General features: G+C 40.0%; 2 long non-coding RNA genes and 1 pseudogene across 3 annotated transcripts; 1 reads left to right on the plus strand and 2 right to left on the minus strand.

The window, feature by feature from the left end:
* Positions 1 to 7355: 7355 nt before the first annotated feature.
* On the plus strand, positions 7356 to 8399 carry LOC148404055 (uncharacterized; annotated as a pseudogene).
* A 3331-nt stretch (positions 8400 to 11730) lies between these two features.
* LOC148404056 (uncharacterized) lies at positions 11731 to 38657 on the minus strand. Its single transcript, XR_015860645.1, has 3 exons — positions 38413 to 38657; positions 14065 to 14231; positions 11731 to 11892 (listed from the first exon to the last, which is right to left on the minus strand). It is a non-coding gene; the product is annotated as an uncharacterized LOC148404056 (long non-coding RNA).
* A 1859-nt stretch (positions 38658 to 40516) lies between these two features.
* On the minus strand, positions 40517 to 55788 carry LOC148404057 (uncharacterized). 2 transcript variants are annotated; one of them, XR_015858612.1, is made up of 3 exons: positions 55640 to 55788; positions 54239 to 54326; positions 40517 to 41387 (listed from the first exon to the last, which is right to left on the minus strand). It is a non-coding gene; the product is annotated as an uncharacterized LOC148404057 (long non-coding RNA). The 2 variants fall into 2 exon arrangements; XR_015858613.1 differs by lacking the exon at positions 40517 to 41387 and adding an exon at positions 41663 to 41968.
* Between the last annotated feature and the right edge of the window lie 16301 nt (positions 55789 to 72089).

The raw sequence follows: 72089 nt of genomic DNA on the forward strand, positions 1-72089 counted from the left end.
TTTTTCCCATTATTGTGCATTTTATGGCTAATGCGACCTATATCCCGGAGCGACCTTTATTCCGAAAAATACGGTACTTTGTGACTTTGTGAGTTTTAGTGAAGTCCTGAAGAATGTTTCTAAAAGTCAGTTGAACTTTAAAATGTGCTTTAAAATGTAAGAAATTGTATAAAAATAGAATCATAAAAGTATTGTGCGGATATCGTAAAAATATTGACCACATCGCGGATTTCCATCTATCACGTCTTGGAACCAATTATCAGCAATAAACCAGGGATCACTGCAGATACCATAAAAAGGTTACTCAACTCAGAAAATCTTAGAAGCTGGGGTACTAGTTCTTTAAAGTACCACTTGTATGTGAATTTCACAACTAAGCAAGTGGCTTTTTAGCTTTGGTGCTATTTTGACCCCTGAAAAGTAAGCATTTAGATGCATGAAAGCGTACTTGAACTGGAACCTACAGTATATTCTCTTTATTAATATGTTTTCAAAGTAACAACGAAAGCTGAAAGTCATTTCAAGACTTATCGCTGAGATCAGCATTGCAAATAACTGAAGCATCTGATCTGCAGAATAGGTGAGAGACTGCAGCAGATTTTTCTTCTGTCTGGAAAAAACAAAACAAATGGCACCCTAGCTGTTGTTTATTTCCCAGGAAACATGCCCTCTACCCAGTTTTCAGAGATGGGAAATGTACTGACATTCTGTACTTTACTATAATTACAATTATCTGTATAACTTTGCTATGAATACTCACTCATACCATGATCATATCATATCATAATTTGACAGAGAGCCAATCACAAGATGGGATGGGGGGGGGGGGGTGGGTACCGAGTGTCGCGCTTCATATTGGCTGAACCAGAAAACATCATTTGCTTTTTCTTCAGGGGTGTAATCCAGAAAGCAAGTTTAGTAACTGAATATGTTAAGTATGTTAAGAAATCAGGAAATCTCCGGAATTTTAGTTCCAAGAAGAGAGGTAAGTGAAACTCAGAGTCACTCACCATGGCAACCGGTACTGTGAAGCTAATCTGCTCCCGAGCAGCTTTTCTACAGGAAACCCTTGCCTCTTCCCTTTTACCGAGCGTAAGATATGTCTTAATCATTTGAAAGAAATCCGATCAACATCGAGGCACAATTAATTTGCGCGCCCTTGTTTGCGTGGAGGCTCCTCAGACCCCATCTTGAAGTGTTGTCATTCCCTGGGGGGGATTATGTTGGAGCGGTATGGTTACACATGCACATCCATCATTTTTATCAACAACATTCTGCAGCCACATATATCAAATATAATAATCAAAGTGAGAACACAATCTACAACTGTAAGGGGGTTGGGGTGCAGGTAGTAGGTCACATCCAATCCTCAGGTAATTTTGCATCTAATCACTTACTCCACCATGGGTCGTAAAGATACATAGGAAGAGAGACAGGGTGAGATGAATAAAATGCAACTACACATGTGGACACTTACATCTCACATAGACACATTTATTTGCCTGTAAAGAAACATCTGATGAACGCGCTCATCAGTGATAAGATGCCCAGAGTCTGGCTCAGGGCCAGCTCCTCCACATTGGCCAGAGGTGCAGGGGGTGCACCCTCCCACACCTGGTTTACGGGCCTCTGCCCTCGTTCTGTTGGCTTAATACAACTCAGATGTCACAAAAAAAATCTAATATGAATAAAACTTGGGAGGCACACAATTATTGCCAAGTGAAACATGCCTTACCTCTCTGAATTATATTCTTATATTTCATTTTTAGCTACAGCCAAGTTCGTTTCCCTCCTGTCGGATTGCACTGATATGAAAAAATATATAATTCAAAACCACTTATCCAGCAAATGTGCTAAGATTTTCGTTTGAATCTCAAATAATTGGATGAGTGCATTCTGACTTGCCCATTCACTCGGTCAGCAGTTTACCCCCCATGCTGCTTTTCTCTCTTTTGCTGCCGCGGAGATGTTATTCTATCATGAGAACGGATTTGTAGTCATCGTATGACGTCATTAAAACCTCCAATCCAATATGTGTGAAGTATGCGGATCGATTTTTTTTTCTCCGTGGTTACCACGATGACTAAAGGTATCAGTGTGCACCAGCTTAACTCAAGGTAGAATTGATTTACCAAAATTATATCAGCGATTTTGGAACTGGATACTCAATTTCCCATCTCATGGTAAGTCAACCCAAACTTATGATTGAATGAATGAATGTATTAATATTTTTTTTTATTTCAAACATGTAAACAATAAATCTAAGTGAAAGTCATGTAAATTATGACTTTGCATGAGACTTGGTGCAAACAAAATACAATATACAGCACATAAGGAGCAGAGATGCAATTTTACACATCTGAGAAGGAGTGGGAAGAAGTTGCACTGATTAAATTCAGAGTTTGCTGAACCATCTACTGTTACGTCTCTGCTCCACCTGCACCCTGTCCAATACTTTTCTCCATGACACACATGGCCAACAGCCAAAAATGTACTTGTGTTAAAATGTAAAGGATGAAAGTAAAATTGTAGTCTAAAACAATAAACACTCAAATTACAAAGTTCATTTGTACTATGATCCATTGAAGAAGCAAAATATTTTAGTGCATTTCAAATCAATCAATATTTCTATTATTATTTTTTGTTGTTGTTTGCATTTGTCATTGTTTGGATCAATCAACCAACAATAACAAAAACAAGAGTTCACATATTACTAGGCTTACCCTGTAACATGTCTTCACTTGTCCCATCCTGTCTGGTCATTCTTCCTTAAATATTGTCACTAATACGGCACTGTGGCTAAAGTGAGTCGTCGAATTCAATCAGAGGAATAATTAGTGCTCTTCTGTGGTGTGAAGCTGAGACTAAACCCATTACTCGGTGACAGCCTGTCTGAGTTTGTTTAACAAGACATGACAAGCACAGGTTTGTGGGAGAAAACTGACATGTAAGGACACACACACCTGCATGCAGGTAAATTATGCATTTGATTTAAAACTAGTATATTATGGAATAATAAAAACAACAACAACAAACTGTCATTGTAAATGACGCAATGGCAAATACTCTTAGGTAATCATTTCCATGTTCCCAAGTTAACCTCTTTCAATGGAATCTCAAAGAAAACTGAGAACCAGAGCAGCAATTGTAGAAAGTTCTGAATCTTAACTTAGAGTCATTGGGAATCACGAGAAGGGTATAAAACGGTAATTATTAAACAAATAATAAAATAAAAAGAACATTTTTAAGTGGCTTAACTTTGGTTTGAAAAGCAGGCAGAACAAATATATACGTACATGTATTTACTGGTGTAATTTGAGGGACACGGGCAGAAAAACGGTACAAGCCTAGAGCAGGGGTGTCAAACTCATTTTTTGTCATGGGCCACATAGTAATGGTTTTCTTCAGGGGCTTGTTATGACTATGGAAACGGCACCTCAACACATTCTTCATATACACAATGGCACCAGCAATTCATTGTTAAATTGAATTGAATTTGATATCAGAAGTTATTGAAAATTGTGGCACACAAGTATTATCCATCCACTGCCTGTACTGCTTCTCCACACAGAGGTCTGGAGCCTATCCCAGCAGTCATTGGGCAGTAGGCAGGGGACACCCTGAACCTGTTCCCAGCCAATCGTAGAGCACACACAAATATTATGGATACAAGGAATTGAAAATGTTAAAAGGAAAAGGAATTGAAATGTTAAAAAGGAATTGAAAGTTGAAGAAAAATGGCACGATTTTAGCAAGACACATGAAACCCACTTGAATTCCTTCAGTACAGAGTGTGGCTGGATCCACAGTGGCTCTGTACAGTATTCAATAATATTAGAGTTATTGGACGAATGTTTTCATTCAAAAACACGCTTGTAATTTCTCAAAGCAGCAAGCATTCTTGCCACATGCACACACAAACATTTCCATATGGTAGGGTACTGTGAGACAGTGAGAACCGCCCCCTACCAGGTTGAATGCAATTACAGGCAGCACAGGGGAAGTAGAACTTTGAAAGATCTTGGAGCGCTGAGCGCTCCACTTTTCCTTGTTGTGCAACAAGTATTGCTGGCTCAGGTTGTGTTCTTGGTCTCCTGTCTCTTTCTGGTGCATATCTTATTGTTACTTGATAGAACAACCCTATCAAATACTATCAACATTGTGCATGTCTGTTCATGAAGTTACTGAACTAATTGGCAGGGTAAATTGGTGATCCAATTTCCATTTGTTCAATTGTCCAAGTGACATGATTGGATAAGCAAAGTGCCATTTACAGTATACAGGTGCTTGTCAATGAATCGGAACAATTTGTGAAATTGGAGTTGTTACAATTTTTATATGTAGTTTTTGTGCCGAAAGCAAATCAGGTATGCCGCATAAAAAGTGGGTTAGCTGTCCTACTTCTTAGAGTAATTACAGACACTGTTGTTTTATTGAATTAGAAAAATGGAGAAACCATTCCACTGAATTAGAATACAATTTATTAAATTTACAACAATCACTTTCTCAGCATTTTGTGGCTGCCCCTTGGCTTATATGACTGCCTGTCTGCAAATTTCTGACTCGAATTTTCCACTTGACAATAAACCAAAGGTTTTCAAAGACATTGAGGTCTGACTATTTATGACTATTTACATGAGAAAACACTTTTCATATCAATACATTGATTTGAGTAATGCGTCACGGAGAAGCATTGGTTAGCAGTTCAGAAGTGCGGTGTTCGATTCCAGGTCTGGCCTTCCCGTGTGGACTTTGCATGTTCTACCCATGCACGCGTGGGTTTTCTTGGAGTTCTCCAATTTCCTCCCACTTTCCACAAACATCCATGGTAGGCCGATTGACCACTCCAAATTGTCCATTGGTATGAGTGCGAATGACGGTGTCTATGTGTGCCCTGCAATTGGCTGTAATTGGCTGCCTGATGTCAGTTTGCCCGCAGCCCTCGTGGGGAGAAGCGGTTCAGATGATAAATGATTCGAGTGAGAGTTATGCCTTGGCAGGTGGGCATTAGTATCGGTGTTGTTCATAGGACTGCTTTGCCAAAAGATTTTAGCATATTGAGATTGTTGTAATTGTTCAGAAAAATGAGCAAAACTGATGAAGAAAAAAGAAAAAGTCACTGTTTGCTCCCTAGCTTGTAATATCTAGAAATGTTTGTCCAAAAAAGGTATCAGCATCTACAGTGCAAAAGTGTCTGTATCAAAAACATGCGTCCATCCATCAGACTGCAGGCTTGGCATTCTCCTCGTGGTTATAAGATAAGTTCTTAACAAGCTTGGGGGTCAAATTGAAAATGTTTCAACTACAGAAAGAGAGATGGAGAAGGGCTTTCTGATGGAGAGTAAGTCCCCTTTTCATCCCCCTAAGCTACTGTTTATACAAAATAAATTTACCACATTGAAACTTGCCTCTAGCCCACAACAGAGTAAGACACAAAGACAGCCTGGATTGAACAAATGACCTTAGAGCAGGGGTGTCAAACTCATTTTTTTCGTGGGCCGCATTGTAGTGATAGCTTGTTTCGCAGGGCCATTGTGACTGTCAACCCAACTAAATGTATGAGCACCTCATATACAGTAAAAGCTACAAAACAAACTGAAAAATAACTTGTTTTCAAATCAGACGTGTAAAAACTGGTCAAATATTAAAAAGAAAAGATATTATTAAAAGTGAAGACAATTTGCAATTCTAGTAATGACATGAATTTGATGCGCAATTTGTCATCATGGGCCACATAAAATGATGTGGCGGGCCGTACCTGGCCCCCGGGCCTTGAGTTTGACACCGGTGCCTTAGAGTGAAAGACATTTTAAAATTCTCTCTCTCTCTCTCTCTCTCTCTCTCTCTCTCTCTCTCTCTCTCTCTCTCTCTCTCTCTCTCTCTCTCTCTCTCTCTCTCTCTCTCACACACACACACACACACACACACACTCACACACACACACTGCACTTACCTTTATGTAATATTTTTTGGTTAATAACAGTCATTAATTCCCATGCTATTTTGACGGAAGCAAAGGATAGACCCAATGACATGAACAATTTACTTAAAACTGAAAAGATGCCAGACAGGCACACGAGAATTTGGTGAAAGAAAAAATGAATGGTTGTGCAAAGGTAGGTGGAAAGATTATGTGACACATACTAGGAGGCAAGCTGTGCAAGACTCTCATAAACATGACGCTAACTAGAATGTCAATGTCTCATACTGAGATCATACATTACATTACGGAAGGATTTGCAAAGAATGACGCTTGCAGGATGTGGGATGAAAGGTATCCCTTTTAAAAATTCATAGAGAAGCTGATTAAACTAAGACGTTCGGTGATACATTGCCATGCTGATTTGTGTCTCATGTTTTATGCACTGTGCTGTATCTGATGACACTTTTTTTCCAATTGAGGCCAAAGTGTACCAGACATTCTGTCAAACATCCAAATGTTGACTATTTCGTATTTCTTTCTTAAGTGGCAGCAGAGTGTATGTGCAGGAAGACTGAAATGTATTTTCAAGCTGTGTTATGCTCAGTGCATGTCTCGCACAAGGCACAGTCTAAATCAGTGCAAGGGTTACCATGGGTCTCTGTATTTTCACAGACGCACGCAGCTTGCCGCATTTATAAGCGGGTGTTTTTTGCTGTTGTGGGTGTGAACACAGCCAACTTGATTCACCGCTAACTGAAGCGACTCGGCGTCTTAGAGGAGCAGTCCTTGACATGGAAATTGAAAGCACTCAAAGAATGTTTTCTCACACTGAAAGCAGAGCCCCTCGGGCGACTAAAAAGTAGTTGGCCGGGGGAAATCACAGGTCCTTGAAATGGGCATTTGGAGACAAGGATTGTCTGTGTGTGGAACACCTGCAATCTGTTTATTCTTTTAAGACAATAGGGATAAATCTACTTTTTTAAAACTGGAATTACCGAAGAATTACATTGATAATCAAGTTTGTGCATTATGAAAAAACAAATCTTTTTGTTTGTTTTTTTGTTTGTTTGTTTGTTTACACAAAAAAGATTAGCACCACGCATCTACCAACTCCACAGCAGTTTTTGAATCTCAACATCTAATATACTGTACTTGTTTTTTTGTTTTTATTGAACCATGCCAAATCATGGTCTGATTGTCTTGGAAAAAGTGTGTTGCAACAAAGTAAGGAAACCATTCTGTGTTTATTTATTGAGTCAACCGAAGGGAAAAGAAGAAGATAATGAGCGACATTCATCCAAAATATGAACGAGTTCATGATCTTTAGTTCATTGAACGCATTCAGGTACAACACTGCAGCTTGCATTTGAAGGAGGTTACTGACTATGAGGTCGTGGTCGGGAAGTGTCCGCATAGAATGGTGGTATGTAATATGACTCTGGTGGTGAGGAAGATTAAGAAGACAAAAGCAGAGCAAAGACCCATGTGGTGTAAGGTGAGACAGTACAAGTGTAACCTTTTGAGAAGAGGTGAGAGACAGGACCTCAATGTGTTGGGAGGGGCTTGCGGGAGGCTGTGTCACTCGAATCAAGGTGATTAGAGAGACTTGCAGGAGAGTACTTGGTATGTCTTTTGGTAGGAAAGCCTCGAAAGATACTTTGGTAGTGAAACTGTAACGTGCAGAAAGCGATACAAGAAAAGAGGTTAGCTAAGAAGAAGTGGGACACTGAGAGAACTGAGGAAAGGAGACAAGAATACATAAAAACCCGACATAGGGCTGTGGTGGAGACAGCAGGAAGCAGAGAAAAAGCAAAGTTATGACATGAATGCTCAGTTAGAGAGTTACCGGTATGCAAGAGAGAAGAATCTTCAAAGCTTGGCCTAATAGAGTGTGCAGTAAATTAGGCTGATTAAGAACAAAGATGGAAATCTGTTGACTGGTGCCTGTATTGTGCTGGATAGATGGAAATAATACTTGGAGAAGTTGCTGAATGAGGACACTCAGGGAAAAGCAAAAATATGCACTTGTGGTGGATCAATATGTAGCAGCAATTAGTAAGACGCAAGCAACTGCAAGAGCCCTGTTAAATCTTTCAAGGGTTTCAATTTCAAATATTTAAATATTTATACTTTTGGGGCAAATCTCTTGAATTATTTCAAGTTGAATTAAAGGTGATATTAATTAAATTAAAGGCATTTTTACACAATTACTGGATATGATGACATGTCCATCATGCCAATTCAGCAAGCCAGGTTTTCACCTCAACCTATACATCTGTTTTAAAATAGTATGTTCATATTCTGTCTGTGCTTGTCTGGAATCTCCTCAGATTCACAGGGTTCATCAGACAGTCCAGATCGTTGGTGTCAGCTTGTCAGCCCTGGAAGTGAATGGTTTTCTGGTCAGGGTGTATGCTGCTTCTTGCACAGTGCCAAGTTGGATATGCTTAAATTCTCCAGGACCTTGCAAAATTAAGCGTTATGGTGGATGGTTGATTCTGGAATTTGGAGGGTATTCTACATCCCACGTGGTTGGATGTCTTTAATCAAAAAACACCAATCCTGTAATACCACAGATTTTTCTGGGGAATAAAATAATTGTGCACCAGTATAAGCAACTCATGCAGTTTAAGAAGGGTCAAAATGGAATCTTTCCCTCTGGTGTAATCTATGTTTAGTTTCTGTCTTTTGTTATCAGATCAGGCCAATGCTATTTAAAGATCTCAAGCCCCCATGTTGCTTCCCACATGCTGTTAGAGCACATGGCTCTTCACAAACACTGATGCGGGTGGGATTATTCATTAATCATTGCTCTTTTCACTCTGTGATTCTATATAGTAAATCAGTCATGGAAATCATGCTTGATTCAGTTTAATATTTCTGTATTCTCGAGAATTACAAAATGTAGAACCAAAATGAATTTTGGTGTGATTGGTGAGGTTGTGGCTTGGTGCTCATTTTTTCCTGACAAACCAAGCTACTAAAAAAAGTGGCCATTATAGGAGTTATTACTATTACAATTAATTCATTCATTTAAGCCCTTGTGAAGTGTTCTTTCAATGTATCGACATTGTATCACTTAGTACAGCACTTCCCTAATTATAAAAATCGAACAAAATAAACATACTTGTACTTGTGCCAAATAGAACATACAATACTTGCTACTTTCAAAACTCGCCCTTGACATTCAAAAGGATTAAAAACGAAGCAAACCGCGATCAGACAAACGGCACAACAGAGGACAGTAGTAACAATGAAATGAATATACTCACTTTGTGACAAAGACGCACACGATCACAGCAACATACTCAGTGGATACCAGCAACCTTGAACTTACCACTGCACATAAGTGTAAACGGGTATAATATCTAGACCCTGAATGTAAGACGACCCCCACTTTTATAGTCTTATTTCAATGCAAAAAACACCGTCTTATATTCGGGCCAGTACGGCAGTACAGATAATTTTAAAAGTCTCAGAGTTAACATGTCTCAGAGTTGACATGTACACAGGCAGAGAAAGCCACGTTCTTGGGAAGAATGTTTTCATGTCCATTCTTAGAAAGAGCATACATGGCAAGTTTACGAGATTGTATATTGCATTCTTCATATTGAGAAATGGCCGTAACGTCTCCATCGTGTCCTTGGCTGTCCCTGGGGCCTCCTCCAGGTGGGAAGTGGCCGCAACACCTCACCAAGGAGCCCTTCAGGAGGTATCCTAACCCGATGCCCGATCCACCTCATCTGACTTCTCTCAGCACTGACAATTTTCTTTTTTTTTTTTCTCTCTCTAACCCAAGCATAATGACGAAAACTGGCAAGTGTGTTTTTACTGCTCTTAGCGTGTGGTGTCCTCAACATACCACACCATAAGCATTATATTGTCACCGAAAATCCTGAGTCTTCTCCCCCAAAACCCATTGTAGTCTGTTGCAAACTCTCTTCCGTGACATTTTTTTTATTGTAGAGGAAGACGTTATGCAAACAAACTCTTAACACAAGCAGTTGCTTCTCGATTTGTCTAGTCCTTTCTTAATTGGCATTTGCTCCATTTTACAACACAGTTGCAGAGTCTGTGGCTAAGCCAACCTTGGTGTTGAGCACACACATGGGGATTTGCAAATGTAAATATGAACATGTTTAACATCTGCATGTTTCATTCCCGATGGTTTTATGTGCAGAATGGGGAGGGAAAATCACTAAGGAAAATCTTTCCAGGGAGAGCAATATTGGTGCTGCCGAAATCTTGTTTAGACTGTAAAGAGGTTGACTTTGAAGTGACAAGATTTCCTCCCTTGAGAATTTAGAACCAATCCCATCAGAATGTTTCATCCATAAATTCCACCCTTTCTCTGCAATGATATTTTCAGGTGAAAGTCGTAATCGCACGTGATCGTCTACTTAACATAAAAACCTCCAACAGATGTTGAAGGGAATGAGGTTAAGACCAGGTCCTTTGGCGTACTAAAGTAGGCAGCTCCCTCCAGATGCCCCACCAGAAGTAGGATTATAAAGTCCCTCCTTCAATCCTTTCTCCTCTGGGGGACATTTCTCCCTTTCAAAGACATGTGAAATTTCACTCTGCAAAACAGAAAAGGGCAAAACTTGTGGAGTTTTGTGGATCAACAAAGTATCTATCTATCTATCTATCTATCTATCTATCTATCTATCTATCTATCTATCTATCTATCTATCTATCTATCTATCTATCTATCTATCTATCTATCTATCTATCTATCTATCTAATAAATACTTTATAGGTCTCTCCTCCGGGGCAAAATAAAATAATATTCCCCCAAAGCAGTGGTCCTCGAGTTGCTTCTTTGTTATAATGGTGGTCCCTTGGGAAAAAAACAATTGAAAACCCCTGAAATAGGAGCTAAAGAATTAGTTTGCATCAGTATACAGTAATCCCTCGTTTATCACGAATAATTGGTTCCAAGCCCACCCGCATTATGTGAATATTCGCAAAGTAGTGTCACCCTCTCACTTTTAACATACATTTTTTGTGTATCAATAAATGTATATATTAAATTTAATTCCCCAAAAATTCTTGAATAAGTAGGGATATACCACAAATAAGCTTTTTGCCAAACAAAATGGTTTCCCCCTGCAGATAAATAAATAAACCAACAGGTGAATCTTGAGGTACCAAACTGTTTGTCTGCAGGGGTCCATTGTACGTATATACATAATACAGTGGACCATGTATGCTTATACTCACAGCGCGGCACCCATGAAGGCATATTTGCATTCATTTGCCGGTTCAGTCCCTATCCCCCACGATTACCGTGTATGCGGAGTAAAATAAACATATTTATAGGTACAGTATATTGCCACTGCCCCACAGGCATTACACATTTTAAAAGAAGCAGGCACAAAAGAATTCTGTTACTGATTGTAAGACACGCAACTGTACTGAAATTATGTCATGGAATATGATATGATGATGCAATGTCCTTTGTCTAAAAAGTCACTGAATGATTCACAAGAAAAATTCTTCCTACTTGGAACACACCCTGAGCGTGTACACAGCGTGCAGAGCTATCTCAGAGTGTCAATCCCTGCGTCTGAATAAATCATATAAGAAATACATTTGGTTCCAGAGAAAGAAAGCGAGAACAAGTGAGGGAACAGACACACTGAATAAAAAGTGCAGTGATGATAGCAGGAGAGATAAAAGGTGGAAATGAAAAGGCAAGATTCCTACTCATCTTGTAAGGGAGTGAGGCGATTAGAAGTGATATGAAGGAGAAAATGCCGCATAAAGAGTAGGTGGCATAAATGAGATCAGGTTCACACCTTAGCTGGATTTACACTTGCAGGTTGGCCGTCCAGGGATGCTCCGACTTGTATTAATGCGGTTCACCACCAGGCTGGTGGTGCTGCCCTGCTGCCCACACCGCATGTCAAGTCAGTTTGAGGAAGTCTGTGGCGAAGCCTCTGCAACTCCCCGCTCATTTGGGCCTACTTTCGTATAAGAGAACGAGTCACTGTACATGCATTGAATTAATTTAACTTCAGTTTCTTACATACTTTAGCCGTGACGTGATTGTAAATGTAGAACTGAACACTTCTCTTCTGAAGACCCTGAAAAGCTTCAGGTTCAACCCATAAACATTTCTCATAGTAAATCAATCAATTAATCCATCATTCAATGTTTTTTAGCTCTTTTCAATATAACATGCAGCTCAATGTGCTATACATGAATTAAAATCAACCATTCTAACCTCGTGTCCACATACATAATTATTTTAAAAAGAACATTGTAAAATAATGCTATAATGAAAATGACATCAGTGATATATTTGTATTAATTGATTCCCTCCATAATGAGAATCAGTGAGAGAATCATTAAGAAATCGGATCAATAGTGGTAATGGTTATGTATTTGTTTGTGTCCTCGCTCAGGCACACTTTTTCCGTGAAACCAGCAGCTTATTTTAATTCCTTAATATTTATTTGGTAAGAAAGCGATTTAATAGAAAATGTGCTTCAACAAACAAAAGATAATTCTTCTGCCAGTGCTTTCACACTGACCCCATGTGTACTCGGCACTCCCTTTATGCTCTTTATGTATTTGCCTGTTTGTGTGCAAGCAACTTGCTGGGCTATTTTAACTACAAATCCTGTAAATTAATGTTTAATGTTGATAAATAATTTGCAAGCTATGTCACACCATACTGCTAATTTCGATGCTTTATGACACCCCCATACTATGTATTTGGTTTGATTATTCTGTGGTTGCTATAACAGCAGCACATGGTGGCAGATATAATTTTTTATGAGATCAATACAACAAAATATGGGTTCTTGTGATATTTCAGGTATCAATGGAAGTTCAATTTGTTTGGTGCAAAATACGATGTCAAAATCTTTTAGATACCGACACTACTGTTCAAACATTTGGGGTCACCCAGACAATTTAGTGTTCTGCATGAATATCAACATAATTGCACAAGAATTTTCAAGGGTTTTCTAATCATCCATTAGCCTTCTTGAAATAAGAACTCGGTTTTACAAGACATTTAAAAAAAAAAAATCCTGTAAATAAAATATTGACAAAACAAATGCCACTCCATTTTCTACTCCGCTTAGCTGTTCACGATCACAACAAGCTGCAGCCGATAGGCTACCTCACTGGTTGCCAATCAATCACAGAGTACACCGTGCTAGACAACCTCTCACACTCACTTTCACATCATCATTGAGTGGGAGCTAAACCCACACCGCCTGCACAGACATCAGGCGAGTGAACCATTAAACCATTATGAGCGATATATTTAAACCACTGATTATGTAGTAGCCCACCGACTGATTTTAGTGCAGACAGCATTGGTTCAGTTCCCACTCATAGAGTCTGTGAATGTGAGAGATGTTCTGTCTCTCCAGCTGTCCTGCCCGGTTCTGTTCTCGTCATTTGGGAGTGGCGCCAGCTCCCTGTGACGCACAACAGGATATATGCGATACAAAATGAATAGATGGGACAAGATTAGACTAAACTATCTTCACAGTAATACAGACTGTATGTAGTAAGTTGTAACGATTGTGGAAGTGACACATCCACTTGTTTATTAATTAGGGGCCATTTAATCTGATGCCCACTTTGAGGTGCAAATTTTTCATGTGAAGGAATTGACTTCAAATAACCGAATGTTTTGTTTCAAGTCAATTCAAATCCACTGTCAGCCCTCAGTACTTGCATCTTGCATAGATAGCTTCCATCCTGTCTTACTTAATTGTCCAACAAAGCATGTTTGGAGTGCATTTGCAAATCCACACTTTATAAATGCAATCAATACAAAATTGGATAGATCAGTTCTCCATGATCGCTATGAGCTTTCTGTCCCTATCACAGACTATTGACATGTAACTTGGCCTTGACTTGTGCTGTTATTCAATATTTCTCATCAGCCTTACTCAGTTGTCTTAATTTTCTTTAATATACAGGTGTATTATTTGGGTGTATTACATAGGTACTGTGGGTGGAATGTCTATCTTTTAGAAATAGCTCAGAAAATATCCATAGAAAATACTGCCCGCCTCTGGTACCATGCCAGTGAATCTTTAGAATGTATTTCAAACTGCCTTTTACCATGTCCTCCCCCACCCCCCCCACACACAAACACAGTGGGCAATTACATTTCTGCGAATGATGGCCTCCGTCTCAACCCCTCAATGATTACGTTTGCCGCATCAAGGCCACAGTCAGCTGTCAACACATCACCCCCATCTCCGCAATCCTCCACAGGTAGGTTTGCAAGTCGGCCAAGCTGAATTTTGGTCCAGGTATGTCACTGTGTGGAAGGCTAAAAAGACAGAGATAGTGTGTGAAATTGAACAAGATTTAATTATTCTGCCCCATAATGTGAAGATTTTGTGTGTGTGTGTGCGTGTGTGTGCGCGCATCAAACAAACATTATGTAGTTCAACCAAGTATTGGTGCTGATATTGCTATGCATCTTATAATGTTTGCAGAAAATCACTTCAGCCATGTGAACGTGCTCCCAGGCATTGCAATTTCTGGCATTGGTGGATAAATGCTGCTGGTACTTCTGTTGCACCAACTCTGCTAAGGTGCCCAGGGACCGCCACAGTGGAAGTATCAAACATTGCGTACTTTTGGCACAATCCTGCAAATTTTTCAACGAACACACAAACCAAATATCATAAAATATTATTTTGAAGCAGTGTGTCCTGTTTGCTTTTGCACTTGGGGGATGTGAAAACCTATTAAAAAAAATAGCACTTTATGTTATTTAACCTATTTTTGCTCATAGGAATATGCCATTGCTAAGATGCACCATCATTTAATTCCATCATACACACAATGCATACTCATCAATACTGATTGCATTCTGTTGCATTGACTATTTGTGTCACACTGAGCAGGTAAGAGAAACGGTGCTCATCCGTATTTATTTAATTTGGCAGATTTCGGTAGCACAAACTTGAATATACTGTCGTAATAGTTTGCAGTAAAGTACATGCTGCATTGCGCAAATCATTTATTCAGCATGTTTAGAAACTGCGCTTCTGCAAGCGGAAGGTCAAAGCTTTGGTTTATTTGCTTATTTAGATTTTCAGGTAGCGGATATACAAGGGCTCCATAAAATCTGGGTACATAGGGGATTTGACTCTTATTTATTTGTATTATTTTGCAAAGCACTTCATATTATGCTTTGGAAATTATCCAAACATTTGATCAATTTATCCATTAATACACTTTATACATATACATTATACGTACAACTTTGCTGTATGTCAACCATGGGTTTATGTCGATGTGACTGGAAGTAAAGACCAGTTTCTGCTGTTAACTGATTTTCTTGCTTTAGCAAGATTTATTAAATTGACGCAGGGTTTGTATGTTGACCCATAAAGGTTCCATGCTTCTTACTGATGTCACGTTCCATTTATTTTCAGCATGAATGAATAACATGATAACAATAAAAACTAGCAATAAAAAGTCATTAAAATTATTAGAAGGGGCAGATGAACAAAAAGCAATAGTTTCTTGTACATGTGTCTTGCATACCTCTCTATTAGGTGAGCGGCTATGTTGTTTCACCCCTCTTCCCCCCAGTCGAGCCAGCAGCGAACAATTTAGGTTAAAGATCCCCGGCTCAGTAGATCGATCTGTTCCTCAGCCACTATCGGCCTGCCTTTAATGCTTAATGAGAAAAACTGTTTGATGAATGTGAGCCACCCTGTTCCCTGTGTGATTTATTAACATAGCTTTACATTCTTCTATAGGGTTCTGGCAAACATACACCTTTACTAATCCTTGAGAAATTAGCCTGGGGATTATGTAAATTTGACTCACAACCATTGAATAGTTTTTGTGCTTTAGCAGGATTTTCAAATACACAAATATACTTCCAATTAACGTTACATTCATACGTTACATTCATGATGTTGTAGTTTCTACTTCTTTAATATGAAAAGATAGATTTTTTTGTGAATTTATATACACCGTTAAGTAAACTGTAACAACTGTTTAAATTAAATTATTGCATTATATAGCCATCCCTCCATTTTCAACACCGCTTATTCTGTTCAAGGTCACGTTTGCCTGTTTGTATTTATCAACATGATGCAGTTCCCATTAGTCATGCCACGTACCAGTTAGAAAGTCATTTGGGAAATCTGTTCATCTTCTTGTCTTGTCCAGATTGTGAGATAATAGTTTGGTTCAATTTTGTCCCCTTGTATTGCAAGGGAAGGGTGTTGCATCCCACTGTAAATTTTTGACGTAAATCAATCGATGTTGTACATTGTATATTATTTGATCATAGTATGTCATTACATAACGGCGTTTTTTTTATGTTTATTTGTTTAATGTTAATAGTCTTAATTCAACAATGGCTACTATATAAATGTTAATGAGAATACTGTTTTGACTTCGGCAGCAAAGAACATTTTGGAAGGATTATAGACTTCACTGTTTGGTTTAACTCTAACTTCCTAATTGGTGGAGCATTATTTTGGTTGGAAAAAACTCATGGATAAAGGCATTATTTGTGTGTAGAAATGCAAACTATTAGCAATTTAGAAATGTACTACGTATATATTACGCTTCAAGCTCCTCTCAACGCTAAGCATTTGTCATTATTTAAGAACGGGTTGAACGTGCATAACTCAATAGCCTTTATTTTCCTGATTTGCCACCCTTAATGCTTACTACTACACCAACTTTGTCATATACCATAAGTGTGCCTGTAAAGCGACAGTACCGTATTGGCCTGAATATAAAACGACCCTGATTATAAAATAACCCCCTCTTTTTCAAGACTCACGTTTGTAATAAGACTTTTTGAACACCAAATGTAATTTTTACACAGAAAATGATTATATCTGTAACAAAGTATGTTGTTTTGCCTCATTGAAATCATGCAAAAACTGTCTATCACATCTTAATATCTGAACATTTAAATATGTAAACTAAAGTGCAATCACATTTGTAAATGAATGGCTTCTGGTTTTTGTAATGTAAATAAACCAATCTACTGTGATAAAACAACAAAATTGCAAGAACTCCATTAAGTGAAATCTAACTAACTATAGTCTTGAAACAAATATGAATAAGGAAAAACGTTGCAATAAAATAATGCAAACTGGTTTAAACTTGAGAGTAACTGAGATCTCTCTCTTCTTCGTGACAGGGGTTCGGCTTTGGCCTGGGGAGTTAAGTTCAGCAATCGCTTTAAATATATCTGGCACTATCTAGTGTTGTGAATAGGTATAATGTCTAGACCCCGAATGTAAGACGACTCCCACTTTTTCAGTCTTATTTCAATGCAAAAAACACCGTCTTATATTCGGGCCAATACGGTATATTATTTTGACTCACAAATGTCTGAATATAACATAAAAAAAAGGCTATCTTGTCCGTATACCTAGCAACAAGTTTTCCATCATTCATCAGAGACAAGACAAGACAAGAAATTATCTTCAATTGAGTGCACTGTTTAGCAGACGTCCGGGCTGTCATGGTTCATTACATCACAATTGGTAAGTCAACCTTAAGGGTGGAGAGGCATAAAGAAAGTGAGGGCAGTCAGTGTCAGTTGGGCTGGGGTGATATACTAGGAGAGATGATGATAAGTGGAACAGAGAAAGAAAGAAAGAAAGAAAGAAAGAAAGAAAGAAAGAAAGAAAGAAAGAAAGAAAGAAAGAAAGAAAGAGGATACCCTTTCTGAGGCCTGAGAGAGAATTAAAGGATGGGGAGAAAAAGGGGAAAAGTAGCCGTCAGCCAGCATTTTTACAGGGTTGGCCTGGCATTTCTGCGGTCAAGGCTCAGAGCAGATGGTTTAAAGACTTGCTATGGGTCTCATATTAGTAACAGTTGCCACATCTTGCCTGGATACATTGTAGACTTTCCTCTATCAGCAAATATCCAACACGCACACATGCACACACACTTAGCGCCGCTTAGACTTCGGGACTTCCAGGAGCGTCCAGTCTACAGATTTGGAGGAACATTTTACGAGCACTGTAACATAGCATATTGTAATGAACGAGGTTACTTGTGCTTTATTGCCATTGAGTGATGGTGTTGGCTGTTACTTTGAGTACTCCTGTTTGCAAGTGTCGGGAACTGAGTGAGTGGGAGCAATCGTGCGTGCTGTTTGTATTTTGACGTAACTACGAGCATACGGCTGTGTTTTGGTTGTGTTCAGTGACTTATGCCTCCATGTTCCTTGCGTGGACAAAACAGTGTTAGTGTAATCCAATATGTAATTGTGTTACAACATTACATCAAACAAACTGTGCAATCTGTGTGCTTCCATACGCAACTGTCCCTATGTCAGGAATAGAATCAAGCATTAGGGTTAGGGTTAATATATGTATGTCATGTGCATTCGCTTCCTGGAATGCCAAATGATGTGCAGCACAATTTGCCAAATACACAAACATGTTAAACAAGACATGCCCTGGCATGTAAATTATGCCTAGCACACTTTAATTATTAGGCGCATCGGGGGCGAACCATGCACTGGAACACCCAGAGAGACCCAACAATCCCAAACATGGTAGACTAGATTTGCGCTGGAACCAAAAGGGAGTCGCTCCTGTTTTTTACGTCGAGTGCCACGGGCAGCTGCCTACCAAAATAGGGCCCTAAACGTCATTTAACAAGGCGAAACAATTGAGGATAGAGGGTAAAGGACTTAATAATTATTTTAGTCTTTTCTACCAGCTTGGTTTGTAGCAGTATCAGTCGAAAAGAAGATGTAAATAGCTCCCAAGTGAGACAAAACGCCAGCCGTAATTTACATTTCAATAAAAAAGTCGATTCAAAGATTGACGTCGTGGAAATTCAGATGTAGTTAACATGATTATTGAGGGACTGGTTAATCAATTGACTTTGCTGTTGCTTGGATTAATTGCACAGACATACTCTTTGGAGAGTAAAAAAGATGGTGCACTGCTGCAAAGGCAGAGCTATAAGTTTTTTAGTGCATGCGTGTTTGAGGCACTTGAAGCAATAAAGTTCTTGAATTTCGCACAAGTTCAGAGCCTCAAAAACAGTAGCATTTTTCTTTGTAAACAGCACATTGCCATGGCAACGGCATATAACAAAATAAATCTCGTTCAGTAACCTTTCATTCTTTACGTATCTAGATGAAACGCTCAAAGTTTGTAAATGATAGGTTCATCTATAGGTTCATAAATATATGCCTTCTATAAAAGGCCAAAATGGTGCCTAATTTCAACAAAACTCAAAGTGACAGACTTCCTGATAGCTTTAGCATATGGCTACAAAATACTTTTTTGAAGGGCTTGGGCTGTTGCATAGATCTCCCAATTTTCACTAAATTAAATTCAATTAAAACCAAATCAAGACAAATCAATGACACACGCAAGAATTATGGACACAGAGGCCTGTGTGCGGGCGTGTGTGATTATGTTGGATTTATTGAACCATTAAAAACTACCCAGATAGGGTACTCAGAAAAGTGAGCGTGGAACCCGCAGTCATTTCACTGGCTTGGAGTTACTGTTGTTTTGACATATTTTTTTATTGCATGTGGGAGTGCGTGAACAGCATGAATTTACATGTATTTTTCGTGTGTGACTCCAGCTTCCTCCTAGATGTTGCAGATTCTTTTCACTTGGTTGGCTGGTTATGGCCTTCATCAGTACCTTCAACTAACTTATCTCTCTTTATGGTCGATTGGACCAATGAACTAATGAAAATAATGTTCTTAATGAACATGAATCATTGCATTTTAGCTACCTAGGAACATCTCAGGATTGTACCAGAAAAACTACTTCGGCGGCCCCTGTGACCCTGCTCAGCAAATGAAACAATGCAGCTTTATTTATATTGTGCAGTTTACGACAGCTGCAGCAGTAAAAAAGTGCTTTGCATATTGCAATGGGACAACCACAAAGAGCGTGAAAACATTAAATTGAAACACAAATTAATATACAGTTGAAGAACAGTAACAGTCGAAGGTCAGTCGAAAGCCAAAGAATAAAAATGGGTCTTCAAATGAGACTTCAAAATAGACAGAGAGGGGGCTTGCCTTGAATATAAAGGCGTAATGGCAATTTGCAGGCTGTCTTTATTTATATTGTAAGGTTTTACTGGGAAAATAACAGTGTTTATTTTCAAGACTTGCTCTCTAAACTGAAAAAGAGATTTCAAATGTTAACACATTGAGGATGTTTTAAACCTACACATCTTGCAGAAAATCTTACCATTAATTGTGGTAGTTTTATCTCTCAGTTATGTCGATTGTATTCTTTATACTGTTTTGGTTACAATTCAACTGAAATATACTTGCACAATGGAGTTTGTGTATGAATGCCCTGAAACAAATAAGGGTAAAATTTGTTGAATGTTGATATTATCACATTGATGTTTTAATATGAAAAAGAAACAGACTTCGTCAATTTTCAGTTTTGAGTGAACATTCTCAGTTACGTACATACTGTATTAAATTATCAATGCTGAATTTCAACACCATTGCTTACCTGCTTCTTTCCAGACGTGTTTGAATGCTTTTTTATAAATCCCCCAAAGGATCCAGGTGCAAAGACCTCTCATTAGGAAAGATGGCCTACATTTTGACATTGGCAAAAGTACATGCTTCCTTACTCACTCAAACCAATGTGTTAAATGTTAATACATTTTTTTTATTGGATTTGATACTGCATTGTACGCACTGAATTATATGGTAAACATCTAAATTCACTTAACATTGCTTGAGTCACTCTGAACCCAGTATTCAGACACAGAAAGGTCATCAAATGACATAAAAATGACACTGGCGAATTATTAAAGACTTGGAACGAGTCCACAGGAACATGCTGTCTATGTTTTAAGTTTGTAACATCAAAAATGTACTTTTGCCCGCGGGTTTAACGTAGGTTCAACTTGGACCTGACATTTTATTTTTACGCATCTAACCTATGATCTGACAGAATTCATCACTTAGAAGGTGTCTGGTCTATCGAATTCATCTCTGGGGGAAGGCTATGAGCTTTGGGAAAAAGTTTGGTAAATGACTGCTTTTTCTATGCTTTTTCAATGACGTTCTCGCAGGTTAGTTACAACCTGCCATAATATGTAATCCCTTGTAACTTTGCCTGGGGAAAAAGGGATTCTTCTAATATTTGCGACAGTTACTCCAAATGATCTCATTAATACAAAGAGTAAGCCACTTGGTGACTGGAGGATCAACTTTTTTAATTGAGGAGGGGATACAATTTTTGGCAGGCTGTTATGGCCCCCCTGCCAGAAATGGTGTCCTCTCGTAACTCTGCCTGGGGAAAAGGGATCCTGCTCATATTTACTGCAGTTACGCCAGGAATACACAGTGTAAGCCATTTCACATATATGAACACAGAATACGAGTCAGTTGTTGGGCTTAACAAACCGCCACACCCTAACATAATACCCTGTAATGAGTGTTGATCACACATGAATGTTGGTCTTTTGTTTAGCCGCATTGCTGCCAGCATGTTGTGGCTCGGGCACAAAAAGCAGCTTACTGCACGTATTCACCGACACCGTTCTAAAATGTAGCAACACAAAGTCGCAAAACCTGCATTGAATGAGCTGCTTTTGATACTCAAAACCATTTTGCACTACTAATTACAACGCAAATATGCAGCACAAGAATGCAAGATGTAGGAAATGCATGTTTTCCTCTATTGTGGGTCTCGGTCTGGTGGTTTGGTCCGCACCAGAATTCCTTAGTGTGTGTTCACACCTGCATAAAAGGATCGGACTTGCGTTGGAAACAAATCATGGTCCGTTTAAAGCGGACCAAACAGTACAGGTGTAAATACACTTTCACTGACCCTTCCTCTTGTCTTCAGGCTACTGTAAAACAAACACACGTGCAACTTCAATGCAACCACACACCCACCCCCACTAAATACAAGGGGAAAAGGTTGTCGAATGTCTACCAGGGACTAACACACAAGTACCTTAGAGTTTGTAACCAATATTGACTTTCAAGTGAGGTCATCATAACTTGATTTTTCTCAGAGTTGCCATCATGCTTTAATTTTTAATGACGTATGCCGATGAGCGAGGCTCCATGGCTCATCCCTCTACATACAGTATGAGGGCCCCTCTACTGTGTGTTTAGCTGGGTTTCTCCTGGAAGACAAAAGAAACCTGGCACTCTTGAGGAAATAAAAAGTGAAATTTTGTTCATAAGCCGCTCACAGGTGCCAGAATGAATGCATTCGCAAAAAAGGCCATCAGGCAGAAATACACTACATTCAGTTCACGTTCATGAACTTTCATTCATTGACCTCGTTCAGGTACACTTTTATGAAGTGGGCACTTGGAGACCGCCTTCCGCCCGAATTGTCCGTGTCCTTTGAAATACGAGGAGGAAAATCAATTTTAAGTGTATCCACCCACCTCTCAAACCACAAGGTGGAGTCATAAATAATAATCATAAAAAAGTCTGCCAATAAAAAAAACTTTGAGTAAAAACTATCCTGGTACATAGGGGCTTATGTAGAAGAGGGGTGTGAAAGTGGTCCAATTCAAGTTTGGAGTGTGACCCCGAGTGTAAAATTCATCAAAGCGAATCAACAAAAGCCAAATGGCCTCAGTTGTTGATGTTGATCAAAGTGCATATGCAGACACATGCTCTGCCACAAAGCCAATATGAAAGTATTTTCACCTCTTCTCTTTTTGCATTAAACATGTGATTGAGCCAGTTTATTCACCATTGTTTCAAGTCTGCAAGTGCGGTTTTTCAGTCGAGTCTTGTTTTTCCCATTCAAGCCGCGTGCCATGAAGCAATGTTTGAAATTGCAAGAAGCAAGTGACACAGTCATGCAGTTCTTCGATGAGAATGAGAGTCTCAAGTTCTGACAGGAAGGAAGAGAGGAGATGGGTTCAACATGAACACAGATAAGCCTTGAAGTTGGTCTCAGAACAGAACAAGAAGGAAGAAGGAGCTTCATGTGGAGATGGTCTGGTCAATTGCATTGAGGCGCCCACCTTAGGAGATCCATTGCATATGATACAGTTAGTGGAGTGCCTGTTCCTGCCGCTTGGAGCTCTGCCCTCGATGTGCCCTCAAGACTGCAACTCCATCTCATATTTATGTGTTTTAAAATCAACACTCCATAACATTGTTTGAGTTTTAGTATCAACGTTAAACAACACTGTTAATGAGTTTTTGTATCAAGATTTGCATAACATCAACAGCTCCGTTTTTTGAAAGTCTTTAGATTGGCAGACATCTTGGTTTCTTCATTCAATTTGTTCCAGTATTTAACACCAGATACTGAAAGTGTGTGGCTTCTTAATCTTGTGTTTATTTGCAGGTGCTCAAATATTAACAGTCCTCTGAGCCCAAGGTTATTTTGTCACAGTTTCAATAGATTTTGTATGGTAAAAGGCTTGTCAAATCTAGAGACTAAATACATATTAGGTAAGTCGAGGGGTGAGCAGCCTACCTCCAGTTGCCCTTCTTTTGGGGAGAAGTCGGCAGGAGTCCATGTTTGTCTTATCAATATATATATATATTTTTTAAAGGAAATCCACCACTTGCTGTTCCACACATCGTTTTCCGTCCTCATCTCCACCATTCGTCCCATTCTGGTGCCTTAGCGATACGGCGTAGTTTCTAAGCGAGATCTTGAGCCCAAAGATGACCACGTCATTCGTTTTATATTTTTGGTTGATATCTTCTACTCTGCGGGTGATCATTTTTATCAGCCGGTCTATGTTGGCACTCTCAGCTTTGAGAAATGAGATTTCTTCCATCTTGGTTTCCAAGTGAATCAATCGAGTCTTCATTCTTTCCGGGGTTGACAATTTATTTTGATCGTATGATTATTTTGAAAAGTTCACTAGAATCATTAACTCTGTTTAAAACTTTCCACCTTCCCTTTACTCGTTGAAACTGATGTGGAAATATTCTTGCTTTGTTAGTAATCTAAAAATGCTGCACTAGTATCAGTTTATTCAACTTTGTAAAACAAAGAGCTAAGACCCTCTGCACTGATTCACCAGTTTGCAGAGGCTACCCCCGAAACCTGTTCACCCCCATCACCACCCTCCGTTCTGTCAATAGATATTCCCTTGCAAGAGGCGAAAGTTATACTACTGCTTCCAAGCACCTCTGTAACATACAGGGTGATGATGGCTTTCGCCGCTTGCCAACATAAAATGGGCAAACTCTCATGTGTGGTTCTTGCATTGAAGGTAGACTGGGGAAAACTCTATCAATTCCCAAAATATGCTTCTCAATGTCTCGGATCTCCTCTTGAAGAGTTCTCTGATGATTGTTGATGTCTTCCAGGATATCAGCTGTTGCCTGATCCTTTTTTGGACCCATCACTCCTAAATTTTCTTTCTTTTGCTATTCCCTTGTACAAGTAAAGCACTTTTGTAGTAAGTAATTTGCATTTTGAATGTCTGTGTGACTGTATGTCATTATCAGCTCAGTTCGCAGCAGTAACCTTGAGAGTGGAGCAAAAAATGCCTTCAGAAAGAGAAATAGGCCAGCACAGCAAACAAAATGAGTGTTTTGCCCACGCTACCTTTTATGCAAGAACCACACGTGAGACAGTTTGGCCATTTTACACTTGCAAGCGGAGAAAGTCATCAGCACCCTGTGTGGTACAGAGGTGCTTGGAAGCAGTCTAACTTTCGCCTCTTGCAAGGGAATATCTATTGACAGAACGGAGGGTGGGGGTGAGAGTGAACAGGTTTCAGGGGTCACCTCTGCAAATTGGTTAATCGGTGCAGAGGGTCTTAGTACTTTGTTTTACAAGGTTGTGGAAACAGATACTACTGGAGCATTTTAGCTAACCAAAACAAAGAATGTTTCCAAATCATTTGGAAGGTTTCAACAACTGAATGTGGAAAGTTCCAACGAGTCAAGGAAACGTGGAAGGTTTTAACAAAGTTAATGCTTCTAGTCAACATAATCATACGATCACAATAATTTGTCAACCCTAACACCAAATGAATCTATGAACCACTGTATTGTGACAATAAACAAAAATATAAATCAAAGACAAACTTAATGTAACAAGATGACAATCAGAAGAAAAGAAGATGACAGAAAACGGCTTCTCCCACCCTACCAGGTCATGGGCAGATACCACACACAATGGTCCAAAGCAGTTCAAAACACACAGTACTAAAATGGTATCTCTGAGGACTTTAGAAACATTTCTCACATCTAAGGGGAACCCAAGGGATACAAAGACAACATTTGATGAAGTTGGACGAGGGAGAGCTGAGAGAAGTAGCCTGTAAACTCCGACTGGTTTTGTTAAAAATCTGCATATACATTTCGGTCTGTGCTGAGTACTGATTGATAACATTTCCTAATGACATCTTGATAAATTAACTCTGAAACACAGTACAGTGATTCTGTCTTGATGGTAGTCTTGTGGTCTTACAAAAAGTGACCAATTTGTGACCATTAGAATGTGGAAGCCAGTCAAATGAGTAAATAAAGGTAAGAAGTGAGTTTTGTTTCTTGTCACAGTTTTTAAATTAGATTTATTTCCTAAGTGTCTTTCACTCAGACTGTGATTATGACTTTTCTATGGCAAGGCCAGATATAGAGCATATGCGTCTTCAGACTTGAGGAAAATAATTGTGTCATCATCAAAGGATTTAACATAAAAAGCTGAGGACCTCAGTGTTCATGGCTAGGCACGCTGTTTCCTAAACAATTGGATTTGAATTGAAGACATTTTTATCTCCTTAACAATAACCAGCTTCTATGATGAGCAACCTTTTATTGAAAAAACTACCATGCTAATGTTTTATTTAATCTTATCACTTAAAACACAATTTTGAATGGTAAACATCAGGCAATCATGAGTGAGGCAATCTATGTTTTGTTCTTTCTACCTAAATCAGTATTAATATATTGATTACTTATATACTCAACCCTGACTGTACAGATCAGTATTTAACTTCTGTCTCTGTATTGAGGTCAAACCGAGGAAACTTGGGACAGTTCATAAAAGTAATATAGATTCAAAAAGTCCCCGGCAGCTAAAAACTAATATGATTACTTACTTCATTCATTAAAGTACATATATGTTCACATACACAATCTGTTTGGTTTACAAGTATTTAGATTTATGCATATGAATATGTGTTGTGCACTTTCGTTTGGAAATCATCTTTAAACACTAGTGTAACAGTGTTCAGTGGGTTGTATGAGAGATTCTTAAACATTGTTAGACAAGGACAATCTGCAGGAGGGGGGACATTTTTCTATACAAAAACATTGGGCAGCAAAGAACAGTAGCTCTAATCACGTTGAGAGAGAACAAAACCTTTCAAGGCATCAAAAGTGAGTTCATAATCAGGAGAGAAGATAGCATGAACCATCTCGGGACTAACAAATAAGGTTACTGTAATCACCAATGTTGAAAGAGGTGGATCGAATAAAGTTTGCAGGAATGGACGCTGTTCAAGAGACAAGCAGTATGGGAGCAGTTGTGCAAAGAGTCAGAAAAAGGACAAGGAGACCAACCCCACCTTCTTAGAATTGCACTGAAAGTAGACAAAGCTAGATTTTTAAGGACCACCTGAATTAGCCTGCGCTTTTCTGATGTCTGGGCGAGTGGTTGTGGAAACTACTCGAGATTGAAAAGCGGTCCAGCGCTGATTGTAACTCTTATCTGAATGCAAACTAATATTATGATCAGAAGAAATTTTATTATTTTTGTGTAAGCTTGATTTTTGTGTCAGTGTGCAGTTTCCTTAATAGAAGAAAACCAATCTCATATTAAGTAAGTTGGAACTAAATAATTGGTAATGGTTGTGTGACACGGAGGGCGACTGGCGCGCTTGCGCTCCTTGATATATTTCCAACAGTGTGTTAAATGTAACACAAATGTGCACAAAAATACATAAAACACACTGGGGTTTGTGTTCATTTTTAAGTGCGACAAACAAGCAACATCTTGTAAATGTCACGGATCGGAGGGCGACCAAATGCAGCTTGGACCAGGGTTTATTCAGCAAAACAAACTAATAGACTCAGCAAACTGACATGACTTAACGAAATAACAAGAGTAACTAACCGACAGGGACGCGAAACAAAGGACATGAAGACATTAAGACAACAGGAACCAAAAGACATCAAGACAACAACAAGACACAATGATTCAACCGGGCGTGAGGGGCAGACAGGACTTATATACACGACAGGTAACAAGAGCCAAGTGAGAATAATCAAACTAATCAGAGGCACACAGGAGGGGAGGGGCGAGCACACAGACAGAAACCATGACAACAAACACATAGTGGAACGGCTGGGGACGAGACATGACAGTAAAGGCATAGCTGGAATTTCAATTTCAGTGTTTCAAAAAAAGTCCAGCATTGAATTTGTATTATATTTTATCCAAATGCACTTTTGATTTTCTATCTGTGATCTACCATTTGAGAGGGTCCAGTACCTTTTGATCCTGTTACGAGAAGGTCTAGGCAGCCTGTCCAGCAAATGTTGAAGGAATTCATACAGTACATACTGACAATGCAATCTTGGTCAATAGGTCTGAACCTTGATCGCATCATTACAATTAAGGCGCGAGAAAATGTGGGATAACTCTGATATGACGACTACTGGTTGCCACCAAGAGATTACCAGAAATGTCTTTGATTTCTTCAAGCCAACATTATTCAACAACATAATGCAATTCTCAATTCTCAACAATTAAGTAATTAGACTTGCTAGAAAGAAATGAAAACATCTTTATCCAATATATTTATAGATAGTATTGTAGACCATCTGAATTCAAAAAACACTGTTCATTTTTTACTGTACACTGTACTTTGCCCCCCCCCCCCAAAAAAAAGAAAAAAAAACATCAACCAGTCACAATGTTGAAAATTGGTGTCTTGTGTGAAGCACTTTGGATTGCCTGATTGCTGAAAAGTGCTATACAAATAAACTTGCCTTGCCTTGTATTAAGAAATGGTTTCGCTTCAAGACCATCAAACTCATGGTACATTAATTTTTACGTGTTTATATTTCAGTTGTACCGCCTTGTTACAATAAAAGCTAGGATGGTAATAACGGTGATGGGGTAGTCGTGGATGAGTAGATTAGAATGGGGCTTTGACCGAGGGTCAGATGTGAATGAGCAACATGCCCCACCCACCCACGCCAATTCACCCACATGGAGATAGCTTGCAACAATGCGCCAAAGGGATTAGAAAGGCATTGGAAAGCAACCTATTTGTCTCGTGTGTCACTAATGGAGTGTGTGTGCTGTGTACACTACTGTTAAATGCAGAAAAAAAGAAAAAAAAATCTCATTACAATTAATCATCCATTTGGCTATCCAAATATTTTATAAGAGGGTGGGTGGAAATTGTTGGCCCTTTCCTGCGAAGTCTATGTGAGTTTACGCATGTACATAAATGCCAATCCATCAGCATGTCTGCCAACGATTTTGCTGCTGAGGAGAGATACAAGCAGGTTAAGTAATTCCCACTTAGCTGGCTGCATACTATGCCTGCTGGGTCATGAAAGTCACTTTGTGTTGAACTAATTGTCAGGATGAGCTCCTGCATGGTGATTAGGTATCCTGTTGCCGCTAAAGGGTTTAGTGGCATAATCCAATCAAGTGGCAATGCAGAAAGATTGCAGATTTGTAGGGAACATGTTTGTGGGTAGTTGACTGGTTAGCAGAATTCATATCTTCTTCATATCTCCTTAGCCCCATGGTGGCTTTGTAAAGTGGATTCTGCAGGGGATCCAGAAACAGCTCCCGCAAACCAATATCCCAGCTCTTCTCCCCCCCTGCAAGGAGGGTCAAACCCAAAAATGCCAAAAATTCATCTTTATCTACGCTTCTCCACTCTTTCCCTCTTGCTGTTGCTGTTTGTCATCCCTCTAAGTTGGTGCATTTTAGAACCTCCTCAATTATGTTGTCACTCATGAATATTTCCTAGGCATCTTTTGGTGAAGCAGTTGTTGATCCAGGTGTAGGTCCTGGGCAGCTCCTGAGAATGTTATGGCTTCTGGTTCTGCCATGAGTGGGAGGATTCTCTTCCCAGTAAGATTGCTTTTTACTCAGTCTGCTGGACTGGGTCTGAGTTTCCTCTTCAGAAGACTCCTTTGATAATACAGAGAACTCATCTGCTGAGTCGTCTGTATTATCAAAGGAGTCGTCTTCGTGAAACGTAGATGAAGTCCCAGAAACAAATTCACCCTGTGGCAAATATTCTGGGTCATCATAAGAAACTTCACACTCTAAATTTGGAAAAATTGCCTCCTCATCTTCCTCATCTGCTTCTTCCTGCAGCGTTGAAATACTCAGCCATACATGAAATACCATAGACAATGGATACGGGTCATTTTACACCCATGTTGCGCATTAGAGCGGTGGTGATACTAAAACGTTTTTTGTTCAAAAAGTTAAAAAGAACATGAGCATTGACAAGGGGATTATGCTGTGGCGGGGGCACAGTCTACAATCCTACAAAGCCAATAAGAGTCCTACATTTTGTTTGATTCAGCAACAGGATATTGTTTCAACATGCAACCCCATGTCAGTGAAGCGTGTACCGTGCCAGACATAGTATTCAATTTGCTTGAGCGTCTCCCAGGAAATGGTCACACATGGACAATTTCTACAATTCCATAGAGCGGTGTGAACGTTTGCTGGGAGAACGCATCAATATATGTGGAACTCTAAGAGCTAAGAGGGGAGGAACCCCAAGAAATTACTGAGGCAACATAGACGAGCCTGGGAGATGGGGGGAGCATTGGTCCGCCACAAAAATAAGGTGATGGTTTTGATGTGGCATGTAAAGCGGCTTCTAAAAATGATCACCACCAATTATGGTGTGGCAGAAAGCAGAAAAAAAACATCTTACCAACTTACCATCGCAAAGAGTTGCAATCCTTATTTACAGAAGACCACCCTGGCTTGGTTTTTCGCACTCAAGAAACCCATGCAGAACATTGTGCTTCTCTACAGAAAAATCCTATGTTGGCGTCATCCTTTAATGCTATTCCAGCGTTTTTCATGTTGCAAAATAAGACCAACAAAAAGGAATTGCGCTCTCAGAGATAACCCTTTGATATCTTATTCTATTCTGAACTGAGGCCTTGTGAGATTAGCTTATATCTTCGTGACAGTATGCATGATGACAGTTTGTTTATTTAGTGGCTCCATTCTAGTTGCATTAATAGCTACGGTATGGATTGAGATGTTTAGTCTCTGATGGTTACAAATCTAAGTCAACACTAGAAAAAAAAAGAACAAAAAAAAAACAAGGCTCTCAACGCTGGTCTTGGCACATGGTAGTGGTTCAGGCTGCTGCCTTTAATGTAGCCATTTGCAGTGGCACAAAACGAGGGTATGCAACATGTGCAGCCGGAATGGGCACCACAATTGATGGGAGGGATATTTATTTGTATTTAATAGATCAATAACAGAGACACGTCACTGATTAGGCACCCCTTTGACTCCACTCCTCTCCTTTGGTTGCTATTGCTCCAATCGCATTTTGAGGCTGCGCTCAGCACCATGGACAACTCTGCACGGTGTGCAGATCAGGACCGTGGATAGATCCGCGCTGTATATAGGGCAGCACCGTGGACAACTCCACACCGTGTGCGGCTCAATGCCATGCATATCTCTGCGCCGTAGAGGGTGCAGCGTCGTGGATAGCTCTCACACGCCTTCGGCACACGCAGAGACTAGTTTGTAGAAACTCTTTTTAAACAGATAGAAAACAGGCAGGACGAAACTGACAACAAAGCAGGAAGATAAAAGCATTTATATACTGCCTTTATGATAGGAAATTATATCAAAATGAAAGCATCTACATACTGCCTTTATGGCGACACAGTTTCTTTTCAAATGCTCTTTGATTATTAGCATCCTACCATATTTGCACACTCCATCAACATGGGAACTGGGAATCTTTAAAAGGTTAAAGACTAATAAATACAATGACATATAGTGGTGAGATATAAATCAGTGACAATCCAATAATGTTGAAATGGAGCTAGAAATCAAATGAAGTCCACAACTAGCAGGCAGCCAAGTATGAGAACAAATGAAAGGCAGGAAGATTATACACTGAATAAAGAAAACAAGTCATTGCTTTCTTTATTTTTGGTGCAGTCTTGTTTTAACCTTTTGTCCAAGGGACGTTGAGAACATTCAAAAATTCATAGGAACGTCGGGAACAAAGTGACACAGTGGTTGTGGAAGATAACAGAAGTTCTGCTCAAAAACAACATCCAGATGTCGCCTCCATATTTCATCAGGTTTTTTATCTTTAATGTTTTGTTGTTTCTTTCTTTTTTTTTTTTTTTGTGCAGTTCAATTATTCAGTCAACCTCATTAATGGATACACTGCAGAATGTAATCTCTCTGCCAGACATTTGATCTGTTCTGGCCCGAGGCATCATGGGGCTTTTTTCTCTATATTTTTTTTCTTTCATGATGTCCAGAGCTTGAGATCAACGGCAGCCAACCTCATTATGTTATCACAGAGGTTTGGAGGCAAGCTTGTGTTGCCCGTTTTTTCTTTATTACCTTACTTTTCAATAGTAGAAGCCACTGTGTACAAAAGAATGAGCAGCAGTGTGCTGGGTTTTATATACCAATTTTGGGGGAAAATATGGTACCCCAAAAGTATGACAATTGACTGTTGCATATGTTTCGCAAGATGTTAGCATACAGTTTATACAGTTTAATTCAAAGTGGTATAAGCTCTACAATATGAATCCAGTACTAATGATTGTGATATCAAAGACAAATGGGAATTGGAGGGTATGACTAACAATGGTTTGGAGAAAAGTTAACACAGTGATCAATAAAATAAGATAAAAAAAGTCCTCTTCTGTTCGCTCTGATTGGCAGAACAAGGCCAGCGGAAAGGAAACCACAAAAAATACTAAATGAGGGTGCATTGATGAACTTGTTTAATGAATCAAATAAAACAAGCTAGGAGAAGGTGCGTGGACTAAGGGAATTTAAGAGAGGCGAAGACTAAGAATATGCAAATTACTACTATTTTGTACGTTGCAATCCACAAAAAGTAAGCATTTACTTGGTATCGATTGATTGATTGATTGATTGATTTAGCACACACAAAATAACACGAATGTCATATGAAGAAAAGCATTTAAAGAAAATAGACACGCTCAAGGAAGACTAGAAACCCTAACGGGCATATAAAGTGTCTCCCTCAGATTTCAAGTTAAAATTAAAGAAAGTTTTATAAAAAAATATATAATCAATCAATTAGCCTACCATTTTAAGTAGGATTGAAATCAGTGTAATTACAAAGGGATGGTAATAATTACTTAATAAAAAAATAATGTTAATAAATCCTTAGTAAACAAATGATAGCAACATCAAGGCAAAATAATAACAGTAGCCAAGGTAACAAGCAACCTACCTCAGGTAATACTACTATAGTTCATAGTGCATATGTGATTTGTGGATATGTGTTGTTTAATGCCTGGTAAGATAATTGAAGGCCATAAATTGTTCTTAGGCATGAACAGGAGTTTGATTAGTTGTATGTCTATGTGCCCTGTGTACCCGCCTCTCGCCCTTAGTCAGTCCTTCTCAAATAGTGGGGCGATGCTAGTGTGTGTGTGTGTGTGTGGGGGGGGGGGGGGGGGGTGACCCCAGAGAACATGCTTTTTTTGGCTGTACTAGATTACACGGTAATTAGACATCTGCATTTATTGTAAGCGTGTGCGCAGGGAGTATACGCTCTATTGTGTAGAGCGCACTGAGCATACGCACGCAGCACAGAGTAGGCAATAAGAAGTGCAGTGGAACACCATGGAAAAACATTTAACAGGGTTGAAAAGAATGGCAGAGAGTGACAGAGATAATGAGAGAAATGAGAGTCACTCGAAAGGTAAGACAGGACACATGACGTCGTCTTAATTGCGACTATGGTGGGAGACGAGGAAAGACCGGTGTGTTTACTGTCCCTTAAAATGTTGGCAGCGGACAGTATTAAGCCAAATAAATTAAGGACATTACACCCCAGTCACGCTGATAAGGCGTTGAGTTTTTTCAGCAAAAACGGGCTGAATATTGCCAACAATCATACCGCTTTGTGAACGCTACTTCAGTCAATCAGCGAGCACGTTTAGCATCATATAAAGTAGCGTATCAAATTGCTCTGTGCAAAAACAACGACTGACATTAATTGTTCCATCAAGACCAGACCTTTGAAAAGAGTCTTCTCTTCTATCTGTGAGGAGATGGGAGCTGAACACCAACCTATGCTTTTTTGCAGTGAAGCAAGGTGGCTGTCATGAAGAAAAGTTCTGTCCAGAGTTTTTGAGCGCAGAGAGCAGATAGGAATGTTGTGGAGCAGAAACACAAGTATGAAGTTGCAGGAAAATTTGGTGATGAGACCCTCTTGGCGAGACTGGCCTACCTGAGTGACATATTTGGAAGGATTTTTGAATCTGTTCTATTACAGACTATAAAAAAATGTTAATAAGTTATTCTTTGTTGTAAGTTGATCTTTCTTATTTATTTATTTTTTTTGTTTTCGTTAATGTTAATAAGGATACAAGCGTGGGAGGTGCGAAATGCTTTCTTCTCCCTAAGGTTAGGGAGTTTTCGATTTAAACAAGCAATACAAAAGCAGAAAGAAGCAAGAATTTAACATAGAGAAACTTTATTTTCAAATGGGAAACAATTTCAGAGCAAAGGCAAGTGAATAACACAGACGATATCAGACCTTTTAAAAAAAATCTTTAAAAAGAATATTTAATAATATTTCACTGGGTTTGCAAGATAATTTGGGTTGGCAGTGAATATTTTCATGTTTTAAATATGTTTGAAAAAAGATTTTAGAAAAAAATGAGCAGAATGGTGTTTTTCAAGCTATTTTAATTGGTCAGAAATAATTTCAACCTTTAGACTTCCTATTAATATTCAAATATATTCAATATGTAAATTAGCTTTGCTGAAACTGGGTCTATTTTTCTAAATCGGATATGAAAAACGGCTTTCCTCTTGGGGTTTCTGCCACTCATCTTAGTCTCTTCACTACACTGACCCAAAATATTGTTAGATTATGTCTCTTTGGCACATATAATCCACCGTACTGCTTTTCTCTTGCAATGGCCTGTAGTGTGTGAAAGCTTATGTTGAGAAAGCCTATCTCAATGAAATGTGCAGAACACAGCACAATTCCGGTTCAGAAATGCTTAGGAGTTTCTCCACAAATAAATGGACGCAGCCTTACCCTCCCTGAGGCACCTGACAAATCACTGACATGTCGTAGGCATCAGTTTTTCCTGAGTTGAATGGGCGTGTAGCAACCATGAAGTGGACACATACTGAACCGAATGCATACATCCATGTTTCTGTATGCCTTTGCCTTTCACAAAACGAAAAACACATACGTAGGTGTCAAACTGACCTGTGCATAAAACGGTGGCAGCATGTGACACTTGAAAAGATTATATTTTGGTGAGCTATCATTTTTCTTTAGGTTAGGCTATCATATCTATCCATCCCTCCATGCATCCATCCATTTTCAACACCACTTATCTTAAAGGCTATATTAGACCACGTAAATTGAAAATTGTCTGTATCGTTGTAAAACAATGAAGACCTGACACAAAAGCAAGATTGTTTACAATTAACGTGAGAAGGAATGATGCTCTTTTGAATGGACTGTAAACTGAGACAGGTTTAGATTAATGTGGATCTTGTTTGTATTGTAGTAGTGTGGAATAAATAAAGTAGATTAGATTTTATGCTTGACCACGTAAGGGTACCAATGACATAATGAAGACTATAAAACCACAACGTTTGTTTGTTGATATTCAGTTTTGTCTGGTGTGCCCTTTCATGACTGCCCCCGTGGCAGCCTGGAGGGACATCACAGAACTGCCTTTTTGACCTGGGACACAACAGAGGAAAACTTTGGTTGATCCACCCTTGGCAGTCTATTTTGGAAAGCAGGATTAGAAAATAGATGTATAGGAAGCGCACTTTATTCAACCATGTGTCAATTTCATAAACTGTAGCTCAGGAGCAGAAGGGAGGAACACGTTTTAATTCCATGACTGTCTGCCAACAACTGTGGCTAGAGACAATTCATCAACGATACACAGATACCATGAGATTACAAAGGACCAACACCACTCCGCACCCTAAGTAGTCTGCATAAAATCAGTAACAATGACGATGATAATAACAGTGCTGTCTGTATTGAGGTACGAGTTTACTTCATTCCAAATTCATTCTGCAAATCTGTATCCCAAATGTGTTTAACAGGACCTTTTTGTAAGTATAAAACAACAACAGACAAGTTGAGAGTTTAGAAAAGACAGTGATAAGGACTATTAAAACTTTAATAGGTATTGAGGAACATTTAAATTCCATTGATAGGCTAATCAAATTTAACATCCACTACTTTGTAGTGGATGTGTGGGATTGGGTAGATTTGTTGTTTCACTAATCAGTCCCGCAATGATTTTTTTTTTTTACCCATTAGTCAGAGTATGCAAAGAGCAACAAAATGTTTGTGTCAATGTGCATTACTCTGTCCACTTACAAAGCCAACACAGATCGCATGCTCTAAAAGTTCATTACGGTGAATGTTAAGCCTTCTCATGAATGACGTAAAAGTATTAGAGATCTTACACATAGTGGAACAGTCCTCCAAGTGGGAATCTGTTTTGGAAATAAAAATTGGAAAGGTTTATGCCCTGTTAAAAACAGGCCCACACATAACAAAAAATGGATGTGCTAAATTATTACGGCATTGCGCAACAAGTTAGAGAAAAGGTACGAGTTTAAGAAAAATAAAGACAAGAATGTGAAAAATATTTAAAGAATGTCAAAGGAATCTTTGCTAGTGGGGTAGTGCTTGTAATATGATGACATGAGACAATAAAGTGTGAAAAAGATTATGTGTATGGGGAAGACCAAAGAATTGTTTTGATGTGCTTTCTCTCGCTCCTCATAGAAGGAAATGGGTGATTTTGAACTCACATGAAATTTGTGTTAGAATACCAATGAATTGGCCAGTAAGCAGGTCCATGCTACCTGGCATGAATTGACCAGTAAGAAAATCCATATACCTGGCAGACATGCAGCCAGTGAGAGGCCGCAAGACTTGAATTAGGTCCATGAGTATGGATCAAGGTACATAAAACTAAGGGGACTGAACCAAAGTGATCCAGCCCATATGAGATACCGCATCATTTCAGCGGTCCCCAACCTTTTTAGCACCAAAGACCGGTTGTTGTCAGGCAATATTTTCACGGACTGGTGTTTGATGACGTCACGGAACAATTCTAAACAATATTCATGGTGTACAGTCTGGGATTGTATATTTATTGGACCAAATGAGTTTATTGTTTATGTTTGAAAAAAGTACACCGTTATTATGTCTAACATACAACCCACACCGCCATTACACATTGACACTACCAGTTGTGGCTGCAAATGTTACATTTTATTTTTAAAACAAGCATCAATAAATCAAATAATCACTGACTGCACAGTGTTTTTCGAAGTTTTATTCGCAAAAATTGTTGGTGTTTGTACTACAATCTCATTTCTGCAAAACAGACTTTGACCAACAATATCTTAAACGTCACCGTACTGTCCTTCCAGCCAATTATATAGCGTGACGTCTTTAAAAGCATTAGGACGTGTTAGGCCCCCGAAGCCGATCTGAACACCCAAGTGTGGCGGATAAATACAACAAAATTAATTGATCGGCATGAAAACAATGTTGTCATGCCAAAGCACAGGAGACGCAGGAGGTGTGTCGCAAAAGACTTTACTGAACATACTCATAAAACGAGGAACTGAAACAATAACGGAAGTGCGTTTACCACAAACACCACGGTCCCAACACACCCTTCAACCCTTCGTTCCATGTGTGGGATTCTGAATGCGAACACCACAGTGGATACGTGAATCCATTGTTCATTCTTATGCAACTTTATGAGCAACGTCCTCATAACATAGCACCAACAACATAACATGAGTTATGTTATGTTAACGTCACCGAGGTGTAGGAGAGAATTCTGTCCATTTTTCAAAATAAAAGATAATTCAGACTCAAGTAAATAAAACGGAACTAAAGCAAGTCATTCGTTCTTTATTGTGCAGCTCGGTATCAAATGATCCACGGACTGGTAGCGGTCCGCGGCCCTGGAGTTGGGGGCCCCAGCATTAACCCACTTGGCGAAAGGTGAAAGTGTCTCGCGCCCACTGTGGGTTCATATCTCCCACTGCGTCAAACTAATTTCATTAAATCCCATCCACCTAATCCTAGTTTTAAAATGCTCCATGATCATCCTACTCCCCAAGAAAGCAGCTCTTTCAAGACTGAATAACTGCAACTGTTGCTCTGACATCTGTTGCCATCATTTCCTTTGAACGCATCTTGTTTAACCACCTGAAGAACGTCCCAGCACATCTGCTGAACCACCTGCAGTTTGCCTTTCAGGCAACAAGATGATGCAGTCAACAAAAGCACTTTTTTTATTTGGGAACATCGCAATGGTTTGTGGCTGCATTCAAACCCATCACACTAAACTCCTCTCTTGGGTTAACAGCTGGCAGGACACAGCAGGTGACTGGGTGAAGTAACATTTTATGTGTTGTATCAGTACCGCATGGGGCCTTTGCACAACTATTTTCTCACTACATGAAGAACCTCACCTCACCTCACCTCAAAATCAAGCTGCCAAACTCACATCATCACAGTCGGCAGCCTCATGAATGATGGTAATGGGTTTGCATATCGCCAGCACATCAGATGATTTTAAGAGATATCCTTTCCAACGACTGCCCCTAAATACGGTCCAACTGATCTGTATCAATCGTTCAAATTTAGGGTATACGTAGTTTTTGTTACAGCACCAGAGTAACACCATCTACCAGTGAAAATTCCTTATGTTTTCAGGTGCTTTGATTCTCTGTGGGTGGATGGATGCATATAAGAAAAGTGCCCTGTCACGTCTATTTCCTTTCACCAGTCACCAAGGGGTTGTAGGGGAGCTAAATGTACAAGCTAAATGTACGTGGTGTTATTTTGTTCACTGTAATATTGTTGTTTCGTATAGGAGTTGTTTGAGCATATTGAATAATAGCTTTGCCCGGTTGTGCAGGATTATTTTTTTTTCGGGACTGGTCTAGCTGAGCCGTGCTGGCCTGGACATTTCGTGGGATGTCGTCAAGGGACAAATACAGATTTCCGTGACTACCTAACTCCCTGATACAGATTTCCATGACTACCTAACTTCCTGGAGGGTGGTAGGACTACTCAAATGATTGATTCCCCTTTTTTTCCCCATTGGATTAATAGTTTTTTTGTAAAGGAACCAAAGAGGAAGAGAACCTAAGATCTCAGTGTTCTTTTGGGTCAGATCTGATACCAACCATAACTAAACTGAATTTGAAAGTACGAGGAAGTTAATATTAAAGATTACAGAAACTGTGGAGAGTGGTCAAACGGAACTGACAGTGAAAGACACTCACCTTGATAAACTGTTGTTGTATCTGTGTGCGGATCGGAATGGAGCAGGGCGACCAAGTCCAGCTTGGACCAGGGTTTAATGGAGGAAACAACTAACAGACTCGGCAGACTGACATAACTTACTAACAAAACCAACAACAGGACTGACCGACAAAGACGTGAAACAAATAAGACAACAACAACACAATGATCCGAGGGGGCGTGAGGGGCAGACTTATATACACGACAGGTGACAAGAGGCAGGTGAGAATAATCAAACTTATCATGGGCACACAGGACGGGAGGGGCGAGCACACAGACAGAAACCAAGGCAACAGAGACACATAGTAACACGGTTGGGGACGAGACGTGACAACCTGTTTTTCCCATTTCTTTCCTTGTCCAGCTGAAAGAGTCTTGTTATGTTTCTAATTATTTGCAAAGTAATGTTATTTCTTTTTTTCCCTTAAATACATATTATATCCTTTTTTCCACTTATTGCTTGTCAGTGTGTCTTACTTCTGTTGAAGGTTCCTTATTACTCTAAAAGTTGCCATTGCCAGTTCAGTTCAACCTCAATAAATAGTAGCTGCACTGGGGGGTGGGGGGTACACTCGTGTAGAGGAGGGTGGTAAGAACCACAGCACAGTAGACCCTTAGCTTGATGGACAGACTGAGACCCCTTCGCTCTCACACGTTCTCACGGAGTATCCCGAAAGCAGCACTGGCATTGGCGATTCTGTTCTTGACCTCAACGTCGATGTTCATCGTTCGTGAAAGTGTGAAATCTATTTCAACTGCACTGAATTATTGTTCAATATGTGAGGCAGGTGTGAAATTATGACCCTGTCTGTGCACACGGCCCACATAAATCTGTTTTTCAGGGAAATACTATTCAAATTATTCCCTGGAATAATACCCAAGCGACTTATCAACTCTCTAAAAAAATAACTTGCCAAACTTTAGAGGCTCCATACATCGGTTGCTATCATTTACATTATGTTTTCAGTTTCATTAAAAAGCTTTATTTCCTCTCTGCACTAATAATTTGCATGACAACAGCACTCTCACACAGCCTCTGTCACTATTGTTACCTTTATTTGCATTTATTTTTGTTCATCGCCCCACACATTAATATTGTCTGTAGTGATTGCTTTTTCAGTACAAGGCTCACCGTTCTGCCGCTTGAATAACTGAATGTATGATTATTAGCCTTGACAGCAGGTATTGATATTTTCACATCTGCTGGGATAGGCTCCAGCATGCCCGCGACCCCCGTGGGGAAGAGCGGTATAGAAAATGCATGGATGGATGGATGGATGGATGGATGGATGGATGGATGGATGGATGGATGGATGGATGGATGGATGGATGGATGTTGTAGTTTACCCTCGTAAAATATAAACAGCATCCCACACAACTCATTGTTAATTTAATTATGTTAATGAGATACTTTACTTATTTAGCCATTTTCAACAGTGAGTAAAATGTTAATATTTTACCTATAACTAATTTAATATCATATTCGGTCACTTGCTGTCAATTGAAAATAACATCACAATTGCTCAGAGTTTAGGTAACGATCAATCACAGCTCATCTATTCTGGGTTTGGTCACATGATCTGAGCTATGAATAGTTGGTACCTAAGCCCTGAGTAATATGATGTCGTCATGTCATTTTCAGTCAACAGCAAATTGCACAATGCATTTTTAAAGCTATTAATTGTACGTAAAAAATAATAACATTATCAAATGAATTCACGTTTAGAACTGAATAACAATTGAATAACTTAGTAGTTAGTTTGCTTCAATACCCAATTATTGAATACAAATGGTGTCTTAAAATGATACTGCAAAGTGAATCGCCACAGGTGAAACAAGACCTATGTGATACTGACTGACTTGCTGAGAGATCCAACACTTTCTTTCTTTCTTTCTTTCTTTCTTTCTTTCTTTCTTTCTTTCTTTCTTTCTTTCTTTCTTTCTTTCTTTCTGTTAGAGTGGTGCTCACTAACTTATTTTTGCAAGAACCACACGGGAGACAGTATGCCCATTTTAAGCACTTGCAAACGGAGAGTCATTCGTCGCTGTGCGTACAGCGATGATCGAATGAGGTCTGACTCAGGCCTCTTGCACGAGCATTTTTATTGAGAGAAACAGGGTGGGGGTGAGAGTGGGGGTGAGAGTGGACAGGATGGGGTTAAAGCCCCTGGCCTGCTGGTCAAAGCATAGCAGGGGGTCTTTTACGACGTTGTGTAAACAAAACAACTTCGATTGCTTCCTCTGCAGCTGGTCAATCAGTTCAAAAGATCTTAGCACTTTGTTCTACTACTTTTGTTAAGACGGGACAAGCTAGGTTAATTGTTACAGGTTACATTCCAACATAAGCATAGGATCAAACTAATCTATCAACCCTAACACTTTCTTTCTTTCTTTCTTTCTTTGAGAAGGTGTCCTCTTTTTCAGCAACCCAAATCTGGTCACCCTATATACTACCAAATAATTGTCTCGACAATATGAGCTTTACATACCCTCCTGGTCAATGGTGATGTCATCTAAGTTCTTTCCTTTGAATTGTGTCAGACATACTTTTTCTAGAGTCATCAGAACTTTGCTTATTTTAGCAAACTGGAGGGTACCCTCAGGAAATCTGCATAACTGCCAATAAACTCTTATGTTGTGGCCCATAAAATCAGCTAACTGGTTTAACTCCGTGATGCTGAGGTTTAGAATTTGTGAAAGACTTCCTGTTTGTTTACGAACCTTTGTAGATGTTAGACTTTCGGGATTCTTTGCGCCACAGATCAGGGCAATATATCGAAGGACAAACCTTGGAGGCATGTCAGAGTGAATGGTCTTGCAAACAGTCTCCCATTCTTCTGAGAAAGCCCACATTCCTGCCGTTAGCTGGTAAGTAAATCCAATGCATGCTGCATTGGAGGGGTGGGTCAGAAGCACAGGAACCTTTCTTCCTCTTTTTCCCCTGGTCTCAATCCATCTGAAATGTTGAGATTATTTTTAACAGATGACAAGACTTCAAAGACATCAACCTGAGGGTCTGCTCTACTGTACAAATATTCTGTTATGGGCTTCTTCGACACCTCCCCTTATCCTTGACTCTTTGCCGGTTAAAAAGATTGACTTGAGTCAACGTAACCATGGCCATGACTGAGGGGACGTTTCAGTGAGTCTGAGCTGAAATGCTGCTGTTTCTCATCCAAATAGGAATGTGGACACCCGCATTACATGCAACCAGAAGAAACAACATCAGACTTAAGGTTTGAAAAATGGCAGTATTTTATTTCTCTCTTTTATTTCTCCTCTCTCCAAATCAAACTGACATTATTGCAGTAATAATGAAGAATATAAAATCACAGTGGGAGGAATATGCCACAGGACTGACACCAGAAGATGCTTCATGCTCTGCTAATGACTGTTTGTGTTGCTTTTCTGTTGAGGTCTCGGTTTCATTCATTGATATGTTGGCCGGTTGGGCCAAACCACCAGAATTATTATTAGAATTATTTTTTTCACAGTTGACTCCTTTCTGCTCCTCAATTGCATAAATCTGGGTGTGTGCTGTGAAAGAGGAAGTGCATTGTAACAAATGCAAGGCAATGACAGCAACACATTAGACTACAAAACTGCAGTTGACTGCTATGAAATGATGTGACATGAGGAAAAGCCAATGTAAATTTGCAGGCTTCATTCTCTGTGGTATCTTGAGGTAGATGTTCCCGCAGCCATGCCTTAGGCTGCATATGTCTTTTTAAATAATGCCACATTAAATTGTCTCCTAACCTTAAAATTGGAAATTAACAGTGATGAATTAGTCATTATATTTTGATAGTTTGCTGCTCAGGGAAATACAAAGAGGGAACGTATTTGCCACCAAAGTGAAATATTAAACTTAGAATGTAAAACGAAATGGCGATCCGCATATTTTCTGTGGAATTTAATCCAATTGATTTAACTACTGCCTGTTCATATATGGACATCGACAGAGTTCTGAACACAGAACCAAAATAGTGACTGATTCATTTGAATGTTATGGCTTAATGTCAACGACTGTAAAGCAATTTTTAAAATGCATCGCATGTTATATATTTCTTGACTATTATTATTTTAGTGAAGAGCCCTTTAAAGCGTTATTTGTCCTTGTCATTGCTTGACTTGTTTTTGAACCCTCAGAGGTTTATTTGATTTTTATTCATTTCATAAATGTGTAATTTTATTTCAGAAATGGTGTCATGGTGTGATCTAGACCAGTGGTTCTTAACCTGGGTTCGATTGAACCCTAGAGGTTCGGTAAGTCGGCTTCAGGGGTTCGGCAGAGCTGGTATGTCATTGCCCCGTCCCCCCCCCGTCCGCGGATGGCCGAACACACCTGAATGTAAATACGCATATCTGAACTGGTCTTGCAAAGGCAACAGCAGAAGTCACACTGATTTGCTGGTATGTCCTCCACCCCCCCATAGAGGGTTTCGGTGAATGCGCACATGAAACTGATGGGGTTCGGTACCATCCCCCAAAGAGGGGTTCGGTGAATGCACATATGAACCTAATGGGGTTCGGTACCTCCAAAAAGGTTAAGAACCACTGATCTAGAGAGTTAACATGAAATTGTGACTCATTTAATCTTAAGGGGGAAAAAAAAGCTCATTTTCTATGACTGACTTTGTATTGACGTGACTTGCCAGGTAAAGACAGCGCACACGAGATCCTGATGGGCCCTCATTGGTATTTTGCCATCCGCACTTTTTGCGTGTGTGTGTGTGTGTGTGTGTGTGTGTGTGTGTGTGTGTTTGTGCGTGCGTGTGTGTGTGTGTGTGTGTTGTAAGTGTTCACCATTTACCATTCATATGCTGTAAAAAAAAGGGAATTAAAATATGATACGCCCAAAAATGTGCAACATGTATGTAGGTTAATTTGACGTTTTAAATTACCCGGTGTGAATGTTTCAATTTAAAGTCCTGTTCCTCCTCAGGGTGATGTCATTGGTCCCTGCGAAGGCTGTCTCCATTCTTCTGTAACCACCTCATTCAGGATGTGAGCCCTTTTTTATTTCCACACTCTAAAACTGGAAGAGTGGTTCATTGCTTCAGAGCTTGTATTTTAAAGCTTGCCAGCAACGTAGGATATATATATATCCCCAAAATTGAGATTATGCAGTTTAGCTGCCAATGTCATGCACGGACCCTATTTTTGTTTCCGAAATGCCAAGCATGGTGTACTCGTGCGTATTGTGTTCAGAATGCAAATGAGGGCTGGTGCTAGGATTGGCTGGGAAAAAACTACTTCCATTCTACAAAGCCCCAAATGCCCCATTACACCAAATTATGCTCTTGCAAAGTTTGGCAAAATACCAAAACATCTGAGGGAAAAGATTTTCACTTGTTAAAAAAATCTATGAAAAGAAAGTTACCTAAAATAAGCTTATTCATCAATAGGGATGGGCAAGAAACACTAGATCGGTATTGATACCAGCCTTATTTTGTGGTATCGCTCTTCTCAACATTGACTTATACCAGTACCGGGCCGGTTTACGATCAAAAACTAAAAATCCGAAATTAGAAGAAAAGAAAAATTCCATGTAATTTGAATGGAAAATTGCTACCATAATTTTCGGACTATAAGTCGCGTTTTTTTTTTTTTCATAGTTTGGGTGGGGGGGCGACATATAATGAGGAGTGACTTATATGTAAATTTTTAAAAAAATTTAAAATGAAAAAAAAAAAAGTGAAACCGCGATAAACGAACCGCGATGTAGCAAGGGATTACTGTAATTTTAATTTCAAGTGACGTCAGCGGCGCGGCGTGGCATGGCGGTTGTTTACAAAAAGGACAAAGATTGATCACGGGATCACGAAGATGACGAAGGGCCCCACGTACTACCGGCATCATTAGCGGCTTTGTTTGTAAGTGACACGGAGGACGAAGAGTTTGAAGGATTTAAGGATTTGGAGTGACACAGAAGGTTTGAAAAACTATTATAGCTTTTACGCACGCCCGGTCCTACTCTACGGAGCTCTCTTTCACCTCCGTGGATAGAAGTCGGGGGCCGGCGCTCGGCCGGGTGGCTGTCCGGGGACGGTGGATGGGGCTCGGTCATGGCTTTTTCGCACGCCCGGTCCTATTCTATGGATCTCTCTTCCACCTCCGTGGCTGGAAGTCCACGCCGCCACACGCTTGGAAGTTTGTTTTGTTAAATAAAGAGCCGTTTACCAAACCCACGTCTTTCCTTGTACTTTGTTAACTCTACAATATAGTTATATACTAGATCTGTGAAATAACGACGAGGCTGACGTCAGGGCGCACGCGCGGCATTGTTGACAAAGGACGAGGAATTTAATCGATGGATTTAATGATTTAGAGTGCACAGATGGTTCGATAATATTATTGCTTATATAATAGTTATTTGATATCTAATTTATATATCGTTATATGGGCCTGTGGAATATTTTGAAGTGCAAGCGCCGACAGCGGCGCGCACCCATTGTTGACAAAGGACGATTGATGGATTTAATGAATTGGAGTGACACAGATGGTTTTATAAATGTGTTATTTATGTAATAGTTTTTTTTAATAACTCTGAATGTTACGTCAGGTCCGTTCTCAGCTCTTCGTTTGTGTTTATGTCACGTTAGCATACCTATCGTGTAGCCTGTTGTTGTTCGTTCATGTCTGTTCTTGGTGTTGGATTTTGTCGAATAAATTTCCCCCCAAAATGCGACTTATACTCCGGAGCGAATTACATATGTTTTTTTTTCACGTTATTGTGCATTTTATGGCTAATTCGACCTATATTCCGGAGCGACTTTTAGTCCGAAAATTACGGTATATTAGGATAGACCGCTCCACATTGTCCGGAGGTATAACCACGGGTGTGAATGGTTTGTCTATGTATGCTCTGCAATTGGCTGACACCAGTTCAGTATATATCCTACATTGGAATTTTGGTCCACTAAAGGTATCTGAATATTACACTTTTATACCATTACACTATTGCTGCAAGGTAGAATATGATCGAGGTGCAGGCAGATACTAGATTGTACTCCGAGAATTTATGTGGCGAATATCATCATTCTTCATTCATAAATAACGATAACAGCATGCATCTGAATTAGTAATTATAATGCATCTTATTATTATCTCTATTATAGATTTTTAAAATCATCCCAGACTCCAAAAACATGCACGGGAGGCCGATTGAGTACTCCAAATCTCCTGTAAGGCTAAAGTGGGAGTGTGGATGGTTGTTGTCTCTGTGTGCCCTGCGATTGGCTGGCAACCAGTTCAGGGTGTCAGCTTGGACAGGGTTCTGCACACTTGTGACCGTCGTGAGGATAAGCGGTTCAGAAAGTGGATGTATGCTTGGTCCAGCTTGCCTCCATACAGAGTTAGACCACACCAGGCGTGCACTGGGCACAAAAATACTGCCCACAGTCTTTGTCAGCAGTGAAAGTAGCTAAGCTTGTAATTATAATGCAGGGAGCAGACAGAGCTGCAGACGCTATCTGGATGATTTGAACCGGGCAACAAATGAAGTCTATCTGTATGACCGGGAGAGGACAAAGTAAATCTTGAATAAATTGGTATGTGTTAGCATCTCTCCATTTCCCAGTGTCTCATCATGAGGACATGCTGAAAATAAGACACAGGCTCCTTCCCTCCCCTCGATTATAATGGTAATTAACAGCAGATAAGTAGGCTGATGGAACCCACTCAGTCTGATTACAAGTGGTATTGGCCTCCCATGTCGCTGAACCTTTTTTTTATCAATGTCCTCTAAAAATGTATTCATAAGTACATGTTTGTACAGTGGTTCAAATACAAAGTTTTTTTTCTCGCCTATATAACATTCTCTTCTGTTATGCTGACTGATTTTCACCACATCGAAATTTTCAATCATTTTTTAACCTATATTTCTCTAACTCAAACACTAAGCATGCAGTTAAATGTTTTGTGTTTTGACCTACAACCTCAGATTATGAGAAAAATATCAGCTGTTTTTTTTTTGTTGATTTTAAATTTTGGATTGACTAAATTCTTCTTCTCCTGGACTGCATACGTTGTCGAGGTGGAGAGGCTTGAGTACTCCGATGACCCTGAGAGCTATGCCGAAAGGGGTCTATACCCCTGGGAGTTTCACCAAACCAGACAGGTCAAGGGGCAAGAGGCAGACGAAGCGCAGTCCCTGGTCAAATCTGGTGCTAGAGAGCCGGTGTCCTGTCTGTTTTAGAAGTTTCCCTCCGTCACACACATGATTCAAATGATCAGGCTTGATATCAAGCTATTTCAATAAGATTCATCATGTCTCCATAAATTATATAACGCAGTTCAGAATCAATTAATATGTTATGTTAACATAGCAGGCACGTTCTCAGTTCGTTGTTTGTGTCATGTAACATTAGCAATTATTATATAACAATTATTCAGCCTAATTGTACTAAGTTCATCTTGTTTTTCCTTGTTTTAATCACTTCACTGGTTTCTTTTATATCAAACAAATTGTTTTAGGTTCTTTACCTGACATGTTTCGGCGGTTTCTTCCGCCATGTCCCCCATGTGGGATAGGGGGGAACGAAATTTTGGTTTCTTTGTGTGTCTTTGGCGTGTGGAGAAATTGACAATAAAGCTGACTTTGACTTTGACTTTGCAGTGTTGATGCATTTGGGTATTTAATATCTATTTTTGGCTCTGCTTGTAGATTCCTATCTGCAAGGTAACTCTTGGCTCTTGGCCATGTCCATGTGTAAACACATCTATGAGACGTTCTTTCAACTATCTAACAGATGGGTCCAACAACATGATCTCCCAACAAGACCTAGAAATACGTATACTTGATCCCTGATGGTGTTTTGTTACAAGCTCAGCAGGCTACTGTCCAACATACATTTTAACAAGGGCTCCATGACCTGGAAAAAGTTTCAAAAATCAAAACTAGCTTTCTTATCTTGAGCTCTCACCGCAGAATATGTCTGCCCAGAAAATTTAACATCCACTGTCGACATTCCACCACGCACTTGTCATAACTGCAAACTGATCCTGCAGAAAAAGTACTATTTATTATCAGAAGTTTGTGGTTGCTCTACACAGGTTGACATTGCCTTTTTGTGTGCGTGTGTGCGTGCACGCGCGTGTGTGTGTGTGTGTGTGTGTGTGTGTGTGTGTGTGTGTGTGTGTGTGTGTGTGTGTGTGTGTGTGTGTGTGTGTGTGTGTGTGTGTGAAATGGAGCGTGTTCGTTAGTATGAATGCATGAATAAAATTGCTTGTAAATTAAAATTGATCCAACAGGAGACTGAAGGCATGAAGAAAATGGACTTCTGCTGCAAAGTGCAAACTCTGGACTAAATATTGCAGCATCCAGAACACAGCGACATGACAAGCATTTTTATTTACCGTAATTTCCGGACTATAAGTCGCGTTTTTTTTCATAGTTTGGGTGGGGGGGGCGACTTATACTCAGGAGCGACTTATATATGTTTTTTTTCACAAATGTTTACTTGATCATTAAGACATCACTTCCTTACAAGTATAGTTGACCACTTCCCATGTTATTTTTAGTATAGTTGATCACTTCACATGCTTTTATATCTTTATCTTGAACATATTCAAAACATAAAAAATAGAGAAAACATCAAATAAAGCAATTGACACTTTAAAGCACCATATCCAAGTCCACTGTCTGCTGTATGTACACTTGCTCCATTTTTGCTCCTCTTATATGTATTATTATTTATTATTATTTGTTTATTTATCATTTATTCAACACTCTCATTTATTCATTGTTTGTGCCTTCTTGGGTTTTTTTGTGTTGCTTGTATGCATATGTGTACTATCTCACCGAGGGATAGTGGGAACGTAATTTAAATCTCTTTGTGTGTCTTAGCATATTAAAAAAAAATGACGATAAAGCAGACTTTGACTTTGATAAAACAACCAAATAAACAAAACAAAAAACTACATCTGAAAAAAATTATATTTTCAGATGAAACTGGATGAGGGCGCTCTGAATTTCACCGTTGGCTGTGACTCATCAACTGGGTGGGCTTAAGAAAAATGGCACCAAAAATAAACTCATATTTTGCAGGTTACAAACTTCAAGTTGTAAAATATGCAGCTGAAAACAGTAATCGAGCAGCAGAAAGAAAGTTTGGAGAACTGTGATGTACCAATGGATTACTATTTCAAGTGACGTCAGTTGCATGGCGCGGCGCGGCGCGGCGCAGCAGTTGTTTACATAAAGGACAAACGTATCCACGTAAGGACTACCGGCATCATTAGCGGTGATCATTTCTAAGTGACACAGAGGACAAAGAGTTTGAAGGAACTAAGGATTTGGCATGACATAGAAGGTTTGAAAAACTATTATGGCTTTTACGCACGCCCGGTCCTACTCTACTGAGTCGGGGGCCGGCGCTCGGCTGAGTGGCTGTCCGCGAACGGTGCATGGGGCTCGGACATGGCCATTATGCACGCCTGGTCCTATGCCATGGAGCTCTCGTGTCTGGAAGTCCACGCCGCCACACGCTTGGAAGTTTGTTTTGTTTAATAAAGAGCCGTTTACCAAACCCACGTCTATCCTTGTACTTTGTTAACGCCACAATATAGTTATATACTAGATCTGTGGAATAAAGACGAGCTGACATCAGGGCGCACGCGCGGCGATGTTGACAAAGGACGAGGAATTTGATCGATGGATTTAATGGATTTTAAAGTGCACGGATGGTTTGATAATATTATTGGCTTATATTATAGTTATTTGAAGTATAGTTTATCTATCGTTATAAAAGCCTGTGGAATATTTTGACTTCTATGCGCCCTCAGCCGCGCGCACCCATTGTTGATAAAGACCGATCGATGGATTTAATGAATTGGAGTGACACCGATGGTTTTATAAACATGTTATTCATGTAATAGTTGTCCTTAATCCCTCTATATGTTACGTCAGGCCCGTTCTCAGCTCTTTGTTTGTGTTTGTCACGTTAGCATACCTATCGTTTAACCTGTTGTTGCTATTTAATGAATTGGAGTGACACCGATGGTTTTATAAATATGTTATTCATGTAATAGTTGTCCTTAATCACTCTATTTATTACGTCAGGCCCGTTCTCAGTTCTTTGTTTGTGTTTGTCACGTTAGCATACCTATCGTTTAGCCTGTTGTTGCTATCGTTTAGCCTGTTGTTGCTCGTTCATGACTGTTTTTGGTGTGGGATTTTGTCGAATAAATTGCCCCCAAAATGCGACTTATACTCCGGAGCGAGAGTTTTTTCTCACTTTTTGGGGCATTTTATGGCTGGTGCAACTTATAGTCCGGAAAATACGGTACTTTTGTCGTGTGTATCCTTCAAGGGATACAAAAGCGAAGATGGTTCATTTTTTCCAATTTATATATTTTTTTATCAGGAAAATGAGAAATAGTCAGCATTTTCTCTTTTATCCATTCATTTGGATGAAATAATGAAACAACGAATGCCTTTAAAAACGCCCACTTTTAATGAGGAATAGGGCCACGCACCCCTCCCCTCCATATCTTGGGTGATGACGTCACGGAAGGAAGCGATAACAATTTTCCCATTGCAAAACATTGTACAGACTATCGCTTGAAATGTACAAACATATCTATCGATTGGCACCAAACTTTATATGGACGTCTCCCTCTGCAGCCTCTCTGTGGCTGATTTAAGAGGAACAAATGAGCAGCATCTCTGCAGCTAAAGTGCCCTATCACGGCTGTGTGTTCCGAGAGGCTTTATGTAAGCTGAATTGTTCATATGCCATTATATATTCAATTGAAATTGGTAAACGTTGATTTGGCTTACATTTCCTCTGAAGTCCACATATGGGGTACCACCTCCGCCTACAAGTACTACTACTACTACAAGTACCCATACAACTACAACAAGTACTGCTACTACCTATGCTACAACACTTAGTGTTACTACTACAGTACTCCAAGTACTACTACAAGCTACTACTACAAGTGCTACAACTACTGGTTCTATTACTACCACTACACTACTACTAGTAGTAGTAGTTTTCCAAGTACTACAACTACTACTATTACAAGTACTACTACAAGTAATACTACAAGTACCCATACGGCTACAAGTACTACTCCTACCTATACTACAACACTTAGTGTTACTACTACAGTACTCCAAGTACTCCTACAAGCTGTCACACTCACCCCGCTCACCAGCAACAGCTCTCCTCACCGGCGTCAATCGCAGTCGCCACAGGGCCAACACTATGTTGTGAAACCGGATACTCAGTTTTCTATCTCAGAATAGATCAACTAAGAGTTCAAGATTAGACTCAAAAGTTAGTTGAACCTGCTTTGTGAAACAAACCCCAGGTCTAATGTTTAGTCACACACAAACACACACTTGGGGATGGATTGCGGTCTTCAAGTGCCAACTTTATAGCAGTCTACTAAACATTATTGCAAGTGGAGCTTGCCTTACCTTGCAGCTCCTTTGTTAAATATACTTTTGTGCATAGACTCCAGTGAGTCAGCTTCCGCCTTGTAGACCGTATGCTTCACCTACAGTGAATTTGAAAGAAATGAGAGGAGTCGATTCCATTGGCTGGGAAGCAAGTCGGAGGTGTTCACTCCCACAGTGCAAACACTCTTTTCAATGTCTGCCCGTCTACAAAAATACCAAGAGAAAGTCACCTTCAAAATGAGTATTTTCAGCCACAGCTTTATTAATACCAATAGTTCTTATAGTTGTTTCAATAGGTTTAGATTTTTTATTCACAGTGTGCCACATCGTACATCAAAGAGATCGATATGTGTATGGCAATTTTAATCCAGAGCATCCGTCATAGATCAATAATACTGCTTCACATGGCCACACAGAATGAATGCATGATTATGCATGGTTGCCCACTTTCTCTCTTCCGTTTGTTTCGTCTCGAACACACATGCAAATACGGGAGCTCAGGCCATCACTCTACCCAAATGCTTTAGCCTGGGTTAATACAGATGAATGGAGCAGAATTGTTTGTCTGTAAACAAATGACTCATGGCAATATATGAATATATTGCCTGCATGATACAAATGGAGGCATTATAAAAAGATTATCCGAATAGACAGTTACCCTAACAGGCAATTAAATGGTCTGTATGAATTTTAGAAGAAAGCACATGACTAATAGAGTGACCAAAATCATCACTGTTATTTGGATATAGTTATCCGTGAGGTAGTGTTCTGCAGGTGTTCATTCTAAAAAGTACAGCAAAAAGTGAAAATCTTATGCAAAATGTGTTTCCTCTATACTTTTAGGCTGAACCCCCCCACCCCCCACACACACATACATACACACACCTTTTAAACGCATTACATACACGAATGCAAATAATAATTCAGTGGTTCTTAACCTTGTTGGAGGTACCGAACCCCACTAGTGTTGGCTTGTGAGTGAACAATTCGTTCAAAAGAACGAATCTTTTCAGTGAACGTGAGTGAACTGATCACTTCTTGAAGTGATTCATTCTTTTTTCAGTTCATATGACTTCAACCAACATGCAATAACGTAACTTATCCCACACAGTAGGTGTCGGTAATGAGCATTGAAGATGGTGCCACCTCGCCGTAAAACAAAACGAAGAAGAAAACTGATGTAACGGCACACAGACATGAACAACCATCCACACTTGCATGTTTTTGGGGAAGTGAGAGGAAACCGGAGTGCCCAGAGAAAACCCACGCAGGCACGGGGAGAACATGCGAACTCCACAAAGGGAGGTGAAATCGAACCAGCACCCTCTGAACTGTAAGGCAGACATGGTAATCAGTGCCACCCTTAGCCCATTCAAATGTGTGATTTTGTCTTTCTGCAGACTGTGCCTTGAATACATGAATTAAACATTTTCAAAAGCAGTGCATCCCTGCACTGCTGTATTGCCTCCATCAACAGTGATAAAAAGCGAGTACGTATGGATTGTAATTATTTACAATACATCATGCCCCTCATGCCCTTCTTAACATCTAAGGTCCCATCCCTGAAGATGAGAGGCCAAGTGTACTCAGCCTGCGTCAGAAGTAGTATGACGTACGGAAGTGAGGCATGGGCCCTGAAAACAGAACATGAAGACAAACTAAACAGAGCAGAAATGAGGATGATCAGATGGATGTGTGGTGTGTCAATGAGGGAGAAAAAAAAACAGTGCAGAGCTGAGAAAGAAGATGGGAGTGGAGGCCATACTGGATGTGGTGAGGAGAGGCAGACTGCGATGGTACGGACATGTAGTGAGGAAGGACGAGAACGACTGGGTGAAGAAAGTTATGTCGTATAATGTAGAGGAAACAAGACCCAGTGGCCGACCTAAAAGGACCTGGCAGACGACCGTGTCAGCCGACATGAAGGCACTCGGCATCAACCACGAGATGGCCATGGATCGTTCCCGGTGGAAGAAAGCCATATCAAGAACCCAGTCCAACCCAGCGGCGCCTGGAAAACGGACTTCAAACCGATGATGATGATGAATACAAACAAAACAAAACAATGATTCATACATTTTCTTTTAAAGAATTCTCATGCACAAATCAGGCAATCACTTACATTGTAAAGCAATTCCTCTTCAAATATTCAATTACAATAAATGTGTTTTCCAGCAGCCAGTGAAGGGGTCAGGTCTTCTCTCAGATTATCTTGAGTTGTAGAATAATAATTAAACCAATGGGACGCTTTTATTCTAATACAGTCATACCACTACATGTAAAATTAATTCTTTCTGCAACCTTGCTCGTATGTTAAATTGCTCGTATGTTGTGACACTTCTTCCCAGAAGAATACTTTTACAACAAATTAATTCACTCCAGTATCAAAGGTTTTACTTAATGAATGTCTATTTTTCTTTAAGAAAAACAAAAAAAAAACACCTTTGGGATTTTTTAAATCACTTATTGCTTCCTTGGCTCCACTTTCACTGCTACTTTTACTCGTTGGAGGATGCTTACTGAAATATTTATCCATAGAAATTTGCCTTTGCCTTTTTTTATGTTTCTAAAATGAGTATGATAGATGAGCAGAAATACTGCCGGTGTGAATATTGGCACACAGAGACGAACAACCATTCGCACTTGCACTTAACACCTATGGGCAATTTGGAGTGCTCAATCGACCTACCATGCATGTTTTTTGCGATATGGGAGGCAACTGGAGTGCCTGGCGAAAACCCACGCAGGCACAGGGAGAAGATGCAAACTCCGCACAGGGAGGGCCGGCGGTGGAATCAAACCCACACCCTTTGAACTGTGAGACGAATGTGCTAACCAGTCACCACTTTGTGACCGGCAATTGAAAAGAGAACTGGTTGGGAACTTGAACTGATTAAGCATTAAAAGCAGTTCAGGGGTGGTTAGGAAGCACTAATGGAAAGAAAGGGATGAGAGGTCTTTCATAGGTGTGTGGCATGGGGCTTGTCGTTCCGAGAGCAAGAGCAAATACACAGACTACTGGTATTTATGCAATCGGGAATGCTAACTCGAAGAGAAAAGGGGAGACGAAGGAACTGAAATGCAATGTGAGGACTCGCAAAAGTGGTTAGCTGTTAATCATTCACGTCACAGTGCTCTCTACTACCTGTGCACCAATGGACTGGACTGTAATAGACTGCAGTTCTATATATTAAAAAAAAAAAAATCTATACTATATACTAATGGTTACCTTGTGAAATGAATCATTGGTTGGCAAACAAGAAAACGAGTCATGCATTATGGATGAAATCCTTTTGGCAGCTTGTAATACCAAAGACCTTTGTACACTTTATTTATAGTCGCACCCAATCAAAATGTGAGGCTAAATAAAGCTGTTCCTTGCTTTTTTTGCTCACCTCACTGGCTTTTGACGATCGTGGTGAGAGGAATGTATTTCATGCTAGGGTGGAAAGAGATGAATTACCGTACGCAGCGTCCCACCGTCTGTAATTTTTAGAAAATATATTAGTGCACACAGTGCACAGGCACAGATTACGTGGGTGCAAAGCAGCTCAAGTGCCCACAGGCAATTGTAAGCACACAGTGGAATCACATTGTTGTTGTACGTAGTAGTAGAAATGTTGTCTTTTATCAAGTGGTGTCTCGTTTTCTTTTCAAAGTAGTCACATCAATAAAGAAACACCTCAAAATGAAAATCAAACATCAGGTACAATCGTTTATTTTGCTCATTAAGTTCTGTACTCATGCCCAGACAACCATAATATATCTTACCAGGAGTCCTCTGATTGTTTATGATACAATATCTTCTTTTGAAGAATGAGGGGATTGATTTTGTCCTTGTATACTTTAATGTATTTATTACTTTTGTTTTTATATTTAATGGCCTATACTATTGTCCATTTTGTTGACATTACCCCTTTAAAACACCAATCCCACTGAGATTTAAAGTCAGAATCCAGTTCCTTCCACTTAACCCTAAATCTCTGTCTCACCCCTTCTGCTAAGTCTTCTTTGGAGAGATGAAGACAAGGGGTTGAGAATTGGGAACGTACTACACTTATAACGCCATCACTTTGATCCTGTGGTTGTTTCGGAAGCAGACTATTTTGCAACAACTCCACAAATGTAATTGAGTCTTTCACAATATATTTTGAACCAGTCCTAAATAGGTCCATAGGTCATAAATCTGTATAAATGTGTCTGTTGTTGCTGATGATTTGATGTTTTTGTGAATTATAATTAACTGTAATAGTTTAGACTGTTGAGAGCTTTTTTTATGTTGCTTCCTATGCATAAACATGACAAAAGTTACACATAACCTTTTTCCTTTGATAAATGTCTTTGAAGGAAATGCCACGTTTACAGTTTTGCCGAGTTAATTCATATTAAAAAACGATACCATGTCTACTTTATGACTCATACCATCTGAACCGAGCCGAACTGAAAAAAAATGCCACTGAATCAGATCAAAAACCTCCATTAGTTAATATGCTGTTATTGAATCGCATCATACCTCAAGAGATAAGTATCAAATACTTTTTGGGGGGGGAAAGATGCAAACCACTTAGCAGGACTGATTTTTTTTTTTTAATACAGTCATTAGGTGGATATTGCTGTAACAAAGTGACTTCTGACTGCAACATGACACCCTCGGCCTCATATATGACGACATAGGGGTCGAGCGTAATGTATACAATCCATAGAATACTCGTTAGACAGCGATGCTTTCAACTCAGCAGGGAGGGGAAAGTGGGTGTTAAACTTCCTGCAAACATTGAACACAGACAGCGTCTCACCTCTACTGTTACCTCCAAATGTAGAAGAATCCTATCTTAAGCTTTTTATGGAAGCTTGCAGTGTGGAACCTTATAGTGATTCATCATTAAAAGGATATATAAATAAAGAACTGCTTTTGAAAAAATTGCCCAGAATAATATACTGTGTGCATTCCGCCCCCTCACTGAGTGTCTATGTGCATGTGTTCATTGTGTTTTATACTATGTCTATGTGGCGGTTGGTGATTTGTCACTGAAGTAAATATGTATAACCCTATTTGCATATTAAGTGCCTTAGAGTGTTGCTTGCTCTAACTTCTTTGCAAGAACCACACGTGAGACAGTTTGTCCATTTTACGCTTGCAAGCGGAGATGCCATCAGCACTCCGTGTGGTACATTCAGGTTTTTTTTTTCATTTTTACATTTCGTTTTACAATGGAGGATTACATATGCAAACTCAAACAATTTTCAACTACGGATTTTCGGTCGAAGTACGAGGTCATCAGTAAAGGAAGACCAACTCCGGAGGTAAAAGGTTTGATTCGGGCAACGGGACTTCGGAGCATTGATTGATTGATTGGAACCTTTATTGTTCCCTCTGGGGAAAATTGGTTGTCAAACAGCTCGCAACATTTAAAAAAGAGGAAGACAAACAAAAAATCAAAGTTCACAATGCAATAAATATGACACACTGCTGGTCCAATAACAGAGTGGTACACATGATTGAAAACAAGTTTTTGATTCCATGAGCTTTATTGAGTATTTTTATGCGTGAAGACTTTTGATATGGGATTTTGATTATAATAGTTCAAATTAAATAATGAATAAGATACTCTAGAGCAGCGTTCCCCAACCTTTTTTGTGACATGCTTAGGTGTCGAACAAATTTTACCAGGGGGTGGGGACGTCAGTGCCTCCACAGTCATAAACCTCACCGCACGTCATTCACCTTTTGATATCAAAAAAGTCTTCATTCTATGCTTGCTTAAAATTTGTTTTTGAAATGTCATTTATATATATTATATATATACAGAAGAGTGACTAAAGTAAAACATTGCAACACATTCCAACCCTAAGGCTCTTATTCTCCCTCCACACAACCAGGTCAACCATTTATGAAAGGGAATCCAAGCTGAAACCTTGTGCCATTCTTGGATTATCCTTGACATTTGATGGCATTTATTTCTCATTACAGAGTCAAGTCACTAAAACATGTGTGCTGCATGCTTTAATGAACTGAAACTGTACAATAACTGTGCGTTGAGTCTCCCAAAATTAGCGGTTAGACATGTCAGCAGTCAGCTGTTTATACTGTATATGCAGTAAATAAGATGAGCTGTTCAGAAAATTATCTCTTTTTCCCCCAGAAGATTTTTTTTCATATCTATTAGTATTCAAAAAGATCATGATGTTTTTTTTAACAAAGTTTTGCTAACAAGGATGTAATATGATTTTTAGCAATAAACAATAAACATAACCTTCAAGAGCACATTGCAACCCTTAACAGTTGCTTCTGACTGACATTTTGTTTTCTAAACTGTGATATTTGTGTGCAAACAAGGGAAGTGCCATGTTTTATTCAATTATTTTTCGTCAGAGGGCTTGTTGGAATGAACAACAGTATAGATTTGATTGGCTGGATTGGAGCGGCATTTTTATGCAACAACAATGGTTGTTGTGGTCATAATTGATGATGATGATGATGATGTCATTGATCGGATATGCAAAATAAGACATTACAGCAATAATAGTGGAAGAGCCATGGTTGCTGATGAATTATGACATTGGTTGTTGGCTGCTAGACTAAATAGAAATTTACAAAGCAATTAGTCTCTTCATTCTCATTCCAGAATGAGAAATGGCTTCATCTTTTCACATACACCAATCCACTGTACAGTATGCACCAGATACTGTATAAATAATTTATAACCACAGTGAAACATGCAAATTTCCAGCTTGCAGAGAGATGAGAACGTGCACACACTGTTGAGTACAGTGCTTCCAGTTATGTGCTAGGCCCTAGCAGCTAGGGAGATACAACAGAGGTGAACCAATTAGTATCAGAGCAAAGTGTATGGCCAATAATTGTGTACAATGAATATGTGCGATTTAAAGTTGTGCGTGGGTAAAGCAAGTGGTACAAATACCTTTACAGCAAGTCAATATTTTAAAGCAATTCAAAAAACTGAAAACCCTGAGGGTAATACTTGGAAGTTGACAAAACATTTCAGGAAATATATGCCCTAAACAGATCTAATTGATGCTAGCGAGCCAAGATCGATACCAAAGTTTCAGTTTCACTCCTGTATTAACTCCTTTTTTGACAACAACATTGGGGATAGTTTATCATTGGGTGTAATATCTTACTCAAGGTTGCTTCGACATGGTTACAATGGTCGGGAATTGAGCCTATCATCTCTAGGTTGGGAGGTAACCACTCTACACTGAGACTTGCTGCCTCTACTCCACTACTCTGAGAAATTAGTAGACAGTGGCTGGTTAACAAAAAAAAGTAAATGTCAAGCCATAAACAAACATGAATACAGCTGTAAACTGAATTGCATTCCCATGTGTCAGTGTCATACTAGACCTACAACAAGGTAAATCTTTCCATGATGCTGTGCCATCAAATCCTGAATACAACACTGCATTTGTGAAACATTCCTGACAATTGCATGCCTGTGCAGGTGCTTGCACATGAGCAACCTCATGATTGGCGTGACATTAAGGCTATTTTGTTAGTCGTTATGATATTATTCCGGAAAGCCGGTTGCGTGAATAATCACATTGAAAATATGCCCATATGTTTATGCATAAACAATCCTGTGCTATGGCCAGCACAGTGTGATTGGTCTCATGAATGCAACCACACTCGCAATCATGTTTGGACTTAGAATTGTAACTTGTCTTAAATAGGGAAAGACACAAGAGTTTGGATGGAGGAGTAAAATAATTTTAAACTGAAAAAAAAATGTATGTGTATTACAAGGTGATGAAGGCACCCTAATTTACAATATGAAGCAATGATACTTTAGTAAGTCAAACCATGTTGAGCCAGAAAATTATCATTTGGACTGTGATTCTTTGTCGTTTATTGAATTAGTGATTATTTATTTTTCAGAAGTTGTTAGAAATTATGACATACTATAAATTAACAAAGACTAAACTAGGCATAAACCATTTCTCACTGACACCTGACACATCACATGCAATTGGACGGCATAGCAATAAATAAATCCATTACAGAACAATTTATACAATGACGTGCACTGCAGTAATCACTGCTGTAAAATTAATTAGCAGAGAGCCCCTTTTCAATTCAGTGCAAGCACTCGCATAGGATTTACTACACTAATAAATGGAGGGAAAAAAAACTCCCATGGCATGTTCTTCAGTTAAACTGGTGAACGTTGTGATTAATATTGTCTCTTTATTGTTAGACACCTCCTGGACTGCTATTAGAGTTTTTAACTATAAAAGTTGTTTCTTTGGGACAACCATCTGGGTAAGACATAAATGATGATGAAAAGGGATTTATTTTCTTACTTTTGTGAGCACAGATTTTCCATCCATTTTGGTTTGTGCTTATCTGTCACACAATTACCTGCTCTTCTCACCCTCACTGGTACATCTACACAAATCTGAATCTATTTGTAGTCAGTTAATGGTGAATGAAAGTTTAAAATTAGGTATGTGACAGCAGTCAATACATTGTGAAGCTTCTGGAAGATTTGTCTTAAGACAATTATATAGTCCTCTGAGACATCAGCAAATGTGTGGACTGTTTTTCTGGTGCGCAATGAAAACACACAACCAGAGATGGGAGGTAACTAAGTACATATATAAAAATATACATATTCTTTTGATTATTGATATTTATCTTCCCTAAGTTTTCTGATCATTGCGAGAAGTCATTACCATGAGCACCGTCTCCTCATGAATGAATATCATAACACTTTTGTAACACAGATTTTTGCTGGTGGTGTGCCTTGAGATTTTTTCCAATGAAAAGTTGCCGTGAATGAAAAATGGTTGGGAAACACTGGTTTAGATAATGGATAGTATTTTTGTTATTGTTCTCTCGCAATGTCTGAAACTGAATGCTCGTTGGATAAATCCTGGGTCTCGTCCCGCCCATTGGACGCTCTGCTGGGGGTCTAAGGGGCAGTGGGCTAGCCTGGACGCTCATCTTGACCATGAGCCATTTTTACTATGTAATAAATTAAATATTGTATGTAAATGTATTGACTGGAATATAGCATGCCCAAATAAACTATACCAAAATGAACTGAACTAAGATGCACATGGCAGATAAACTTGATCATTTTCTTGACAGAAATGGAAGAGGGTATAATTTACATATAACAAATAAACACATTCATGATGTCGGCTGGAAAAATAATAGCTTCCCCTCCTTGAATGACCTACCTATCTATTTGGCTGTCCGTTTGCCCATCAGCTATCCATCCAATTTGACTGTGACCAACAGTCACAAAAACAAGTAATACTTCTCAGTGATAATTCAAGCCACGACTCTTTAGAAAATGGCAACTTTGTAAAGGACAAAAAATGGAAATAAGACCATTGTAGCTTTATTTAAGACATATGGTTATGAGGTATCTTACTTGAGCAGCAATATTGTACATGGGACTTATTGTACTTCAAAGTGTTTGATTTGTCGGTGGTTGTTTTTAAAATGTAATTTTTGTTGTTCAGTTTTTAGTACAAAATACAGACTGTGATGGCTTGTTAAAAATAAAAAAAACTTCACACATGCAATACAATGAATACAATTTAAATAAAAATACTAAAATTATGACAGTAATCCCTCAATACTTTGCGGCTCATCTAACTAATTTTTTTATGAAAACAAATAGTGCGGATATATTTGGTGCATCGCGGCTTTTTGCAGCGTCACTTGGAGCTTGACACAGACGGATGAAAATTGCAATGAGAAATGCTGGACTAAAATTTTCTGTGTGACTAATACATTTGTCACAATAAAATGTATATTCCTGGATAAATGTTAGACTTCTTCACTGTTGCTTTGCACTGGGGTGGCAATGTACAAAGCAGAATCATGACAAGCGGGCTGCCTTTACTTGAGATCAGCATCATCCAAGCAATGAGGCTCATTATGTCAGGCACAGCCGCAAAACATTAACCTTGTTTTGCGAGCGAGCACTTAGTAAATGGATGAAGCCGTGGATTTATAATCAAATGACTTTGTCCCCATTTAGCTGCACACTAATAGACTGACACAGCACAGGTGACCATTTTTTGTTCACTAATATTATTTAACCCTTGTTCTGTTAAGGATAAGTGTTTTCTCTCTTTATATAAATATTTCCTTCATCGTTTTCACCATGATTACCACTTGACATTTGATCGCCAGTTCAATTACTTTATAAGATCAGGTCACACATCAACTGATGGTATACTGGAACATCATCACCCGTAAACTCTTCACCGAGTGCCTGCCGACCAACGTCAGCGCTCAGCCAGCAAGCAAAGATGAGATTTTCCTGTAACTTTGGATGGAATGGATGACTTTGAACGTACATATTTAGACACTGTGCAGTATTCATATGCACCAATTACTACACCAAATTGCAGGGTTTTTTTTGTCTTGCACTTAACATGCAGTCAAGTAGGTACCTTCTTCACGTGCTCTTCCTTTTCTACCCTTTCCATCTACATTAGGTTCATGGCTGTCTTTTCCTTCCTCACCTCCTGTCCCTCGATAGCAGTGTAACATTTTACCCCGGCCATGAATTTTACATGATCGTTCATCTCTGCAGCAAGAAATCTCACTCTACACCACTCTCACACAATCCTAGTGTGTGCACTGTGGCCACTCTCTCCTATCCCCCCTCATTAAAGTTCCATGTTAAATAAATGTTTCAGAGAGTTTTTTTTTTTTTGTACCAGGGACATACCATAACTTGCAGGCATACAAATCCAGAGACCACTCTAATAAATATGGCTTGAGCATGACCCACCGCTAGTTATGAATAAGTAAGCGGACAAAGGCAGGAAAATCAGCATTCAAGGGGAATTGGGTTGTGGAGGAAGACAAAACTGAGATCAGCTGTAGAAAAGAGGAAGTTGTATAAAACACAAGCTTGTCATCTTAGCTAGTTATTTACTCCTACAATTTCTTGCTTAATATATAAAGACGAGTATATTGATCTTGGTGTGGCAGATCATAGTCCATAGCATTGTATATTGTAATATTATTGTCTGTTGTTGTATGTTACTATTTTCAAATTAAAAAAAATATATTCTCTTAGATACAAGGTATAATGTCTGCTCAAAGCAGTACCCCTAGGGAACAGCATAGGCTACAGAAATTCCAATGAGGACAGGTCCCACACGCACACCAACGCAAAGCTATTGAGGAAAACCACCATCTGAGCAATTAGTGCACTTTCTGTCCGATCATCCCTACCTATCAGGAATAACAGATGAGCGGGGCAACCAAGTGCAACACAGAGTTGTATTGAATGGAGGGAATTTGGATTGAGCTTGGGAAGCTCTGGGTCGAGGCTGTATCGTGGTCGTTAATCGGGCGTGGATCAGGGCAGGCGGCGTGCGGGCTTGGTCGTTGGACGAACAAATGGTCAAGATGGGCGGCAATCGAGCTTGGTTGGTCAGAACACGGAACTGGGTCGGCAACTGGGAATCAGACAGACAACAGAGAGCACAAGGCACAAGAACGGACGGGTAACTCATGAGGTTTTTGTGCATGATGAATGAATAAATTACTATTGAAGGAGTAGGCTCTGAGGGGTGGAACCTGTAGCCTACCCCTCAACAACCAACATTAACCCAACCTCCAAACTTTAAGTGAAACCTAAAAATGTGTGTGCTGACTTGCACTTTGTGTTTACATGTTCTCCTTGAGCCCACGTGAATTTGCTCCGGGCACTCCGGTTTCCTCCCACATCCGAAAAACATGCTCAGTAAGCCGATTGAGCACTCCAAATTGTCCTTAGGTGTGAGTGCGAGTGCAAATGGTTGTTCGTCTCTATGTGCCCTGTGATTGGCTGGGAACCGGTTCAGGGTGTCCCCCGCCTATCCGATGACTGCTGGGATAGGCTCCAGCACGCCCGTGACTCCCGTGGGGACAAGCGTTATAGAAAATGGATGGATGTATAATGTAGAAGGGAAGACAGATGAGAATCATTAAATCGACAAGCTAATGTAAACGATACACCCGCAGGCACCACAAGAAACTTTCATGTTCATCGGTCATTGCTATACGTATGTACTCATATGTGATAAGCAGGGTGGGACTAAGCCAAATTCCATAAATACTCACGTATATTTTATATATGAATCAGTGTGGAGTTAATTAAATGTGTTCAAACTATTGCTAGTTTCATTTTCATACAGGCCCACTGTGACAAATGGGGTTAGATAACAAAGAGCAGCACGATGCAGACTTTATTGAAGTAAGGGAAAGTGCAAGGCAGGAATGCTGGCTGGGCCGGCGTAACTCCGGCAACTGAGTGGGGACCAGCAGATGACTGGGATAGAGTTGCAGCTGGTTGCTGGCTTCAGAACATGGTAGATGGGTTAGGGTGGTGGTTTTCAGGGTTTGTCCAGGCAGTGCATGGAGAAGGTTGACAACAGGAGTCAGTCTGATAGAGCACACTGAACATACGAATAGCATCATAGACAAACTGACAGAGATTGCTGGGAGCTCGGGGTTTAAGTAGCGTCGTCAACAAGCAGGAACAGGTACCAGTGATTATGTTGATTACGTGGGCGTGGCTAAGAACGATAGACGTTGAGGAAAGTTTCCGGCTGGGTGGCAGGTAGCGCAGGCACTTGGCATCCACTGGAAATTACATTTGCAGGCAGCCAAGCAGTATTTTAGAAGTGCTAGAAAATAAAGTATACATTCTTAATGGTCTTGTTCCTCAACATAACTGCACTAGTTTTGCTATAACTACACAATATGTAATTGAATTAAATATGTGGTTAAATAAGGATATTACAGCCCCTAATAAAGGGAAGAAAAATGTTTTTCCAGTCAAAAAATAAGATCAGGGGTGTCCAATCTTTTTGTAAATAAAAAGGCCAGGATTGGTTAGGTGAAAATGTGTAGGGGCCAAGCGCTAGGTTCCAGTTGCTTTAATATACAAGTCCCTTTGTCATAATTTTCATGTTTCGTCGAGTAGTACCTCTTGGTAATTAATTTCCACAAAACAGCCAGTCTCTTGTCAAGCTAGGCAGATGCAGGTGTTTTGTATTTACGGCAAAGAAATTGACCATTTCCAAGCTACCTTCTCCGGACATGCATGTTTTTGGCATGTGGGAGGAAAACCCAGAGAAAACCCATGCAACAGGCAAACTGCTCAATGAAGCGTCTGAGATATGAACCCACAACGTTTTAAGGGTGACACAGACATGATAACACGTCTTCACTGTGCTGCCCGAATAAAGAAACACTTTTCTTTAAGCTCCATTGTAAACATCAGCTTTACACAAATAAAACCATTCCAGCCCCCACCCCACAGTTGCGCATTTTACTTTTATTGCATGTCTTAGTTCATAGGGTTGCAAGCATAACAAATTTCCATGAAGAGGAAAACAACTCAGCTCAGCCGCGCTCAGCAAAAGCACTCCCCTCTCTCTGGGCTGTAGTACGGCAAAACAATTAAAGTTTGATTATGTTAGCTCAAAGCTCAGTTGTCTGCAGTGAATCAAATGCGTAAGTGTTGCGTGTTGTGCGGGGATGTCAGAAGTTGAGGCAGGAAAAACAAAGATGTGGAGTGTAAAGTTGGTCCTTTATTGACAAGATCTTGGGTTGTTCAATGGCAGTCAGTACACAATGGCAAGGCGGCACATCAATAACATCCATCCCCAAGTCAGCTTGTTTTATACTGTCTGAAAAGGTGGGAACTTGTCACATGACCATTTGGTATCTGTGAGTGTGGGGGGCGTCACCCTTCTGTGTGTGTGAGTGGGTGTGTGCCTATGTGTGTGTTGTATTAGTGTTCTGATTGAGCAGTTATGTTTATATAAACTAAGGAAAAGAATTGCATAATATGAACATTAAACGTCCATGAGATTGTCTAACCTAATAGAATATGTACAGATTGCTGTTGCTCTCTCTTCATGAGGACAGACTGTCTTGTGACATAGGTTTACAGGAAGACAATGAAGATGTTATTAAGTAACTTATAACCAAACAAAGTAATACAAATGTAGCGTTTGCTAACACACAAGAGTAGCAAGGCGACGCATTGCGGCCGGAAATTGCTCCATTAAAGGGGAAGTCAATCCCAAAATGTTCTCGGTCATATGTTCTGTGCAGCTCAACGAGTTAAACCTTAGTGTCCTGATTTGTATCATCACAACTCACTAGTTTTCTAAAGCCAAGCAGTGATTGGTTGCAGTGCCTACAATATCGCCTCACAAAGAGGCTAAACGGCCATGGGTGATGAGTGGCATCCTGATTAAAAGATGCGAAGAGCAGGAGGTGTTGGACATACTATACTGTACCTGGACCATGCTTCTTGAGAAGCTACAACTATGGACAAACCTTGGACGAATTTGCAACCAACAATTCTAAATGTTAGTCAAGCAGCCTGACATCCATATTAGTGTTTAGTCGACTTATACACCGAGTCATAAAATTTAACTTCGTATTCATCGCTTCAAATGTGATGGTAACCAAGGCCGTTTCTCATGCATCTCATTGTGCGTGGGTGTGCGTCCGTCAGGCTCATCAAACATCGAGAAACTGAATCATTATAAAGCGTTCGTCGCATTAACACGCATCCTCAGCAACAATTTCAAATATTCTCACCTCTCACCTCTAATCGCGCGTCAAGCAACGACAATAACTACCGGTACGTAAACATTCAATCGCCATGTCTAAATGAATGTCGTTGGCACTTAGAAAATATTCGCCAAACTTGGCCAGACTTCCAGGGGAAGAGGCCGAATTTTGACTTGTTCTGGCCGACCGGAGGAACCAGCCGAGGCGGACACTTTACGGCGGTTGAGTCGTTGGCACTTAGAAAATATTCGCCAAACTTGGCCGGACTTCCAGGGGAAGAGGCCGAATTTTCACTTGTGGTGGCCGACACGGGGAACCAGCCGAGGCGGACACTTTACGGCGGTTGAGTCGTTCGCACTTTGAAAATATTTGCCAAACTTGGCCAGACTTCCAGGGGAAGAGGCCGAATTTTCACTTGTGGTGGCCGACACGGGGAACTAGCCGAGGCGGACACTTTACGGCGGTTGAGTCGTTCGCACTTTGAAAATATTTGCCAAACTTGGCCAGACTTCCAGGGGAAGAGGCCGAATTTTCACTTGTGGTGGCCGACATGGGGAACCAGCCGAGGCGGACACTTTACGGCGGTTGAGTCGTTCGCACTTTGAAAATATTTGTCAAACTTGGCCGGACTTCCAGGGGAAGAGGCCGAATTTTCACTTGTGGTGGCCGACACGGGGAACCAGCCGAGGCGGACACTGTACGGCGGTTGAGTCGTTCGCACTTTGAAAATATTTGCCAAACTTGGCCAGACTTCCAGGGGAAGAGGCCGAATTTTCACTTGTGGTGGCCGACATGGGGAACCAGCCGAGGCGGACACTTTACGGCGGTTGAGTCGTTGGCACTTAGAAAATATTCGCCAAACTTGGCCGGACTTCCAGGGGAAGAGGCCGAATTTTCACTTGTGGTGGCCGACACGGGGAACCAGCCGAGGCGGACACTTTACGGCGGTTGAGTCATTCCACTTTGAAAATATTTGCTAAACTTGGCCGGACTTCCAGGGGAAGAGGCCGAATTTTCACTTGTGGTGGCCGACACGGGGAACCAGCCGAGGCGGACACTTTACGGCGGTCGAGTCGTTGGCACTTAGAAAATATTCGCCAAACTTGGCCAGACTTCCAGGGGAAGAGGCCAAATTTTCACTTGTTCTGGCCGACATGGGGAACCAGCCGAGGCGGACTCTTTATGGCGCAAGAGCCATTGGCACTTAGAAAATATTCGCCAGACGCTCTCGATGGGACAGAAGACGACCTTATCTGGGAAGAGGAGGAGGAAACTGAGGATAGAGAAGACCAAGAAGATGCCCTTTATGACGACAAACTAAACGAAAACGAATGGAACGAGTTTTTCGGAAATAGCGACGATGAAGACGAATTTTGAACTCTATGTACCGGCAATCACTTGTTGTTTCTTAACTAAAAATAAACCAGTTTCTAAGAGTGTTCATTGTTGTTAGTCTCTCTCGGCGCGTAATATCACAGGGTCATGAAGTAAATAATATTTAAAATGGCGTATAGATCGCTCGCTACAAACACGCGAATTTGAACACATTTCGTCAATAAATTTCGCATATTTCTGATTGAATTTTGAAGTTTAATATAATGCAACAATTGAGCTCGACTTATACAAAGGATATATCATAAAATCGTAAATTTCCGTCGAATTTTAGAGGGTCGACTTATACACCGAGTCGACTTATACACCGGCAAATACGGTAGATCAAAATGTCATCACGGAGGGGCTTTTAAAGCAGGTGTGGTACTTCTGGCTTAAGTTTGCCATTCCTTCACCAGACTCAATGAGGCTGGACAAAAAATGTAAATAATAATGTGGAGCCGTTTAAGCTGAAAAGAAAGATCATACAGACAAGTTGAGTCAACACTTTAATCTTCACTCCACAAAAATAATGTATAGTGCATGCTCTTGAAACAGCTTTTTGGTGTATATTTGAAGGTCATCTCCAAAATTATGTAAACAACCTGTTTTACATATTTATCACCCCTGAATCATAGTCAGTCTCAACAATGGAGGAGCGAGAGAGAGAGAGAGAGAGAGAGACAGAGACAGAGAGAGAGACAGAGAGAGAGAGACCCAGCCCACCATTCCACATCAGCCTCTAACATCATCACAAAAGGGCACGAAACAATTACCGTAAATTTCGGACAATAAGCCGCGACTTTTTTCTCAAATTTTGAACCCTGCGGCTTATAGTCGGGTGCGGCTTATATAGGATTTTTTTCCCGTGATTTTTGTGATAACTTGATCACTTTTATACACTCGTAAAAAGGCTGTGGACCGCTGTTGTGCGGCACCGCTTTGATGGGCGGAGGGATATGTGAGACGGTCCCTGGAGAGAAGAGTGGTGCGTTGATCACATGTCCATCTGCCAGGCAAATAGTGCCGTATAATTCACACAAAGAAGAGACAGAACGAGATCAAGACGGACATTACTGAAAAGAAGTTTTTATACACAAACCATCATTATGGGGTACAAAAGAAATGCATATGATGCCACTTTTAAGTTAAAGGCACTCGATGTTGATGACATTGTGTTGCGTCACCCTTTTCTTTATTTCCCGGTCACGTCTACTCTGGAGCTATACATGTTGCTCGCTAGTTTAATGTAATTTAGCGCTTCGTGCATGAATAAAATTAGCAAGAACAGATCCTCATCATGGAAAATGCTAGAAGGAATGCATAAAAGTGACGACGAAAGAGAGACTGAGAAAGTGTGTGGCAAAGGATATCTAACGCTATTCCAATCGGCCACTGAGGAGGAAGACTTCGATGTTTCAGTGCAGAGGAAGATGAAGACGATTTTTACAAACCAGATTCGGTTGAAGTTGGGAAATTGTGTAAAATGTAAATAAAAACAAAATACAATGATTTGAAAATCCTTCTCAACCCGTATTCAATTGAATACACTTGTATATCCTGTTTTACATATAAGTACATTTCTGATGGGCAATACTTAACATTATTGTGACTCTCTGGGTCAAATATTGTGAATGTCTTAACAAAATTCCCCATGATCAGTCAATGCGATTTCTAAATTGGATCCAGACTTAAGAGTCACTTGTAATGGAATGTTTTCTTGCTTATTACTTGAAGCACTGAAGTGGTGGCACAATTGATTTTCCAGGAAACACAGTGGGGCTGTATATCAAGTAGTGTATGAAAGGAGGGACAACAGGGTCGCATTCGCCAGTACAGTATACGTGTTCATCACTCTGATCACAAAGCAGGATACAGCATATCAAATGAAGCACTTGCCTACACATAAATTCATATTATATGACTGGCCAGAATTTGATACATGTATATTTGTATGGGACAAAGGGCTGGGACAAGAGACTATAAGGTTGGTTCTAAGAAGGTATGGCCAGGTGGGTTACATGAGCGCCTGAGCACCAGGTCATAATGATATCTGCTTTAAATCAATCCTTCCTGTTGTATGCCCCAAATTAAATATAGTTCACTCACCTCTTTGTTTGCAAGAGATTGTTGAATGCTGTGGTCTATTCCATTGTGTCATTGGTACCTGCATTGGTGCAGCTAGGATTTATTTGTTCTGAGCGAGAACCTGAGCCTCCTTCATGAGCCATCACTTAATGCATTTCCCAATGATCCTAGCAGCTAAGTTGTCTGGAGCTTAATGCACATCCATTGCAAACAAGCTCCGGTGGCCCAAAAAATCGATTTTAGAGAGACCAAACAGAAACTTCACTGGGTCCTCCCCTCTCAAATAGACTTCGGAACCTGTCATGGATGGTGGCCCTGCACCCCTGAGATATGTCTCCTCTGGGAGTGCAGTGCTGCTGTAGACATGTAGCCGAAAGCCAACCACCTGCAATTCCCATACTTGCCAGCAAGCAAAGTGCACACTTTGTGCTCCGCGAGGTGAGCCCATGGAAAAAAACACTTGAGAGGACTTTGCAGAGCAGTGGCTCACCCCATCAAAGATGTAATTTGGACTACCAGAAAATTCTTGGTAAGGAGGCACAGACAGTGCTGTGGCTGTGCTCCGAATGGCTGCAGCTACCCTCACAGCTGCATGTGGCAAGACAAGGGCACAGCCACCAAGAAGAATCGTCTGTGTCTGTCCGGAATGATGAACCGGAGCTACACAGAAAAAGTCATGGCAAAATTAAATTATTTTTTAGAACAAGGAGTTCGGAGCGGCTCGGTGGCGCACTGGTTAGCACGTCGGCCTCACAGTTAGGAGGGTGCGGGTACGATTCCACCTCCGGCCCTCCCTGTGTGGAGTTTGCATGTTCTCCCCGGGCCCGCGTGGGTTTTCTCCAGGCACTCCGGTTTCCTCCCACATTCCAAAAACATGCTTGGTAGGCCGATTGAAGACTCCAAATTGTCCCTAGGTGTGAGTGTGAGTGCGATTGGTTGTCTGTCTCTGTGTGCCCTGCGATTGGCTGGCAACCAGTTCAGGGTGTCCCCCGCCTACTGCCCGATGACGGCTGGGTTAGGCTCCAGCACGCCCGCGACCCCCGTGGGGACTAAGCGGTTCAGAAAATGGATGGATGGAAGGAGTTCGGATTCTGAGCTTGCGATCTTTTGTCAGTACAGTATATGTGTAATTTACTTTCTAAAATCTGTTCTACCAATGAATCGTTGTTAAATTGGCCATTGTTCCACTAACCTTAGCTCACTGTGAAGGAGCATGGGCCCAGGGATTATTTTCTTCTAATCATTTGAAAGGTCATGCTTGCAGGTTTCTGGACATGGTTTGGCCATGTTAGCCTCTCGATTTGTGTGTGCTCTGTTTCTTGTCATTGAAAGTCAGAGAAGAGTAAAAAAAAAAAAGAGAGTTGTAACATTGATATGTCCTGGAGGTGTTATCCTTATATCTGGTGATCACCTGACAGAATCAGAAGTCGTAGATGTGCACCCATTTAAGAAGTCGTCTTCAAATTAGACAGCAAAAAAACAGTGAACTATCTCGGTTTCCTTGCTCATCAGCCTCCCACAGGTCACCTCATCTTACTTGCCCACTCAATTTGGGATACACAGGCAGCTGGCAAGAATAAGAAATCTTGGTGTCAGCTGCTGTGGCATTTATTATTAAGAAAAAAAAAACCCATTATGCCCACATTCTGTCATTCTGTCTCATTAAGTGTGCGTATTACCCGAGCTTTAAAAGCTGATACCTTGGGTAACCCAAATTTGTATTGTTTCCTCAATGGGTTTCTTGTAAGTGCACTAAATGGTGTCGTAGTGCACTTAAGTTAAAAGCAGTAGAATGATCCTAGGAACATACAGTATTTTAACTTGGGCTTGCTAAGTGAGTTTTTGAAAGGTAGAAGTGAACAATGGGACATTCAATGTCCAGCATACTGACTGGAAAAGCATGTTGCTTAGTTTGATAAGACAGCCGTCCATTTTCAACACTGCTTATCCTAGGGCTGCTCAATTAATTTTTTTTTAATAATGATTACGATTTTGGCTCCAGACGATCTCAAAATTCATATAATTGAGGAAAAACAATTATTTGGTGTTTCGGTTCTGAGACGTGCCTGCGCAACTCAACCGTTATGCTCCCGCATGTGTAGAGAGTGGAGATCCAGGCCATATTTAACAGGCAGTGTTGTTCCTGGACGCGTTCAATGAACAATAGTTCCTGAACTCGTTCATATTTTGGACGAACGTGAACTGAACGTGGCACATTTTTGCTCTGTGGACGTTTTTGTGAATGCGCTCAAGTCGGAGCCAATGCATGGTTTTGAACGGCAGTTTACTTTTGTTCAAGGATGCCAGGTTTTTTTCTTCTTAGACTTCAAAATAAAACCCAGCTAAACACACTGTAAACAAGGCGAGAGAAAAAGGATTTGGCAACCCTGGCCACAAACAAATGCATGGCATGTGCGTCATCAAAATGCTCACATTGGGCAAAAAGCAGACTACACCCTGAATTGATCACTAGCCAGTCTCAGAGCACATATAGAGACAAACAACCAATCATATCCACATTCACACCACCAAATGAGCAATAGGACATGCAGTGTTTACACTATTGTTGCTGTGTCTTCAAAAGATGCCGTTGATTTATGTCCTTTTGAATGCTAAGGTGAGGTATTTATTCATTTCCTTCCTCATTGTAATGAGTAGGCAGCAAGCCTGTGCCGATCACAGTACTGGAAGGGACCAATCCAAACCTAATATAGCACACTAAACTTAATGGAATGGAAGAACCTTGTCAAATATAGTACAAACAGTCATATATTTAATGACATACGTACAGGCATATTTTGCTTTGGATGTTATTACCGTATTTGCCGGTGTATAAGTCGACTCGGTGTATAAGTCGACCCCCTAAAATTCGACGGAAATTTACGATTTTATGATATATCCTTTGTATAAGTCGAGCTCAATTGTTGCATTGTATTAAACTTCAAAATTCAATCAGAAATATGCGAAATTTATTGACGAAATGTGTTCAAATTCGCGAGTTTGTAGCGAGCAATCTATACGCCATTTTAAATATTATTTACTTCATGACCCTGTGATATTACGCGCCGAGAGAGACTAACAACAATGAACACTCTTAGAAACTGGTTTATTTTTAGTTAAGAAACAACAAATTATAATTGTAAAGTGATTGCCGGTACATAGAGTTCAAAATTCGTCTTCATCGTCGCTATTTCCGAAAAGCGTTTGGCGAATAT

This window comes from Syngnathus floridae, chromosome 1 (assembly GCF_059516105.1).
Source record: "Syngnathus floridae isolate MCC-2025c chromosome 1, RoL_Sflo_1.0, whole genome shotgun sequence".
NCBI lineage: Eukaryota > Metazoa > Chordata > Actinopteri > Syngnathiformes > Syngnathidae > Syngnathus > Syngnathus floridae.